Source organism: Salvelinus fontinalis, chromosome 15 (assembly GCF_029448725.1).
Source record: "Salvelinus fontinalis isolate EN_2023a chromosome 15, ASM2944872v1, whole genome shotgun sequence".
NCBI classification, from domain to species: Eukaryota; Metazoa; Chordata; class Actinopteri; order Salmoniformes; family Salmonidae; genus Salvelinus; species Salvelinus fontinalis.
Window position 1 is genome coordinate 8,788,096 of NC_074679.1, and position 72,089 is coordinate 8,860,184.

Below are 72,089 nucleotides of genomic sequence, written 5' to 3' on the forward strand. Positions count from 1 at the left end.
GCCGTGGACTATACATCTACAGCTAAATAGCCATCTACAAGTTAAGGTTCCCTTTCATTTAGAGTGACAGGGTGGAAAAGCAATGGGGTAGGTCATAATTATTATGGACTATATGGTTTATGTATTGGGAACTGAGTTTCATGTAACACTTGAGTCGGGACCCTGTTTTTTGCGGCAATACTTTTCTGTCCCATTGTGGGATAAGCTACATCCAAATTCAATAAGTTGTGAGGGACGTAACTGAGATCTGATCAGCTATGAAATTGAGGCTAAAGGTCATCAGAGTTGTTTTTCTATTTAGAAAAATAACCCTCTACCCTCTCGCTACCAAAATCCACAGTAGAAGCAACGACAGAACCGTGAAGGGAGAAAATAATCAAGAAAGTTGATACCCGAGGGTAGCCTGTTGGAATGGATGTTGTTCATTCTGTGCATATCTGTATAAGAGACAGATGGGGCATTTTGTACTCCAGAGATCTAGTACACGTTATGGCATAATCTCAATTGAAAGTGCTATTCAATTCAAGAGTACATAGGCTTTATGTGGGTTTGGCACACCAGCCCTAATGGTGTAAGACAAGGCTTCGGCCTACGGGGCAATGAGTCTCCGTACGGGAGGGTAGAAAAACATGAGGAAGAATGAGGGGGTGTTTGATGATCACACAGAGAATAATGAAGACTGAGGTGATAGGTATGAACATAGGGAGTGGGGCCTTTAAACCCTGACTCAGGGGTCTTGGATAATTTAATTATTTTGTGGAAGAAACCACAGATATGCACCAATGAGTATTAGTAAGTGAATGATGTTAGGTGAGTGGTCAGCTGAATCACTTGGGGTGAAAGTTGAAGAGGTCAGTAAAAAGGTGCAACCAACAGAGTCTCGCTCCAGATTAACTTTTTTCCCATCAAGACTAGATTATTGATACCAGGGATGTTGGAGAAAGGACCCTGGGGGGAGTCTCAATAGTGTAAAATGTGCATTCCTCTCCTTCCTCTCTTTCCCTTTATCTGTAGTGAAAGACCTGGACAGGTGTAAGCAAATCCCTTGACAGTCTCCTTATTGCCTTCCCAGGACTCCATTTGAGATCATTATAGATCAAGGACATGGGACAAATAGGGGGCAGCAATTCTAGACTATTGAAATGCACCCCTCGTCTCAGACGGGAGGCAGTTGTAGTTGTAATCCAGTATGGTTAAGAAAAGAGATAAGAAAGGTGAGTAGGAAAGGGAGGACATTGTAATGGAGAAGAAGAAGAAGAGATGGAGTCCAGATGAACAGACATCCAGTGATACAAGGGCATAGAGAACAAGAGACTCAAATCATATGTTTTACTAGCAACGTAATAATTTCTTAGAATGGAGGAATGAGATTACATAATTGTACAGTAGGGATTACATTGGATAGGAGGGGGTAGAATAAGTACCCATAAGACCATCCTAATATAGGTTAACATTACCCATAAAGCCATCCTAATATAGGTTAACATTACCCATAAGAGCCATCCTGTAACGGCTGTCGTCGGTGGAAGAAGGTGAGGACCAAGGTGCAGCGTGGTAACTGTTCATGATGTTTAATAATCATCAAAACAGAACACTGAATAATGAAAAAACAAAGAAACAACCGGAAACAGTTCTGTCTGGTGCAGACACACAAAGACTGAAAATAACCACCCACCAAAACCCAACAGAAAACAGGATACCTAAATATGGTTCCCAATCAGGGACAACGATTGACAGCTGCCTCTGATTGAGAACCATATCAGGCCAAACACAGAAAATAGAAAATCATATATAGAAAAAATATATATAGAAAAACTAACATAGACAACCCACCCAACTCACATTTACATTTAAGTCATTTAGCAGACGCTCTTATTCAGAGCGACTTACAAGTACATACATTCATACTTTTTTGTACTGGCACCCCGTGCGAATCGAACTCACAACCCTGGCGTTGCAAGCGCCATGCTCTACCAACTGAGCCACACGGGACAACTCACGCCCTGACCATACTAAAACAAAAGACAAAACAAAGGAACTAAGGTCAGAACGTGACACATTCTAATATAGGTTAACATTACCCGTAAGAGCATTCTTAATGTAGGTTAACATTACCCGTAAGAGCTATCGTAATATAGGTTAACTTCACCCATAAGAGCATTCTTAATGTAGGTTAACATTACCCGTAAGAGCTATCCTAATATAGGTTAACATTACCCGTAAGAGCTATCCTAATATAGGTTAACATTACCCGTAAGAGCTATCCTAATATAGGTTAACATTACCCGTAAGAGCTATCCTAATATAGGTTAACATTACCCGTAAGAGCTATCCTAATATAGGTTAACATTACCCGTAAGAGCTATCCTAATATAGGTTAACATTACCCGTAAGAGCTATCCTAATATAGGTTAACATTACCCGTAAGAGCTATCCTAATATAGGTTAACATTACCCGTAAGAGCATTCTTAATGTAGGTTAACATTACCCGTAAGAGCTATCCTAATATAGGTTAACTTCACCCATAAGAGCATTCTTAATGTAGGTTAACATTACCCATAAAGCCATCTTAATATAGGTTACCATTACCCATAAGAGCCATCTTAATATAGGTTAATTTTACCCGTAAGAGCCAGCTTAATATTGGTTCATATTACCCAAAACAGTCAGCTCAAAAAATTAATACTAGCATTTGAAACATAGCAGCGATGGCAGTAAGATAGGTGGGATGGCAAACGGTCAAACATTGTAGGCTTCTTGTTCAATAGGTTTGTTCAAGGTTTGATATTATGCAGCATCTATGACTCATTTTGGCTACTTTAAGCATGAGCAAACGTTTCATAACTCAAAAACCACACTTATCCAATATTTTTTCACAACATCCATACACGCACACGTGAACACACACACACACACACACACACACACACACACACACACACACACACACACACACACACACACACACACACACACACACACACACACACACACACACACACACACACACACACACACACACACACACACAATGAATAAGCAATATAACTCTCTATCTCAGCTCCATCATAAACAAGTAGTAAAAATGTATTTTCCTCCTGGGGTGTGTGTGTGTTTTATACTGAGTGTGTAGTTAAAAAGTGTGTCCAGCTCTTAAACGTCCTTTTCCAGTTCTGAGCAGGGTTGATGCTCTCTCTGTGTGGTGGATGATGATCTCTCTGTGTGGTGGATGATGCTCTCTCTCTGTGTTGTGGAAGATGCTCTCTCGCTCTGTGTGGTGGATGATGCTCTCTCTGTGTGGTGGATGATGCTCTCTCGCTCTGTGTGGTGGATGATGCTCGCTCTGTGTGGTGGATGATGCTCTCTCTGTGTGGTGGATGATGCTCTCTCTGTGTGGTGGATGATGCTCTCTCTATGTGGTGGATGATGCTCTCTCTGTGTGGTGGATGATGCTCTCTGTGTGTGATGGATGATGCTCTTCTTGTGTGGTGGATGATGCTCTTCTTGTGTGGTGGATGATTATCTCCTTGTGTGGTGGGTGATTCTCTCCTTGTGTGGTGGATGATGCTCTTCTTGTGCGGTGGATGATTCTCTCCTTGTGTGGTGGATGATGCTCTCTCTCTGAGGTGGATGATAATATATGTGTGTGGTGGATGATGCCCTATTTGTCGTGGATGATTTTCTCACTGTGTGGGGATGATGCCCTCTGTGTGTGGTTGATTATGCTCTCTGTGCGGTGGATGATTCTCTCCCTGTGAGGTGGATGATAATCTATGTGTGTGGTGGATAATGCTCTCACTGTGTGGTGGATGATTCTCTCCCTGTGAGGTGGATGATAATCTATGTGTGTGGTGGATGATGCCCTGTGTGTGGTGGATGATGCATAATGTGTGGTGGATGATGCTCTCTCTGGTAAATGATGCCCATGTTTTTGGTGGATGATACTCTCTCTGTGCGGTGGATGATGCTCTCTGTGCGGTGGATGATGCTCTCTCTGTCTGGTGGATGATGCTCAACCTGTGTGGGGGAATGCTCTCTCTGTGTGGTGGATGATGCTCTCTGTGTGGTGGATGATGCTCTCTGTGTGGTGGATGATGCTCTCTGTGCGGTGGATGATGCTCTCTCTGTCTGGTGGATGATGCCCTCTCTGTGTGGTGGATGATGCTCAACCTGTGTGGGGGAATGCTCTCTCTGTGTGGTGGATGATGCTCTCTGTGTGGTGGATGATCCTCTCATTGTGTGGTGGATGATGCTCTCTCTGTGTGGTGGATGATGCTCTCTGTGTGGTGGATGATGCTCTCCCTGTGAGGTGGATGATAATCTATGTGTGTGGTGGATGATGCTCTCTGTGTGTGGTAGATGATGCTCTCTGTGCGGTGGATGATGCTCTCCCTGTGTGGTGGATGATGCTCTCTGTGTGGTGGATGATGCTCTCCCTGTGAGGTGGATGATAATCTATGTGTGTGGTGGATGATGCTCTCTCTGTGTGGTGGATGATGCTCTCTGTGCGGTGGATGATGCTCTCTGTGTGTGGTGGATGATACTCTCTGTGTGTGGTGGATGATGCCCTCTGTGTGTGGTGGATGATGCTCCTTGTGTGTGGTGGATGATGCCCTCTGTGTGTGGTGGATGATGCCCTCTCTGTGTGGTGAATGATGCTGTCTGTTTGTGATGGATGATGCCCTCTGAGTGGTGGATGATGCTCTGTGTGTGGTGGATTATGCTCTCCATGTGTGGTGGATGATGCCCTCTGTGTGGTGGATGATTGTAACGTACGTCACCCTCGTCTGATGAGGAATAGGAAGGATCGGACCAAAATGCAGCGTGGTACGTGTCCATGTTAAATTTATTAAACTGAAAACTGAATACAAAATAACAAAAGTGAAACAACGAAAAACAAAACAGTCCTATCAGGTGACACAACACAAAACAGGAAACAACTACCCACAAACACAGGTGGGAACAGGCTACCTAAGTAGGGTTCTCAATCAGAGACAACTCTTGACAGCTGCCTCTGATTGGGAACCATACCAGGCCAAACACAGAAATACAAAACATAGAACAAAACATAGAATGCCCACCCCAACTCACGCCCTGACCAAACCAAAATAGAGACATAAAAAAGGAACTAAGGTCAGAACGTGACAATGATGTTCTCTGTGTGGTGGATGATGCCCTCTCTGTGTGGTGGATGATGCTCTCTCTGTGTGGTGGATGATGCCCTCTCTGTGTGGTGGATGATGCCCTCTCTGTGTGGTGGATGATGCCCTCTCTGTGTGGTGGATGATGCCCTCTCTGTGTGGTGGATGATGCCCTCTCTGTGTGGTGGATGATGCCCTCTCTGTGTGGTGAATGATGCCCTCTCTGTGTGGTGGATGATGCCCTCTCTGTGTGGTGGATGATGCCCTCTCTGTGTGGTGGATGATGCTCTCTCTGTGTGGTGGATGATGCCCTCTCTCTGTGTGGTGAATGATGCTCTGTGTGTGGTGGATGATGCCCTCTCTCTGTGGTGGATGATGCCCTCTCTGTGTGGTGGATGATGCCCTCTCTCTGTGGTGGATGATGCCCTCTCTGTGTGGTGGATGATGCTCTGTGTGTGGTGGATGATGCCCTCTCTGTGTGGTGGATGATGCTGTCTCTGTGTGGTGGATGATGCCCTCTCTGTGTGGTGGATGATGCTGTCTGTGTGGTGGATGATGCTCTCTGTGTGGTGGATGATGCTCTGTGTGTGGTGGATGATGCTGTCTCTGTGTGGTGGATGATGCTCTCTGTGTGGTGGATGATGCTCTCCCTGTGAGGTGGATGATAATCTATGTGTGTGGTGGATGATGCTCTCTGTGTGTGGTAGATGATGCTCTCTGTGCGGTGGATGATGCTCTCCCTGTGTGGTGGATGATGCTCTCTGTGTGGTGGATGATGCTCTCCCTGTGAGGTGGATGATAATCTATGTGTGTGGTGGATGATGCTCTCTCTGTGTGGTGGATGATGCTCTCTGTGCGGTGGATGATGCTCTCCCTGTGAGGTGGATGATAATCTATGTGTGTGGTGGATGATGCTCTCTGTGTGTGGTAGATGATGCTCTCTGTGCGGTGGATGATGCTCTCCCTGTGTGGTGGATGATGCTCTCTGTGTGGTGGATGATGCTCTCCCTGTGAGGTGGATGATAATCTATGTGTGTGGTGGATGATGCTCTCTCTGTGTGGTGGATGATGCTCTCTGTGCGGTGGATGATGCTCTCTGTGTGTGGTGGATGATACTCTCTGTGTGTGGTGGATGATGCCCTCTGTGTGTGGTGGATGATGCTCCTTGTGTGTGGTGGATGATGCCCTCTGTGTGTGGTGGATGATGCCCTCTCTGTGTGGTGAATGATGCTGTCTGTTTGTGATGGATGATGCCCTCTGAGTGGTGGATGATGCTCTGTGTGTGGTGGATTATGCTCTCCATGTGTGGTGGATGATGCCCTCTGTGTGGTGGATTATTGTAACGTACGTCACCCTCGTCTGATGAGGAATAGGAAGGATCGGACCAAAATGCAGCGTGGTACGTGTCCATGTTAAATTTATTAAACTGAAAACTGAATACAAAATAACAAAAGTGAAACAACGAAAAACGAAACAGTCCTATCAGGTGACACAACACAAAACAGGAAACAACTACCCACAAACACAGGTGGGAACAGGCTACCTAAGTAGGGTTCTCAATCAGAGACAACTCTTGACAGCTGCCTCTGATTGGGAACCATACCAGGCCAAACACAGAAATACAAAACATAGAACAAAACATAGAATGCCCACCCCAACTCACGCCCTGACCAAACCAAAATAGAGACATAAAAAAGGAACTAAGGTCAGAACGTGACAATGATGTTCTCTGTGTGGTGGATGATGCCCTCTCTGTGTGGTGGATGATGCTCTCTCTGTGTGGTGGATGATGCCCTCTCTGTGTGGTGGATGATGCCCTCTCTGTGTGGTGGATGATGCCCTCTCTGTGTGGTGGATGATGCCCTCTCTGTGTGGTGGATGATGCCCTCTCTGTGTGGTGGATGATGCCCTCTCTGTGTGGTGAATGATGCCCTCTCTGTGTGGTGGATGATGCCCTCTCTGTGTGGTGGATGATGCCCTCTCTGTGTGGTGGATGATGCTCTCTCTGTGTGGTGGATGATGCCCTCTCTCTGTGTGGTGAATGATGCTCTGTGTGTGGTGGATGATGCCCTCTCTCTGTGGTGGATGATGCCCTCTCTGTGTGGTGGATGATGCCCTCTCTCTGTGGTGGATGATGCCCTCTCTGTGTGGTGGATGATGCTCTGTGTGTGGTGGATGATGCCCTCTCTGTGTGGTGGATGATGCTGTCTCTGTGTGGTGGATGATGCCCTCTCTGTGTGGTGGATGATGCTGTCTGTGTGGTGGATGATGCTCTCTGTGTGGTGGATGATGCTCTGTGTGTGGTGGATGATGCTGTCTCTGTGTGGTGGATAATGCTGCCTCTGTGTGGTGGATGATGCTCTCTGTGCGGTGGATGATGCCCTCTCTGTGTGGTGGATGATGCCCTCCCTGTGTGGTGGATGATGCTGTCTGTGTGGTGGATGATAATCTCTGTGTGGTGGATGATGCTCTGTGTGTGGTGGATGATGCTGTCTCTGTGTGGTGGATGATGCTTCCTCTGTGTGGTGGATGATGCCCTCTCTGTGTGGTGGATGATGCTGTCTCTGTGTGGTGGATGATGCTGTCTCTGTGTGTTGGATGATGCCCTCTCTGTGTGGTGGATGATGCTGTCTCTGTGTGGTGGATGATGCTGTCTATGTGTGGTGGATGATGCCCTCTCTGTGTGGTGTATGATGCTCTCTCTGTGTGGTGGATGATGCCCTCTGTGTGATGGATGATGCCCTCTGTGTGGTGGATGATGCCCTCTGTGTGGTGGATGATGCCCTCTGTGTGGTGGATGATGCTCTCTCTATGTGGTGGGTGATGCTCTGTGTGTGGTGGATGATGCCCTCTCTGTGTGGTGGATGATGCTGTCTGTGTGTGGTGGATGATGCCCTGTGTGTGGTGGATGATGTTGTCTCTGTGTGGTGGATGATGCTGTCTCTGTGTGGTGGATGATGCCCTCTCTGTGTGGTGGATGATGCTCTCTGTGTGGTGAATGATGCTGTCTCTGTGTGGTGAATTATGCTGTCTCTGTGTGGTGGATGATGCTCTCTGTGTGGTGGATGATGCCCTCTCTGTGTGGTGGATGATGCCCTCTCTGTGTGGTGGATGATGCCCTCTCTGTGTGGTGGATGATGCTCTCTGTGTGGTGGATGATGCCCTCTCTGTGTGGTGGATGATGCTCTCTCTATGTGGTGGGTGATGCCCTCTCTGTGTGGTGGATGATGCTCTCTGTGTGGTGGATGATGCCCTCTCTGTGTGGTGGATGATGCCCTCTCTGTGTGGTGGATGATGCCCTCTCTGTGTGGTGGATGATGCTCTGTGTGTGGTGGATGATGCCTTCTCTGTGTGGTGGATGACGCTGTCTGTGTGCTGAATGATGTGTATGTTGACACTCGGCAATCAGTGGCTCAGCACTCTGAAGAATGCCAATCCAGGTGATAAGTTAATTATCTGTGAGACTGTGGATATTCAAGCGCACAGGCATCCAGAAATGAAGGAAAGAAAGTATCTGCTCACCACCCTAGAGACAAATACAGAGAGAATGTCTCTGCTCACCACCCTAGAGACTAATACAGAGAGAAAGCATCTGCCTACCACCCTAGAGACAAATACAGAGAGAAAGTCTCTGCTCACCACCCTAGAGACTAATACAGAGAGAAAGCATCTGCCTACCACCCTAGAGACTAATACAGAGAGAAAGCATCTGCCTACCACCCTAGAGACAAATACAGAGAGAAAGTCTCTGCTCACCATCCTAGAGACTAATACAGAGAGAAAGCATCTGCCTACCACCCTAGAGACTAATACAGAGAGAAAGCATCTGCCTACCACCCTAGAGACTAATACAGAGAGAAAGCATCTGCCTACCACCCTAGAGACTAATACAGAGAGAAAGCATCTGCCTACCATCCTAGAGATGAATACAGAGAGAAGTCTGCTCACCACCCTGGAGACTGATACAGAGAGAAAGCCTCTGCTTAACACCCTAGAGACTAATACAGAGAGAAGTCTGCCTACCACCCTAGAGACTAATACAGAGAGAAAGCCTCTGCTTAACACCCTAGAGACTAATACAGAAAGAAGTCTGCCTACCACCCTAGAGATGAATACAGAGAGAAGTCTGCTCACCACCCTGGAGACTGATACAGAGAGAAAGCCTCTGCTTAACACCCTAGAGACTAATACAGAGAGAAGTCTGCCTACCACCCTAGAGACTAATACAGAGAGAAAGCCTCTGCTTAACACCCTAGAGACTAATACAGAAAGAAGTCTGCCTACCACCCTAGAGATGAATACAGAGAGAAGTCTGCTCACCACCCTGGAGACTGATACAGAGAGAAAGCCTCTGCTTAACACCCTAGAGACTAATACAGAGAGAAGTCTGCCTACCACCCTAGAGACTAATACAGAGAGAAAGCCTCTGCTTAACACCCTAGAAATTAATACAGAGAGAAGTCTGCCTACCACCCTAGAGACTAATACAGAGAGAAAGCCTCTGCTTAACACCCTAGAGGCTAATACACAGAGAATGCCTCTGCCTATGCCCATAGAGGCTAATACAGAGAGAAGTCTGCCTACCACCCTAGAGGCTAATACAGAGAGAAGTCTACTCACCACCCTAGAGACTAATACAGAGAGAAGTCTGCCTACCACCCTAGAGACTAATACAGAGACAAAGCCTCTGCTCACCACTAGAGACTAATACAGAGACAAAGCCTCTGCTCACCACTAGAGACTAATACAGAGAGAAAGCCTCTGCTCACCACTAGAGACTAATAGAGAGAGAAAACCTCTGCTCACCACTAGAGACTAATACAGAGAGAAAGCCTCTGCTCACCACTAGAGACTAATACAGAGAGAAAGCCTCTGCTCACCACTAGAGACTAATACAGAGACAAAGCCTCTGCTCACCACTAGAGACTAATACAGAGAGAAAGCCTCTGCTCACCACTAGAGACTAATACAGAGACAAAGCCTCTGCTCACCACTAGAGACTAATACAGAGAGAAAGCCTCTGCTCACCACTAGAGACTAATACAGAGAGAAAGCCTCTGCTCACCACTAGAGACTAATACAGAGAGAAAGCCTCTGCTCACCACTAGAGACTAATACAGAGACAAAGCCTCTGCTCACCACTAGAGACTAATACAGAGACAAAGCCTCAGCTCACCACTAGAGACTAATACAGAGAGAAAGCCTCTGCTCACCACTAGAGACTAATACAGAGACAAAGCCTCTGCTCACCACTAGAGACTAATACAGAGAGAAAGCCTCTGCTCACCACTAGAGACAAATACAGAGACAAAGCCTCTGCTCACCACTAGAGACGAATACAGAGAGAAAGCCTCTGCTCACCACTAGAGACTAATACAGAGAGAAAGCCTCTGCTCACCACTAGAGACTAATACAGAGAGAAAGCCTCTGCTCACCACTAGAGACTAATACAGAGACAAAGCCTCTGCTCACCACTAGAGACTAATACAGAGACAAAGCCTCTGCTCACCACTAAAGACTAATACAGAGACAAAGCCTCTGCTCACCACTAGAGACTAATACAGAGAGAAAGCCTCTGCTCACCACTAGAGACTAATACAGAGACAAAGCCTCTGCTCACCACCCTAGAGACTAATACAGAGAGAAAGCCTCTGCTCACCACTAGAGACTAATACAGAGAGAAGTCTGCTCACCACCCTAGAGACTAATACAGAGACAAAGCCTCTGCTCACCACCCTAGAGACTAATACAGAGACAAAGCCTCTGCTCACCACTAGAGACTAATACAGAGACAAAGCCTCTGCTCACCACTAGAGACTAATACAGAGACAAAGCCTCTGCGTAACACCCTAGAGACTAATACAGAGACAAAGCCTTTGCTCACCACTAGAGACTAATACAGAAACAAAGCCTCTGCTCACCACCAGAGACTAATACAGAGACAAAGCCTCTGCTTAACACCCTAGAGACTAATACAGAGACAATGCCTCTGCTCACCACCCTAGAGACTAACACAGAGACAAAGCCTCTGCTCACCACTAGAGACTAATACAGAGACAAAGCCTCTGCTCACCACTAGAGACTAATACAGAGACAAAGCCTCTGCTCACCACTAGAGTCTAATACAGAGAGAAAGCCTCTCCTCACCACTAGAGACTAATACAGAGACAATGCCTCTGCTCACCACTAGAGACTAATACAGAGACAAAGCCTCCGCTCATTACTAGAGACTAATACAGAGACAAAGCCTCTGCTCACCACTAGAGACTAATACAGAGAGAAAGCCTCTGCTCACCACTAGAGACTAATACAGAGACAAAGCCTCTGCCCACCACTAGAGACTAATACAGAGACAAAGCCTCTGCTCACCACTAGAGACTAATACAGAGAGATGGAAAGAGAGAGGAAGTGGCCATACGTATGTAAAGTTTTAAATACAATTTAGCGAAGCTAAAAATTGTCAAAGCTCAGACTTAGTTGATGTGTACCTGCGTGCTTCTTTAAGGAGAGATGGTGCGTCTCCTTTTTACGGTGAGATGGTGCATTTCCAGGGCTCCATTCACATTTCAAACAATGATGTCATGGTACCTTTCCCTTCCATGTTGTTCCTTATCCCAGCGCTACAACAGTTTTCACCACGGTGAAAGTCGACTGTATAAAGGTGTAACTCTTGTAAAGACTGTACTATGGTGTAAACCAGACCCTGTAAATACCGTACTATGCTGTACACCAGACCTTGTAAATACTGTACTATGCTGTACACCAGACCCTGTAAATACTGTACTATGCTGTACACCAGACCCTGTAAATACTGTACTATGCTGTACACCAGACCCTGTACATCCCAGACCCTGTAAATACTGTACTATGCTGTACACCAGACCCTGTAAATACTGTACTATGGTGTAAACCAGACCCTGTAAATACTGTACTATGCTGTACACCAGACCCTGTAAATACCGTACTATGCTGTACACCAGACCCTGTAAAGACCGTACTATGCTGTAAACCAGACCCTGTAAATCCCAGACCCTGTAAATACTGTACTATGCTGTACACCAGACCCTGTAAATACTGTACTATGCTGTACACCAGACCCTGTAAATACTGTACTATGCTGTACACCAGACCCTGTAAATACCATACTATGCTGTAAACCAGGCCCTGTAAATACTGTACTATGCTGTAAACCAGACCCTGTAAATACTGTACTATGCTGTACACCAGACCCTGTAAATACCATACTATGCTGTACACCAGACCCTGTAAATACCATACTATGCTGTACACCAGACCCTGTAAATACCATACTATGCTGTTCTAGACTTAGAACAGTGTGACAGAACATAGACTTAGAACAGAGACTTAGTACAGTGTTCCAGAACAGTCCTACAGATCAGAGACTTAGTACAGTGACTTAGAACAGAGACTTAGAACAGAGACTTAGAACAGTGCTCCAAAACATAGACTCAGATCACAGATTTAGAACAGTACTACAGATCAGAGACTTAATACAGTGACTTAGAACAGAGACTTAGAATAGAGACTTAGAACAGAGACTTGGTACAGAGACTTGGTACAGAGACTTGGTACAGAGATTTGGTACAGAGATTTGGTACAGAGATTTGGTACAGAGATTTGGTACAGAGACTTAGAACAGTGACTTAGAACAGTGCTCCAGACCAGTGACTTAGTACAGTGCTCCAGAACAGAGACTTAGAACAGAGACTTAGAACAGAGCTCCAGAACAGAGACTTAGAACAGAGCTCCAGACCAGTGACTTAGTACAGTGCTCCAGAACAGAGACTTAGAACAGAGACTTAGAACAGAGCTCCAGAACAGAGACTTAGAACAGTGACTTAGAACAGTGCTCCAGAACAGAGACTTAGAACAGAGCTCCAGAACAGAGACTTAGAACAGAGCTCCAGAACAGAGACTTAGTACAGTGCTCCAGAACAGAGACTTAGAACAGAGACTTAGAACAGTGCTCCAGAACAGAGACTTAGTACAGTGCTCCAGAACAGAGACTTAGAACAGAGACTTAGAACAGTGCTCCAGAACAGTGACTTAGAACAGTGCTCCAGAACAGAGACTTAGAACAGAGACTTAGAACAGTGCTCCAGAACAGAGACTTAGAACAGTGCTCCAGAACAGAGACTTAGTACAGTGACTTAGAACAGTGCTCCAGAACAGAGACTTAGTACAGTGACTTAGAACAGTGCTCCAGAACAGTGACTTAGAACAGTGCTCCAGAACAGAGACTTAGTACAGTGCTCCAGAACAGAGACTTAGTACAGTGACTTAGAACAGTGCTCCAGAACAGAGACTTAGTACAGTGACTTAGAACAGAGCTCCAGAACAGAGACTTAGTACAGTGCTCCAGAACAGAGACTTAGAACAGAGACTTAGAACAGTGCTCCAGAACAGAGACTTAGTACAGTGCTCCAGAACAGAGACTTAGAACAGAGACTTAGAACAGTGCTCCAGAACAGTGACTTAGAACAGTGCTCCAGAACAGAGACTTAGAACAGAGACTTAGAACAGTGCTCCAGAACAGAGACTTAGAACAGTGCTCCAGAACAGAGACTTTGTACAGTGACTTAGAACAGTGCTCCAGAACAGAGACTTAGTACAGTGACTTAGAACAGTGCTCCAGAACAGTGACTTAGAACAGTGCTCCAGAACAGAGACTTAGAACAGTGCTCCAGAACAGAGACTTAGAACAGAGCTCCAGAACAGAGACTTAGTACAGTGCTCCAGAACAGAGACTTAGTACAGTGACTTAGAACAGTGCTCCAGAACAGTGACTTAGAACAGTGCTCCAGAACAGAGACTTAGTACAGTGACTTAGAACAGTGCTCCAGAACAGTGACTTAGAACAGAGCTCCAGAACAGAGACTTAGTACAGTGACTTAGAACAGTGCTCCAGAACAGTGACTTAGTACAGTGACTTAGAACAGTGCTCCAGAACAGTGACTTAGAACAGTGCTCCAGAACAGAGACTTAGTACAGTGCTCCAGAACAGAGACTTAGTACAGTGACTTAGAACAGTGCTCCAGAACAGTGACTTAGAACAGTGCTCCAGAACAGAGACTTAGTACAGTGCTCCAGAACAGAGACTTAGTACAGTGACTTAGAACAGTGCTCCAGAACAGTGACTTAGAACAGTGCTCCAGAACAGAGACTTGGTACAGTGCTCCAGAACAGAGACTTAGTACAGTGACTTAGAACAGTGCTCCAGAACAGTGACTTAGTACAGTGCTCCAGAACAGAGACTTAGTACAGTGACTTAGAACAGTGCTCCAGAACAGTGACTTAGAACAGTGCTCCAGAACAGAGACTTAGTACAGTGCTCCAGAACAGAGACTTAGTACAGTGACTTAGAACAGTGCTCCAGAACAGTGACTTAGAACAGTGCTCCAGAACAGAGACTTAGAACAGAGCTCTAGACCAGAGACTTGGAACAGTGACTTAGAACAGAGACTTAGAACAGTGCTCCAGAACAGAGACTTAGTACAGTGACTTAGAACAGTGCTCCAGAACACTGACTTAGAACAGTGCTCCAGAACAGAGACTTAGTACAGTGCTCCAGAACAGAGACTTAGTACAGTGACTTAGAACAGTGCTCCAGAACAGTGACTTAGAACAGTGCTCCAGAACAGAGACTTAGAACAGAGCTCCAGACCAGAGACTTGGAACAGTGACTTAGAACAGAGACTTAGAACAGTGACTTAGAACAGTGCTCCAGAACAGAGACTTAGAACAGAGCTCCAGACCAGAGACTTGGAACAGTGACTTAGAACAGAGACTTAGTACAGTGACTTAGAACAGTGCTCCAGAACAGTGACTTAGAACAGAGCTCCAGAACAGAGACTTAGTACAGTGACTTAGAACAGTGCTCCAGAACAGAGACTTAGAACAGTGCTCCAGAACAGAGACTTAGAACAGAGCTCCAGACCAGAGACTTGGAACAGTGACTTAGAACAGAGACTTAGAACAGTTCTCCAGAACAGAGACTTAGTACAGAGCTCCAGAACAGTGACTTAGAACAGAGACTTAGAACAGTGCTCCAGAACAGAGACTTAGTACAGAGCTCCAGAACAGTGACTTAGAACAGAGACTTAGAACAGTGCTCCAGAACAGAGACTTAGTACAGAGCTCCAGAACAGTGACTTAGAACAGAGACTTAGAACAGTGCTCCAGAACAGAGACTTAGTACAGAGCTCCAGAACAGTGACTTAGAACAGAGACTTAGAACAGTGCTCCAGAACAGAGACTTAAAACAGAGCTCCAGAACAGTGACTTAGAACAGAGACTTAGAACACTGCTCCAGAACAGAGACTTAGAACAGAGCTCCAGAACAGAGACTTAGAACAGAGCTTCAGAACAGTGACTTAGAACAGAGCTCCAGAACAGAGACTTAGTACAGTGCTCCAGAACAGTGACTTTTCAGTCATCAAACTGTGGCTCCTGTCTTCTTTGAGATGGACTGCTGCTGGAACCATTGAACAGCCAAGGCTCAAGGTCTACTGTTATAGGATCCCTCTTTTTGGGATGTTTCTCTTAGCAAAGTGGAACAGTGCCAAGGAATATACAGAGTTGCGTGAGGTGTGAATGTGTGTGTGAGTGTGAGTGTGAGTGTGAGTGTGAGTGTGAGTGTGTGTGTGTGTGTGTGTGTGTGTGTGTGTGTGTGTGTGTGTGTGTGTGTGTGTGTGTGTGTGTGTGTGTGTGTGTGTGTGTGTGTGTGTGTGTGTGTGCGCATGCACCAATGTGTGTGTGTGTGTGTGTGTGTTTCTGTGCGTCCATGTGTGTGTCTGTGCGCATGCGCCAATGTGTGTGTGTGTGTGTGTGTGTGTGCGCGCATGCGCCAATGTGTGTGTGTGTGTGTGTGTTTCTGTGCGTCCATGTGTGTGTCTGTGCGTATGCGCCAATGTGTGTGTGTGTGTGTGTGTGTGTGTGTGTGTGTGTGTGTGTGTGTGTGTGTGTGTGTGTGTGTGTGTGTGTGTGTGTGTGTGTGTGTGTGTGCGTGTGTGTAGGGGGTGAGGTGCTCCCTTCCAGCCAGTCAGTGGACAATTTACAAGGGGCTTCTGTTTTGAAGATAGTTTCTTAGGAAACAGAATAATAGAGACAAGTACAGGAACCTGTCAAACCGTAAAGGGCACACTGAGCCAATGCAGGAAGTAGAAAGAAAAAGGGATATCTCGTTAAAATCATTTTTGTTTAGTTCTACCAAGATGTGGTATTTCTGCTTCCCAATGACATTGTTTAATGAGGTTGCTGGGAACTAAACTGTTTCTGGAAGTTGAAACACTTTAGATAGCTTCCTTATGGTCCTGTTTAACTTCAAACCACAGAGTTAGCCTTCGTTTAAGTGGTGTTTCGAGCAGGTTGGATAAGGTTACCTGTTGTAAGGGTTTGAGCGGGTTAGATAAGGTTACCTGTTGTAAGGGTTTGAGCAGGTTGGATAAGGTTACCTGTTGTAAGGGTTTGAACAGGTTGGATAAGGTTACCTGTTGTAAGGGTTTGAGCAGGTTGGATAAGGTTACCTGTTGTAAGGGTTTGAGCAGGTTGGATAAGGTTACCTGTTGTAAGGGTTTGAGCAGGTTAGATAAGGTTACCTGTTGTAAGGGTTTGAGCAGGTTAGATAAGGTTGGATAATGTTACCTGTTGTAAGGGTTTGAGCAGGTTGGATAAGGTTACCTGTTGTAAGGGTTTGAGAAGGTTGGATAATGTTACCTGTTGTAAGGGTTTGAGCAGGTTGGATAAGGTTACCTGTTGTAAGAGTTTGAGCAGGTTGGATAAGGTTACCTGCTGTAAGGGTTTGAGCAGGTTGAAAAAGGTTACCTGTTGTAAGGGTTTGAGCAGGTTGGATAAGGTTACCTGTTGTAAGGGTTTGAGCAGGTTCGATAAGGTTACCTGTTGTAAGGTTTGAGCAGGTTAGATAAGGTTACCTGTTGTTAGGGTTTGAGCAGGTTAGATAAGGTTACCTGTTGTAAGGGTTTGAGCAGGTTGGATAAGGTTACCTGTTGTAAGCGTTTGAGCAGGTTGGATAAGGTTACCTGCTGTAAGGGTTTGAGCAGGTTGGATAAGATTGGAAAATGTTACCTGTTGTAAGGGTTTGAGCAGGTTGGATAAGGTTACCTGTTGTAAGGTTTGAGCAGGTTAGATAAGGTTACCTGTTGTAAGGGTTTGAGCAGGTTGGATAAGGTTACCTGTTGTAAGGGTTTGAGCAGGTTCGATAAGGCTACCTGTTGTAAGGGTTTGAGCAGGTTCGATAAGGTTACCTGTTGTAAGGGTTTGAGCAGGTTGGATAAGGTTACCTGTTGTAAGGGTTTGAGCAGGTTGGATAAGGTTACCTGTTGTAAGGGTTTGAGCAGGTTGGATAAGGTTACCTGTTGTAAGGGTTTGAGCAGGTTGGATAAGGTTACCTGTTGTAAGGGTTTGAGCAGGTTGGATAAGGTTACCTGTTGTAAGGGTTTGAGGAGGTTGGATAAGGTTACCTGTTGTAAGGTTTGAGCAGGTTAGATAAGGTTACCTGTTGTAAGGGTTTGAGCAGGTTGGATAAGGTTACCTGTTGTAAGGGTTTGAGCAGGTTGGATAAGGTTACCTGTTGTAAGGGTTTGAGCAGGTTCGATAAGGTTACCTGTTGTAAGGGTTTGAGCAGGTTGGATAAGGTTACCTGTTGTAAGGTTTGAGCAGGTTGGATAAGGTTACCTGTTGTAAAGGTGGAAAGTAACTCATCCTGTAGATATACATCACAACATAAAACAAAGTGGCAGTGCAAGGATAAGACAATTCAAAAAGCTAAAGATTAGTTTTACAGATCAAAACGAGCCAATTTTGGCCTCTGTCGTTGGTGAATTTGTAAAATTATGAGGCTCCTTGAGCCAGGTTTAACCCCAAATATCCATGGTTTAGCTCAACTTGCACGTTGGCTATAGCACGTTGCGCTTGTGAAGTGTTAAGATGGTCCCACTTGAGATAGTCATAGCTTCTTCTCTCCCGTCGTCATTGGCCTCAGCGCTGTATGAAGTGTCATGTATATCGACCCTGGTAATGGAATGGCCGGCTCAATATGAGGAACATTGTTGGAAACCTATGAATCTGAGTGGGTTTGTGACTGTGTCATAATCATGTACAGTACCCGTCAAAAGTTTGGACACACACACAAGTTTAACACTTATTTCATTACTACATGATTCCATATGTGTTATTTCATAGTTTTAATGTCTTCACTATTATTCTACAATGTAGAAAATAGTAAAAATAAAGAAAAACCCTCGACTGAGTAGGTGTGTCCAGACTTTTTACTGGTACAGTATATCATCAGGGGCATCGCAGCTCCATCTCCTGAATCCGGTTCCACACAATTCAAGGATTGTGTCCACATACTCTGAGGTAGTCTGAGCTGGTTGGTGTCATGGTTCTGCAAAGTCAATGATCAGATGGATCTGAAAGTCCTACTGCATGGTCTGCTGGGATGTTTTTCCATATTGTGGGTCTTTGACGATGACAACACAAGGGACATTATTCCACTTCTGACTCTGACATCACTGATATAAACTGCTGACTTTGACCTCAAATGGCAGCCTTAGGTTAGTAGCGCCAGTAGTAGCTCCATAGTTCAGTAATCACTGGGGATACTAAATAAACCCCATTTCACAGAGGTTTGGCTGTCTGTGTTTACTGGCTGCAGTACACCTTGTTTGCTTTGTGGGGCCTTTTGCACATCGTTTAAATATGATTAAGGACGGACTTTGAATGTGATGGTGTTTTTCTTTCTGTTTTTTTTTATATTGGATGAGGAATGAGTGTGAATGTGTTTTTGTGATTAACCAGATGGACAGTGATGCCCTCAGGGACACGCTAGCTTGGACTGCAGGTGGCAAAACAGGGGCCACACCACTGCTCTCATGCACGATGCAACCCCAACACATAACTGAAAATAACCAAACCAGAAAGCACCAATGGAAAACAGCCAGGAAGTAAGAACCACGTTTTCCATATATGGTAGTGATGTCATCCTTTAGTTTTGAAGAACTGATTTTGTGTAAACAAGAAGTTACTTGTTTAACCTATAACACAGAAAATCGAATTATATGTTGTGAGAGAGCACAAGACAACATCGTAAATTAAATTTGTTTTATCACAGTTTACAAGTGTGATAAATGTGATGTTATGTGAAGATATTATTTGAATGACCAATGGGTGTCCTAAACTACTGTAGGGTCCAATCACAGAAAACAACACTGAAAAGGGATCGTCTTTTGATCTTTGATTATTTTAAGTCATTGGCTAGTGTGCATCACTTGACCGAACATCATTGGTGTCTCGGGCACCTGGAGAACCTTTCCAATCCCCAGAATCCTTCCCCAATGGTTTGCTCATTTCAACAGTGTCCCCCAATTTCTGTTTCCAATTATATCTGTAGGGTCTCCCTACTTGTATTCTGAGGCTTGCTTGATGTCCGTTTTGTGAGCTTTCAAGTGGAAATAACCAAAGACTGTTCCAGTCTGTTATAGGTAAAGACCTGCAGTAAGCAGGATTTTCCAGAGTCACATTTGTCAAAGACATGGGTAATTTACCCACATTTTGCAAAGGTTAACGTGATTATTCCTTAGGCATAGGATGTACCATGTTATCCTGAGAAGATTGGTAGACCTCAAAGATTCAAAATGGTGTATGTAAAACCTTGGCGTTTTCACCAAAAATAACAAAAAGTGATGCTACGTCCTTGTTAGGACGTAGGCAATTAAAATACAGGGAAAAAATCTATAGAGTTCCCACGTGCATGTAATCAACCATCAGAAACTAGGAAGGTCCGTTTTCCATTACCAAATTGAAGGGAGGCCATGAGAAGCCAGGCTTGGCCAAAACCAAAGGAATGAACTGTACAAAGGCAAACTTCATGGCACACTGACTTTCACTCAGAGCTGAGATCCCATTTGCACTCTTGCGCTCTCTCCTCTGTGCTAGTAACTTCTGTGTGGAACGAAATAGAAGTGAATGTACTCCCAACTGGAGGAGCTTCAGACTTTGCCAAAGTCATAACAATACAAACATAATGGGACACCTACACAAAGACAGTGATGTTGCATTGAAAAGGAACTGCACTCTGGTCAACTCACATCCCGTCTGTCAGTATGATGTCAGGACCACACATCCATCCAGGGAGGTCTACCATTTTCTAACTCAAATTCCAAGTGCTCCATTTGTTGTGTTAATTTGTTGGGAAGCTGCGGTCACAAACAGAAAACATCTGTGATTTCACAATCAAGAGGTAGAGCTACTGGCAGAACCACGGAGGAGCTAAGTGATTGTTGCAGATTTGTTTGGTAATTTTAAGGGAGATCGGTTGCCCCGTGTGGGTCCTGCGGTCTCAGGAATGGGTTTGAAAATAGTAATTTGCGGAAAAGGGAAGCCAAAGCATCAATGATGTAATGATGATGAGAATTACAGAGTTCTGGTTTGGGCCAGGGCCGGACTACCTATTTTTTTCTATTTATTGTATGATCTTTTTTGGGAGGCCCTGCATGCCCATTCAGTAATCCTGGTTCGGCCTCTCTGAAAGCTTTACACCATCAAGCCAACGTTCCAACACAATCAAAAGGAAGAAATATAGGAAAATCTTGGATTGTTATTTTCATGTGGTATTAATTTGACTATTACTCATATGAAATGGGGATACACTGTAGTAAGTCATGTTTGAGGACCCAAATGATGCCAAAGAAATATTAAGCAACAGATTTATCAATATTTTTATCCTAAACTTCATATCAGATAAATAAAACCTTTTATTGTGTAGCAGAACTACAGTAAAACATGAAACTCTTAACCTTAACCCTTAACTCATTCTCCTTCTAGTAGAATTTATTTGATCATCTTTTATGTTTTATTATTTCCAGGAAACAAACAGGTGCTTGTGTGAAAACCAAAGGTCTTATTCCAAACTGTCTGTAGCCAAATATAGGAACATGAACGGGCTTTAAACTGAACTCCAACCCTAACTTTGTAACTTTGGGCCTGAGGTAACTTTGGGCCGTAGGTGGAAATGTTTAACCGGAAACAAACTTTAAAAACTTTTTTCTGCCTCTCTCACCTTATATGGAGTGATTGGAGTAGTTGTACACAGTGAGGTCTGCGGTGTGTGGGCTTGTTTCATTTAACAGGGCCATGTTGAAAGAGTGAAATTAACACAGGCGGCCATTAAATACTTGAGCTGCTTCTGGATCCTGAAAACAAATCACCTCCTCCTTTCCTCCGAAATTGTTTCTGCATCACGTTTCCTCTGGCAATGAACAGCCCAGCTCAAAGCACATTACCGCTTACAATGTACAGCACCCTTACACCATGGAACAACTCTTTATGTCAAAATGAAAGATGATAATGCATAAATTAATAGCAACCACATGTTGACTCTCTACCTTTTGCCTTTCTCTCACTCACTCACTCTCTCCATCTCTCTTTCACTGCTCACATGTCGAATGTGCCAGAAAGGTTATATTACACTCTAATCAAATTAAACTTTGGAACAATAAACATGGAAGACTGGGTATAAACTGGGAAAAATTGGGGGGTTGGTGAGACATCTCAACCCGGTTCAATATTTGGTAACATTTTACAAGGTTCCATTGACAGAGGGTTTTACAAGGTTCCATTGACAGAGGGTTTTACAAGTTGTTTGTTGTTTGTCAATCTCTCTCTATCCCAGTCTGCTGTCCTCACTTGCTCCAAGATGTCCACCATTGTTCCTGTATCCAAGAAAGCAAAGGTAACTGACCTGAATTACTTTCGCCCCGTAGCACTCACTTCTGTCATTGTGACGTGCTTTGAGAGGCTAGTTAAGGATCATGCCATCTCTACTTTTCCTGACACCCTGACACGCACTTCAATTTGCTTATCACCCCAATAGATCCACAGACGATGCAATCCCCATCGCACTGTAAACTGCCCTATCCCATCTGGACAAAAGGAATACCTGCAGTACGTAAGAATGCTGTTCATTGACTATAGTTCAGCATTCAACACCATAGTACCCTCCAAGCTCATCATTAAGTTCAGGGCCCTGGGTTGGAACCCCATCCTGTGAAACAGGTTCTGGACTGCCTGACGGGCCGACCCCCAGGTGGTGAAGGTAGGAAAAAACACCTCCACTTTGCTGATCCTCAACACAGGCGTCCCACAAGGATGCGTTCTCAGCCCCCTCCAGTACTACCTGTTCACCCATGACTGCGTGGCCACACACGACTCCAACTCAATCATCAAGTTTGAACTGCACGTAGATCTCTGAGATATAATTGCGATGAGGCATGTATCTGGGGAAGGGTATAAAATGCTGGAATGGCTTCAGAACCTGAATGTGAAAGTCCTTGACTGGCCCAGCCAAAGCCCCGACTTGAATCCCATTTAAAATCTATGGAAAGACTTCAAGATTACTGGTTACAGCCGCTCCCCATCTAACTAAACAGAGACTGAGAAAACTAAGAATGGGAGAGAATCCTCAAATCCAGATGTGCAAAGCTGATGCAGACATACCCAAGACGACTCAAAGCTGTAATCACCGCCAAAGGGGCTTCTACAAAGTATTGACTCAGGGGTGTGAATACTTAAGTAAATGAGATTTCTGTATTTCATATTTTTTAATGCATTTTGATAACATTTCTAAAAACATATTTTCACTTTGCTATTATGAGGTGTGTAGATGAGTGAAAAATCGATTGAATCCATTTTGAATTCAGACTGTAACACAACAAAATGTTGAAAAAGTCACGGTACAGTTCAAACTTTTGGGCCATTACTGGAACGTGAACTGAAATTGGGATTTGAGTCAACAGAGGCCGATGACTAGAGAATTTTTTCCCGATTTGTTATTTTTATCCCAATACACACCCATTATTTATCCTTGGAAGATTCTGTTTCAAATAAGCTTTCCGCACTGTGAGACCCTGCACTGTAAATCACCAACCATTTTGTTTAAACTGAAAACATGAGCGGAAATTCACAGCCAGCATCCAGAGAGATTGACATGCTCTTTGCTACTGCAAGGCCATAGACCCCTCAGCCACTGCTTCTGGTCTGATAAAGAAAATAAAAAAAGTTTCCTTTGCCGAGAATGGATTTATTATGATTTGCAAAGAGCAATTATTTGTTTTGTGTTTACCTTCCTTTGATCAGACATAAACTCAGCAAAAAAAGAAACATCCCTTTTTCAGTACCCTGTCTTTCAAAGATAATTCGTAAAAATCCAAATAACTTCACAGATTTTCATTGTAAAGGGTTTAAACACCGTTTCCCATGCTTGTTAATGAACCATAAACAATTAATTCACATGCACCTGTGAAACGGTCGTTAAGACACTAACAGCTTACAGACGGTAGGCAATTAAGGTCACAGTTATGAAAACTTAGGACACTAAAGAGGCCTTTCTACTGACTCTGAAAAACACCAAAAGAAAGATGTCCAGGGTCCCTGCTCATCTGTGTGAATGTGCCTTAGGAATACTGCAAGGAGGCATGAGGACTGCAGATGTGGCCAGGGCAATAAATTGCAATGTCCGTACTGTGAGACGCCTACCCCTACCGATCCAGCATGAGTGAAAGATGCTTTGTTGCGATATAGGAAGCCGATTCTAGATTTAATTTTGGATTGGAGATGCTTAATGTGAGTCTAGAAGGAGAGTTTACAATCTAACCAGACACCTAGGTATTTGTAGTTGTCCACGTATTCTAAGTCAGAGCCGTCCAGAGTAGTGATACTGGACGGGTGAGCAGGTGCGGGCAGTGATCGGTTGAATAGCATGCATTTATTTTTACTTGCATTTAAGAGCAGTTGGAGGCCACGGAAGGAGAGTTGTATCGCATTGAAGCCCGTCTGGAGGTTAGTTAACACAGTGTCCAAAGAGGGGCCAGAAGTATACAGAATGGTGTCGTCTGCGTAGAGGCGGATCAGAGAATCACCAGCAGCAAGAGCAACATCATTGATGTATACAGAGAAGAGAGTCGGCCCAAGGATAGAACCCTGTGGCATCCCCATAGAGACTGCCAGAGGTCCGGACAACAGGGCCTCCGATTTGACACACTGAACTCTATCAGAGTAGTAGTTGGTAAACCAGGCGAGGCAATCATTTGAGAAACCCAGGCTGTCGAGTCTGCCAATCAGAATGTGGTGATTGACAGAGTCGAAAGCCTTTGCCAGGTCGATGAATACGGCTGCACAGTAATGTCTCTTATCGATGGCGGTTATGATGTTGTTTAGGACCTTGAGCGTGGCTGAGATGCACCCATGACCAGCCCTGAAAGCAGATTGCATAGCAGAGAAGTTACGGTGGGATTCGAAATGGTCGGTAATCTGTTTGTTAACTTGGCTTTCGAAGACCTTAGAAAGACAGGGTAGGATAGATATAGATCTGTAGCAGTTTGGGTCTAGAGTTTCACCCCCTTTGAAGAGGGGGATGCCCGCGGCAGTTTTCCAATCTTTGGGAATCTCAGACGATACGAAAGAGAGGTTGAACAGGCTAGTAATAGGGGTTGCAACAATTTCGGCAGATCATTTTAGAAAAAGAGGGTCCAGATTGTCTAGCCCGGCTGATTTGTAGGGGTCCAGATTTTGCAGCTCTTTCAGAACATCAGCTATCTGGATTTGGGTGAAGGAGAAATGGTGGGGGCTTTGGCGGGTTGCTGTGGAGGGTGCCGTGCAGTTTACTGGGGTAGGGGTAGCCAGGTGGAAAGCATGGCCAGCCGTAGAGAAATGCTTATTGAAATTCTCAATTATAGTGGATTTATCAGTGGTGACAGTGTTTCCCAGCCTCAGAGCAGTGGGCAGCTGGGAGGAGGTGCTCTTATTCTCCATGGACTTTACAGTGTCCAAGAACTTTTTTGAGTTAGGATGCAAATTTCTGTTTGAAAAAGCTAGCCTTAGCTTTCCTAACTGCCTGTGTATATTTGTTGCTAACTTCCCTGAAAAGTTGCATATCACGGGGGCTATTCGATGCTAATGCAGAACGCTACAGGATGTTTTTGTGCTGGTTAATGGCAGACAGGTCTGGAGTGAACCAAGTACTATATCTACTATATCTTGAACGGGACATGCTTATTTAAGAGGAGGAAAGCACTTTTAAAGAATAGCCAGGCATCTACTGACGGGATGAGGTCAATGTCATTACAGGATACCCCGGCCAGGTCTATTAGAAAGGCCTGCTCACAGAAGTGTTTTAGGGAGCATTTGACAGTGATGAGGGGTGGTTGTTTGGTCGCAGACCCATTACGGATGCAGGCAATGAGGCAGTGATCGCTGACATCTTGATTGAAAACAGCAGAGGTGTATTTGGAGGGCGAGTAAGTTAGGATGACATTTATGAGGGTGCCCGTGTTAACGGATTTGGGGTTGTACCTGGTAGGTTCATTGATAATTTGTGTGAGATTGAGGGCATCAAGCTTAGATTGTAGGATGGCCGGGGTGTTAAGCATGTCCCAGTGGGGAGCAATCAATTCACATATGGTATCGAGGGCACAGCTGGGGGCAGAGGGAGGTCTATAGCAAGCGGCAACAGTGAGAGACTTGTTTCTGGAAAGGTGAATTTTTAGAAGTAGAAGCTCGAATTGTTTGGGTACAGACTTGGATAGTAATACAGAACTCTGCAGGCTATCTTTGCAATAGATTGCAACACCGCCCCCAACACCGGCAGTTCTATCTTGGCGGAAAATGTTATAGTTAGCAATGGAGATTTCAGGGTTTTTGGTGGTTTTCCTAAGCCAGGATTCAGACACGGCTAAGACATCCGGGTTGGCAGAGTGTGCTAAAGCAGTGAGTAAATCAAACTTAGGGAGTAGGCTTCTAATGTTAACATGCATGAAACCAAGGCCTTTACGGTTACAGAAGTCAACAAATGAGAGAGGGAGTGGGAGTGGGAGTGGAGCTAGGTACTGCAGGACCTGGATTAACCTCTACATCACCAGAGGAACAGAGGAGAAGTAGGATAAGGGTACGGCTAAAGTCTAAAGACTATACGAACTGGCCGTCTAGCACGTTCGGAACAGAGAGTAAAAGGAGCAGGTTTCTGGGCACGATAGCATAGATTCAAGGCATAGTGTACAGACAAAGGTAAGGTAGGATGTGAGTACATTGGAGGTAAACCTAGGCATTGAGTAATGATGAGAGAGATATAGTCTCTAGAGACGTTTAAACCAGGTGATGTCATCGCATATGTAGGAGGTGGAACAACATGGTCGGTTAAGGCATATTGAGCTGGGCTAGAGGCTCTACAGTGAAATAAGACAGTAATCACTAACCAGTAATGGACGAGGCATGTTGATATTAGAGAGAGGCATGCGTAGCCAAGTGAACATATGGTTCCAGTGAGTGGTTGGGCTGACTGGGGACACGGCGATTTAGACAGTTAGCAGGCCGATGCTAACAAGCTAACAGTTAGTAGGCCGGGGCTAAACAAGCTAGCAGTTAGCAGACCGGGGCTGGCAAGCTAGCAGTTAGCAGTCCGGGTTAGCAAGCAAGCAGTTAGCAGGGGCTAGCAGTTAGCAGACCGGGGCAGGCAAGCTAACGTTAGCAGTTATCAGACCAGGGCAAGCAAGCTAGCAGTTAGCAGATGGGGGTAAGTCTGTTTTTGCCTCTTCGTGCGGTTACGTCAATAGACCAGTCGTGGAATTAGTAGGGTTCCAAGTAGCTCTAGGTAGCTAGCAGGCCTAGTAGGTTAGCAGAATGGGCCTTCAGCGAGCGTCGCGCCTGAGGGGCCTGTTGGAATCCCCGGGCAGATTATGTCGGTATTCCAGTCGTAGAGGATCGGCGGGGTTCTGTGCCCCATACCGGCAGTAGAAGGGGTCCAAATATTGTAGCCCAGGAGTGGGCTTCGGTGATAGCACAGTAGCCCTGGACGGGCTAGCTTCAGGCTATTTGGTACTTGTTCCGGGATGGAAACGCTAGCCAGGAGTGGTCACCCGGGATTGCGGTTAGCTAGTTGCGAAGATCCAGATGAAAATGTTCAGAGTTTGCGGTAGGAATCCGGGGATATGGAGAGAAATAGGTCCGTTATGCTTTGGTTTGAGTCACATTGTTCCGAACTGGCGAGAGCTTTCCGAGCTAAAGGTTAGCTGATGACCACTAGCAATGGTTTGCTGACTGATAGTTGGTAGGTAGTTAGCTGGCTAGCTTCAGTTGAGCGATTCCAGATCCCAAAAAAATAGAAATACTTTAGAAAAAAACAGATCCACGCCACATTGGGTGAAGCAGGTTGCAGGAGAGTATTTCGAAGTTGAGGTTTAGGAAAACATTTTAAAAGATATGCGAAGAAAAAGATGTAAAAAGATATATACAAGGGACACGACAGGACAAAGACGTCTGACTGCTACGCCATCTTGGTTTCAGATACTGTCTGTTACTTTTGATTTTGACCCCCCCTTTGTTCAGGGACACGTTATTCAATTTCTGTTAGTTACATGTCTTCGGAATTTGTTCAGTTTATGTCTCAGTTGTTGAATCTTGTTATGTTCACACAAATATTTACACATGTTAAGTTTGCTGAAAATAAACGCAGTTGACAGTGAGAGGACGTTTCTTTTTTTTGCTGAGTTTAGTTACTGTCCACTTCTTGCTTCTTAAAACATATCTTAAGTGCTCTTAAAAATATTGCTTTAAATATTACCACATGTTGTGGCTACTGTCAAAACACAAAGTCCAAGCACAGCATGTGACAATACCGGTGAACAAAATGAGGTCACAACTTCTTAGATGGTTCATGATTGGTTATAATATCTAGATCTAGATGCACTATTGTAAAGTGGCTGTTCCACTGGATGTCATAAGGTGAATGCACCAATTTGTAAGTCGCTCTGGATAAGAGCGTCTGCTAAATGACTTAAATGTAAATGTTATAGCTCAATGTGTACCTAAACACAGCAAATTGAAGAAATGGCACTGATTGAGGAACACTTTAAAATAAATAATTTGCAGGGAGACCTAAATGGGTTAAGTGTCCAGCCAGCATCAAATTGGAGTGCACTTTGTCCTATGGACCTACGTAACATGTATAGTGTATAGTTATTCATGTTTCCCTTGGGAATCTGTGTGGAAATGAGAGAGGGCAATGTAAAAAGTCCTCCTCTGTAAAAATGGAGCTTTGCGTCGAAGAAAACTTAAACAGTAGTGTATTTCTTGAATTATTTCCCTATTACAGAGTGACATTGAAATTCTGGTTAAGGGTCACCTCAGGTCGATTTTCGCAAACTAGCAATTTGCTGCATGTCACCCAGAATTGCCCTTGTGAAACGACTAATTACGGCTATGAATGTAAGGAGCTATTTATTAAGAGAATCCCCTTCAGTAGCTAGAATCCATAGTATAGCGTGAATGTAAGATTTCATGGTGTTGGAAGGAGCCCCTAAGGAAAAAAAATAAAGCATTTTAATTTACTTGACCCTTATTCAAAAGAAAGTGTCAGCGGTGGGACACATAGTTGATGTGGTAAGTGTAGCCACAGAGAGGGACGGTGTGAGGGAAGGAAGGTCACAACAAGCATGATCTGTGACAAATACCAGAAGCTATGAGGAGGAAAATCTGGTCTACACTCTAGGTGACTAGCATGCTTATGCTTCAGGAGTCATAAGAGTAATCTTTCTATTTTTTTTTTTTAAAGATGTCCTCCAACGATTTTTGAACTTTTAAAGTTGAAAAGTGATATGCCAAGTATAAATACAGTGAAGAACACACACTAAATGGTAAAATAATGTTTTGAGCAACAACAAAAAAATGATTTTGTTTTAGACACAACTGCAAACTTAAAGGAGTAGGGCATTCAAGGAGATGGTCTGATGGTCTGATGGAATGTCATTGGCCTCCATCTTGCTTGATGATCAGTAGAGGACCAATAGAGAATAAAAGAGAAAAAGCCTCTCCCACTTGTGCTATGTCATGACTTACCTGGACCACCTATTGAGATGTGCCTTTTGTTAAGTAAATCAGGTTGTTAACTGAGGTGAAAAGGAGACTGGAGTACCACTTGAAGTAATATAGAACACCAAATCAAATGGTATTTGTCACATACACATGGTTAGATCACATTTGATGACCAATTTATGCAGAAATCCAGGTATTTCCAAAGGGTTCACATACTTTTTCTTGCCACTGTATGTTTACAGCTCCGTGGAGGGTGGCTATGAACAGCATAGAGCTCTGTGGAGGGTGGCTATGAACAGCATAGAGCTCTGTGGAGGGTGGCTATGAACAGCATAGAGCTCTGTGGAGGGTGGCTATGAACAGCATAGAGCTCTGTGGAGGACGGATATGAACAGCATAGAGCTCTGTGGAGGGTGGCTATGAACAGCATAGAGCTCTGTGGAGGGTGGCTATGAACAGCATAGAGCTCTGTGGAGGGTGGCTATGAACAGCATAGAGCTCTGTGGAGGGTGGCTATGAACAGCATAGAGCTCTGTGGAGGGTGGCTATGAACAGCATAGAGCTCTGTGGAGGGTGGCTATGAACAGCATAGAGCTCTGTGGAGGACGGATATGAACAGCATAGAGCTCTGTGGAGGGTGGCTATGAACAGCATAGAGCTCTGTGGAGAGTGGCTATGAACAGCATAGAGCTCTGTGGAGGGTGGCTATGAACAGCATAGAGCTCTGTGGAGGGTGGCTATGAACAGCATAGAGCTCTGTGGAGGGTGGCTATGAACAGCATAGAGCTCTGTGGAGGACGGATATGAACAGCATAGAGCTCTGTGGAGGGTGGCTATGAACAGCATAGAGCTCTGTGGAGAGTGGCTATGAACAGCATAGAGCTCTGTGGAGGACGGATATGAACAGCATAAATCAAATCAAATTTTATTTGTCACATACACATGGTTAGCAGATGTTAATGCGAGTGTAGCGAAATGCTTGTGCTTCTAGTTCCCTACAATGCAGTAATAACCAACAAGTAATCTAACCTAACAATTTCACAACTACTACCTTATACACACAAGTGTAAAGGGATAAAGAATATGTACATAAAGATATATGAATGAGTGATGGTACAGAACGGCATAGGCAAGATGCAGTAGATGGTATAGAGTACAGTATATACATATCAGATGAGTAATGTAGGGTATGTAAACATTATATTAAGTGGCATTTGTTATAAGGAGGGAAAACTGGTTATAGATACCACAATATTAACTAATAATTCTTCAGAATTGTAATAATAAATATAAGTATAGCATGTGGATGAAAGTATTGTACCGTTACAGCCAGTTATTTTGAAAATGGTTACAGAACACTGTCACACCATTTATGGTTGCGTTATATATTTTACTCCGGACTTACTGAGACATACGCATAACAACCTTGGTGTCACGTTCGTCGTTAGGTGGATAAGAGGAGGACCAAGGCGCAGCGTGGTAAATGTTCATGATGATGAATTTTAATGATGATCCAACAAACAGAACGCTGACAAAATACAAAACAATAAACGACGTGAGAACAAACGAACGAAAACAGTACCGTGTGGCGAACAAACACAGACACGGCAACAATCACCCACAAACAAACAGTGAAAACAGGCAACCTTAATATGGTTCCCAATCAGAGACAATGACAAACACCTGCCTCTGATTGAGAACCATATTAGGCCAAACAATAAACCCAACATAGAAACACAATTTTTTTTTTTTTTTTTTTTTTTTTTTCACCTTTATTTAACCAGGTAGGCAAGTTGAGAACAAGTTCTCATTTGCAACTGCGACCTGGCCAAGATAAAGCATAGCAGTGTGAACAGACAACAACACAGAGTTACACATGGAGTAAACAATAAACAAGTCAATAACATGGTAGAAAAAAGAGAATCTATATACAATGTGTGCAAAAGGCATGAGGTAGGCAATAAATCGAATAATTACAATTTAGCAGATTAACACTGGAGTGATAAATCATCAGATGATCATGTGCAAGAAGAGATACTGGTGTGCAAAAGAGCAGAAAAGTAAATAAATAAAAGCAGTATGGGGGTGAGGTAGGTAAAATTGGGTGGGTAGTTTACAGATGGACTATGTACAGCTGCAGCGATCGGTTAGCTGCTCAGATTTCAGATTTTTAAAGTTGTTGAGGGAGATAAAAGTCTCCAACTTCAGAGATTTTTGCAATTCGTTCCAGTCGCAGGCAGCAGAGAACTGGAAGGAAAGGCGTCCAAATGAGGTTTTGGCTTTAGGGATGATCAGTGAGATACACCTGCTGGAGCGCGTGCTACGGGTGGGTGTAGCCATCGTGACCAGTGAACTGAGATAAGGCGGCACTTTACCTAGCATAGCCTTGTAGATGACCTGGAGCCAGTGGGTCTGACGACGAACATGTAGCGAGGGCCAGCCGACTAGGGCATACAGGTCGCAGTGGTGGGTCGTATAAGGTGCTTTAGTAACAAAACGGATGGCACTGTGATAAACTGCATCCAGTTTGCTGAGTAGAGTATTGGAAGCTATTTTGTAGATGACATCGCCGAAGTCGAGGATCGGTAGGATAGTCAGTTTTACTAGGGTAAGTTTGGCGGCGTGAGTGAAGGAGGCTTTATTCCGGAATAGAAAGCCGACTCTAGATTTGATTTTGGATTGGAGATGTTTGATATGAGTCTGGAAGGAGAGTTTGCAGTCTAGCCAGACACCTAGGTACTTATAGATGTCCACATATTCTAGGTCGGTACCGTCCAGGGTGGTGATGCTAGTCGGGCGTGCGGGTGCAGGCAGCGAACGGATGAAAAGCATGCATTTGGTTTTACTAGCGTTTAGCATAACATAGAATACCCACCCAGCTCACGTCCTGACCAGCTAAACAAAGACTGAACAAAGGAAATAAGGTCAGGAACGTGACACTTGGCAACCTCTCCAGGGAGGTCAGTTGAAACAAATGTCTTTGATGTTGCCCTGATTGAGTTAATGACTATTATGCATCTTTTTTTGATGCTATTTGGCACTATTTTATCTGCTTACAATGTTGGAAGGGCTTAAAAAAACATTCTGTCATTCAGAATGATGGGAAGATGCTAAAACGCGGTGCTAAGGGTGATAGGAGATAATACTTTATTTATGAGAAGATTAAAGGTGACAAATCGTTGGCTGACATACTTAGTTTAACTACCTGTAGCCATTTTAAGAGCCTGTCCTAAGCATGTATAGTGAAGAGCAGTATATTGTGATATTACTCATTGAGAACCTGCAGTGCCATCAAACCGCTTTTCCAGACAGAGCTAGCTAGTGTGTTTAATAGATTATTAAAGCTATTCTCTCTTGGCCATTTCATATTTTGAGGAGAATTTGCCCAGTCAAATAGTAAGGTAACGGAACACAATAGAAATTGTAACTTCAATTCAAATGAGACCATGTCTTACAGAAAGGAAATTGGACCTGTTTTTAATGAGATTGATCCTAGATGTACTTAATAGCACTTAAAGAACTCCCTATATTCTTGTTCCCTCCTCCACACACATCGTAACTTCACCTTCCAGATATTGCCACATTTACAATTGTCCTTATTGGCTATGCTCCAGTCGGCTCTACATTTCTTCTCCCCGTTCCCAATTATAACCCCATTAAAATCATGGGTTTGTACTACGACAGACAGAGTCCAGTAACTTGTGTGGACTCTTTAGGGTCCCCTCACCTTGTGCTTTGAGCGGTGAATGGATTGCCACTGTGATTCACTGCAACAGATGAAAGACTTACGTTACAGCTGTGCTGAATTCGTGAGCGAATCACACATTTGAAAGCTCTACTTGAGTCCCCAGACAAAAACATCCTATACAGGAGTTAAATCATTTACATTGTACATGATCAAACTAACAATTGTTATCCCAAATGTTGCTGCGAGCAAAGTTTGAAATGTTCTACCCTCTTGTGGCTTCGAGACTCTATTGACTAGAGACACACTCTAGCAGAAGGTAGTGCGTATGGCCCAGTACATCACCGGGGCCAAGCTGCCTGCCATCCAGGACCTCTATACCAGGTGGTGTCAAAGGAAGGCCCTAGAAATTGTCAAAGACTCTAGCCACCTTAGTTATAGACTGTTCACTTTGCTTCAGCACGGCAAGCGGTACCGGAGCGCCAAGTCTAGGTGCCAAAAGCTTCTACCCACAAGCCATAAGACTCCTGAACAGCTAATCAAAATGTCTACCCAGACTATTTTAATTGCACCCCCACCCTCTACACTGCTGCTACTCTCTGTTATTATCTATGCATATTCAACTTAATAACTCTACCTACATGTGCATACTGTATTATCTCAATTACCTCGACACCAGTGCTACTGCACATTGACTCTGTACCGGTACCCCCTAAACATTTTTTATGGTGCTTCCTGCAGTGCAGAAAAAAATCTGCCACAAAGTGATCAAATGAAATCCCACATCTGTAACTTCCTTCATACTGGACACAGAAACATAAACATTTTATCCACAAGTTCATCCGACTCTGGGGAAGGAGATTTACCGAAATACCGAAGTATCACTTTAAAGTGAACTGATCTGTTATTTTTTTATAATGGTAGAACTATTCCTTTTAAATTATTTTTAAAAGAAACATTGAACATCAAATATTCAAATCATAGTGTAAAAGCAGGTGAGCAAGTTGTTTTTTTTCTGGTGTTTTGTGCTAAAACGAAGTGTCTTGTGCATCATATGTCAGACCTGTTACCCATAGATATACAAGCTAGAAATGTTTTAACAAGTTCAGATATTGTTGTTAAGCTTGCTTTCAATTTCCCCTCTCTGTTGCACACAACTATCTTCCATTCCCCCTGTCACAATGGTAGTAATGGCTGATGTAGCCCTTTCCAGCAGTCAGTTACCAAAAGCGCCCTTTTTTGGCCTCATGGGTGGAATGTTATTAATATTTTAAAGATAAAAACGTTGTTTTTTTACAACAGATCTGTCTTCTGTGATGTATATAATGTGTAATACTGGGATGGAAACTCAAAATTTAACCCTGATTTAGCCCACTGCAGTAAAAGGTGTTAAGATGAAATTGTTAACACAGTTACATTCAAATCAGTCATGTTTATAGTCACTTTGAAGTAATTTTTATTAATATAACCTTTTGAGATGGGTTTGTTTAACAGGGGCTCTTTATTACGTAATGTTAAAATTGGACAAAATTACTCTACCCTATTGGCACTGTATTCGTAGAATGACCCTAAGAAGTCAACTGCAATATACAATAAGCATTGTTACTCTCTCATCTAATGTAACATTTATCACGCATGGTTGAACTGAATATCAACATGGACACCAGAACATAAAGCCAGGAAAGTATTTAAAAGCTTTGGAGCAATAACAGAAATAAGCCCTGTATTCTGCACTTTGACATTATCCATAGTGAGAAATGAAACTTGAGAAAATGTATTGACTGCCACATGTGAAAAATATTTATTGACGGTCTACCAATAATGTAGTCATAAAGCATGTACCACCTACTACCTTGAATAGTTGCACTGCATATATTTGTTTAACCATGTGTGATGAATTCATTATTTGACATGTAAGCAAAAGATTAGCATTATGTGTCTGCCATGGTAACTAGAGGCTGCCATGGTAACCTGGTGACGGGGGATAGGGGACACCAAACTGACCCAGAAGTTGTTTGTTATCTTCATCCTATCTCACTGAGCAATGCAACGTGGTGTTTAAGAGAAAGTCGGCCTCTACACTATTGGTGGAAAATGAGGAGTGAGACATCCTTGGTGGCTCCCAAACCGTGAAAGGGTAGCAATATGCTCTGAATGGTCAAAGTTCAGAGTGTTGACTAAAGACATTTCATGAATTATGTTCAATCTGCAACATTATGAGTGTGTGTATATATGGATATAGCCACAGAACCTGACAGTCCGCCAAACCATATTTAAAACTGTTAAAAGACAGGCAGTGACTGATCAGGAAGAATTGTATTTTGGGGATTTTCTCTCCACCTATATGTTTAGTTAACTATTCACTGTGAGTGCTGAGAGCAATAAAGGGATGAATAGTTCTGGTGGCAGAAGTGTTATTGTGCGAGTAATAAATGGGTGGTACAGTTCCTTCATTGCTACTTGGGACATCTGGATGGGATCATTAGGATGCAGTGATGGTAGCCACTCTACCTCTTACCAGAACATGAGACTACACACAGATGTTTTACAATGACGTTCTGGGCTCGGGTGGTTGTGAGAGAACACAATGTTGTGAGAGAACACAATGTTGTGAGAGAACACAATGTTGTGAGACAACCTCGGGTGGTTCTAAGAGAACACAATGTTGTTCTTTTACTTTGAAATTACAGTATTATTATAATTTTTTTTACTTTTACCTTTTTTCTCCCCAATTTCGTGGTATCCAATTGGTAGTTATTTTGTTTGTGAAGAAAACGTTTATTTTTAATCTGCAATCAAATTTTGTGCGTTTGTGTGAGTGCTAGTGTTACGCCCTGGCCATAGAAAGGCTTTTATTCTCTATGTTGGTTAGGTAAGGGTGTGACTAGGGTGGGCATTCTAGTTTCTTTATTTCTATGTTTTCCATTTCTTTGTGTTTGGCCGGGTGTGGTTCTCAATCAGAGGCAGCTGTCTATCGTTGTCTCTGATTGAGAACCATACTTAGGTATCCCTTTTTTCCACCTGTCTTTGTGGGAAGTTGTCTTTGTTTAGGGCACATAGCTTTTAGCTTCACGGTTTGTTTTGTAGTGTTTATTGTTTTTGTTCGGCGTCATTTTTATAATAAAAGAAAATGTACGCTCACGACGCTGCACCTTGGTCCTCTTCTTTTAATGGCCATGACAGCTAGCTTTTCCAGGGCTTTTGAGGACAAGATTCCGCTATCAATTTATTGTCCTGTTTTCTTGATTCCAGTGTTAATTTTGCCAACAATAACTATAATGAAAAATATTACTCAATTACCTATTTTTACTGTTGGAAAAAATGACAATAATTGACAAAAAATTGCATTGAAATCCATTTTAATACCACCTTGTAACACAACAAAATGTTAGATGGATTTAAAATGGATTTCATTATAATTTTTTTCAATAGTCTACACAAAATACTCTATTGTCAAAGTGGAAGAAAAAAATCTGACATTTGTTGTGGAGAAAGTCAAGGGGTGTGAATACATTCTGAAGGTACTGTAGCTGCCACATTGCTATTGTGACAGACTGTAATCAATGCCAGCCGTGATTTACCATATAGACTGCAAAGCCTTGGCTACAGGTTAAGCAATTTAGGCATAAAGCTCTTTTCTCCCAATCATAACATTGGGATCAGAGTAAATGACAGGGATTCCCTTAAAAGGGGGAGAATGTGAGCTTTCCAACAATGCCAGAATTATTACTGTACACTTAATAGTGAGCAAAAAGCAGTAACCGGGACAGTGACAACACAGATGAATAACAGTGCTAATTTTTATTTTATTTATTTAACAAGTCGGTTAAGAACAAATTCTTAGTTACAATGTAGGCCTACCCCGGCCAAACCATAACGACACCGGGCCAATTGTACGCCACCCTACAGGACTCCCAAAGACAGCTGGTTGTGATACAGCCTGGAATCAAACCATGGTCTGTAGTGATGCCTCTAGCACTGAGTTGCAGTACCTTAGACCACTGCGCTACTCGGGAGCACATTGCAAAATAGCCAACATGAAAGTAAGAGAGTGTAAACATTATTGCTTCCAGTTGAGGCTAGTTACATTTGAAGTGGGGCGGCAGGTAGCCTAGTGTTGTTGGGCCACTAACCGAAAGGTGGAAAATAATTCGTAACAGTTATTGTTTTTTTCATGGCATGTCGTCCCATTATCGTCATTAGTTTCGACAGGAAAAATAGGTCATTGACAAATATTTTTCATCATAGCTATTGTTGACAAAATTAACACTGAAACCAAGAAAAGGGGACAATAAAATGATAGGGAAATCTTGTCCCCAAAAGCCTTGCAAAAGCCAGCACTCACACAAACGCACAAATTTTGATTTATTTTCTGGATGCAATTACAATGCTTCATTCTATCTGAGTTTTCTGTTGTTGCTCAACATGAGACAAAAGTCCAATGCAATGCAGAGACACTCCTCTTTGATTTTGTTTCTCTACAGTTTGCTTTTGGGAGGGGGGGGGGGTGGTAATTTACATCTTTCAGAAGCCCAGGCATTTTTCATTTAGATAGCAGTGTTTTTCCATCTTGACTCCTCGCCCACCTTCCACTGACTTTTGAAAAATAAATGTATACAGTATGGTTTCCCTTCATCAACAAATACAATAGATATTGTGTAAGAAGTTGGCGTACTTGAACAAAACAGTGAGCCATTTGGGGAGGACTACCCAGAAGGGACTGGAGAGATGGAGCCTGGCATGAGAAACCAACACTTTTTTTTTGTTCTTTGCAAACAGACTGCATAAGCAGTATCTTCAGCAACAGGAGCAGCCTTGGTTCAGAAAATAGAAAATTACAGGGCCTGTCTTAACCTTTGACCTCCACCACTCTGAAAACATCACAGGGGAGAGTGAACGCTGATGATGTTTTAAGTGCTGATCCAAGGTCAGGTCTGCCGTTCAACTTCTATAGGATAAGGTTGAGATCAAGATTCAATCATTTGTGCTAATGGTATGATCTATCTGTGGGTTCTGTCTTCAGGGGGTAGATGAGCTTTAATACTACAGCTAGATTGTAGCTTCCATTAATGTAATTGTCTATCATTTCCGAACCTCCATATATGTTTTTGTAAATATATATACTGTATACACTACCAGTCAAAAGTTTTAGAACACCTACTCATTCAAGGGTTTTTCTTTATTTTTACTATTTTCTACGTTCTAGAATAATAGTGAAGACATTAAAACTATGAAATAACACATATGGAATCAAAAAAGTGTTAAACTAATCAAAATATATTTTGTATTTGAGATTTTTCAAATAGCCACCCTTTGCCTTGATGACATCTTTGCCAACTCTTGGCATTCTCTCAACCAGCTTCATGAGGCAGTCACCTGGAATCCATTTAGAATGACAGGTGTGCCTTCTTAAAAGTTAATTTGTGGAATGTCTTTCCTTCTTACTGCATTTGAGCCAATCAGTTGTGTTGTGACAAGGTATGGGGGATATACATAATATAGCCCTATTTGGTAAAAGACCAAGTCCATGTTATGGCAAGAACATCTCAAATTAGCAAAGAAAATCGACAGTCCGTAATTACTTCAAGACATGAAGGTCAGTCAATCTGGGAAATTTCAAGAACTTTGAAAGTTTCTACAAGTGCAGTCACAAAAACCATCAAGCGCTATGATGGAACTGGCTCTCATGAGGACCGCCACAGGAATGGAAGACCCAGAGTTATCTCTGCTGCAGAGGATAAGTTCATTAGTGTTACCAGCCTCAGAAAATGGAGCCCAAATAAATGCTTCACAGAGTTCAAGTAACAGACACGTCTCAATATCAACTGTTCAGAGGAGACTGTGTGAATCAGGCCTTCATGGTCAAATTGCTGCAAAGAAACCACTACTAAAGGACACCAATAATAAGAAGAGACTTGCTTGGGCCAAGAAACATGAGAAATAGACATTAGACCGGTGGAAATTTGTTCTTTGGTCTAGAGTCCAAATTGGCGATTTTTGGTTCCAACCGTCGTGTCTTCGTGAGACACGGTGTGGGTGAAAGGATGATCTCTGCATGTGTATTTCCGTCCGTAAAGCATGGAGGAGGAGGTGTTATGGTGTGGGGGTGCTTTCTTGGTGTCACTGTCTGTGATTTATTTAGAATTCAAGGCACACTTAACCAGCATGGCTCCACAGCATTCTGCAGTGATACGCCGTCCCATCTGGTTTTGGCTTAGTGGGACTATCATTTGTTCTTCAACAGGACAATGACCCAACATACCTCCAGGCTGTGTAAGGGCTATTTGGCCAAGAAGGAGAGTGATGGAGTGCTGCATCAGATGACCTGGCCTCCACAATCCCCCACCCCTCAACCATATTGAAATGGTTAGGGATGAGTCGGACTGCAGAGTGAAGGAAAAGCAATCAACAAGTGCTCAGCATATGTGGGAACTCCTTAAAAGACTATTGGAAAAGCTTTCCAGGTGAAGCTGGTTGAGAGAATGCCAAGAGTTTGTTTTCAAAGCTGTCATCAAGGCAAAGGGTGGCTATTTAAACAATATCAAATATCAAATATATTTTGATTTGTTTAACACTTTTTTGGTTACTACATGATTCCATTTGTGTTACTTCATAGTGTTGATGTCTTCACTTCTATTCTACAATGTAGAAAATAGTAAAAATGAAGAAAAACCCTTGAATGAGTAGGTGTTCTAAAACCGTTGACCGGTAGTGTATGTACCTATCTTAAAAAATATATATTTTACTTTATAATGTTCCACTAACCCTACTACCCCTCCACTAATTGGAGTAAACAAATGGAAAACAACACCAAGGCTTCTACTTCCTGCTTATACATACTATATACATTTTACAGGCACAATGTATTTTACAATAGTTATCTTTGTTTGTTTTACATCCCATCCATCAGCTAACACCAACCCCTCCCATCTATCTCTGAAGACCATCCAGTTTGATTTCTATATTAGATTTCAGTTTTGTTAATGTAGCCTAGTAATTACAGTGTTACAAAACAAATGTTACCCTTCTATCCATTTAAAAAATATTCTGTAAAGATGAGAAGATAGTACTAATCTTATCAGGGTAGTGATGCGTGTGTGTAGTGTCTTTAACGAGGTGGATATTCCCTAAAATCATGATAGCTTGATGATGATCTTTCTCTCAAACTCGCCTGGTATTTGTTATACATTATTTGTGCCGTCATGTGCACGCTGCTGCCTAGTAAACCAACCCATTTTTTTCATAACAAAACCAACAGCATTTGTCGCCCACCCCAATGGGTGATAAATTCTTATCCTAACAGTAATTCAGTTTGACCCTGAGGTCCCTAATCTTTAAATACTCCTTCTTGCTAATTGAGTGTTCCTAATTTCATAAGTAAACAGAAACCCAAGTCATTGCAGCTGCCGTAGATTAGATGGTCAGTATCTGTCCAGTTGTGAAAAATAAACACTTAAATCTATGTCTAATCTCTCCAAGTTTACTTCTCGGGGGTTCCTGACCTGCCTTTTCAACATGTGCTCCATCATTGTGTTGAGCGGCCATGTTTGTTTTTACGGGAATACCGATGGATGGTGGATGCTCTTAGGTAATGGCCAATGGGTAACAAGGCAGTTTCCGTGTCCGAACGTTTGGAAAATAAAAAGGGTCCTTGGTCTTTCAGAGTGGAATTCCATCAGTCTCTAAATAAAAACAAACGTTTGAAGATTTGCACGAGAATTGTAATATCGGAATATAAAGTATACTCTGGGCAATTCCTTTTCTTTGAAACTCATGGAATCCAGAGTGAAAGGCTAAATAAAAATTAAATAAAAAGGAAGCATCCAACAGAAGTCTGTGAGTCCTTTTCAATCTGTCAAACATTCAAGCGTTTGTACACTACTTTGCCTATTTATCAAGTCAAAGAGCAAGTCAAAAGTTTCTCTCCAAGATGGATTGGCCCTAGAAGTTTCCTCTGATAGGAAGAAGGAGTACGCTATCTTAGAATGCCTGGTATTAGCCTGAAGAGTGGTTTGCCCTGGCTCAAGGGAATCACCTCGAAACAAATATTGCCTAGCTTTCTTGCCAATGACAATGACAAGGGTAGGTCATACCTACCTGGGAATGATCCTGGATGACCCACTGAGGTTGCTCACTACCTCCAAGCCTCAAAAGGTATGCCTATTTATCCGGCCCCAAATCCAATCAAATAGGAGGGGTCGTTTTTTTTTTTTTTTAAGATTACAAATTGCCCGAACATGACTCAGAGGAGATAAGGGTAATGGATGGGGCAATGTAAGCAGCCCTTCTGTTTGTTCTAGTGAAGGGAACCTGCGTCTACTCTTGAGTATACAAGGGCTCTACTTATGACCTGGGCCCCATAGTCGGGACCTCGACAGGGGGCTTTGATCTCACTTGGACTCCCTTGACTACTGCCCGTTGGGAAATGTGGATATATGGGCATAGGGGCCTGGTTAAGAACAAACATTGGTGGAAAGGATAGAAGATAGACAGACAAGCAGGGATGACATGGGTTTAGTTGTGTGGAGCTTGCCGAGGGGTGGGAGTAGAAAACAGGGGGTTAGAAGTGCACAGAGGTGAGGGTGCTCGGTCGAACAAGTCAGCTCCAAAGGATATTTGAGGCTGTGATTAGTCTCCTTGTAAAAAAAAAAAAAAAGACCAGGCTGGGTATATATATATTTATGTGTGTGTGTGTGTGTGTGTGTGTGTGTGTGTGTGTGTGTGTGTGTGTGTGTGTGTGTGTGTGTGTGTGTGTGTGTGTGTGTGTGTGTGTGTGTGTGTGTGTGTGTGTGTGTGTGTGTGTGTGCACGCGCCTATTTGTCGGTCTATGTTTGCTCAAGAGAGTCATTGATGCTATTAGTTAGGTAAGAGTGTGAGCAGTTGATTATAGGTGTGGCCACAAGGCCATTTACAACCAATCAAACATATAATAGAACTAGTTCAGCTGATAAACCCCTCCCTCTAAATTAGCCCAAATTAGAAATGACAGCTATTTATCAATATACTATGTTAGGTGCATGAGGTTAAATGGAAGAAATTGCTTGGCATCTTTTGTCAACTTAGTAGGTTGAGAAAAGAGATGTAAAAAGTTTGACAAGGTCTACAAGGGTAATGTTCATACCATCAAATAGGAATATTGAGCAAGCAATGCAATGTGGTGAATACAAAAGATTTTTTTTCTTAACAATTCCGTCACTCAACAACCCCCCTTCTCTCTCACACACACACACACACACACACACACACACACACACACACACACACACACACACACACACACACACACACACACACACACACACACACACACTTCCTTATCTGTGTCTTTTGACACTTGCAAATCAATCATTGCCTTCATGGTCAACAGTCTTGATCATTGAAGTGCCAAGGGTTGAAACATGAAGAAAAACAAGGAGCGACTTGAGGAATCGCCTCTTTGTCCACTTACATAATCAGTCATACTCCAAGTCTGGCTGTTGAAGGCCGACCCTTTTCAACTGCAACCATATAGAAAAAGATTTGGGATTTACAGAGCTTCCCTCAGGCCCAGGGCAAAGAACTTAAAAGAAGGATGTTGAGGGATACTTTTGGAGGTTCTTGATACTTTCTTGTTCATGTTATGCACAGTGGAACATAGAATCCCTGAGATGGAGGGGAGAGTAGAAAGTGTTACAACTAGGACAATCTTTCTATCTGTCTCACTCTCTGTCAGTGTAAGGTTCTGCTTTTCTTTTCTCAATCAACCTTGTGTTCTTTTTCTTTGTGTTCTGGAACATAGCCCTGTTTCTTTGTGTTCTGGAACGTAGCCCTGTTTCTTTGTGTTCTGGAACGTAGCCCTGTTTCTTTGTGTTCTGGAACGTAGCCCTGTTTCTTTGTGTTCTGGAACGTAGCTCTGTTTCTTTGTGTTCTGGAACGTAGCTCTATTTCTTTGTGTTCTGGAACGTAGCCCTGTTTCTTTGTGTTCTGGAACGTAGCCCTGTTTCTTTGTGTTCTGGAACGTAGCTCTGTTTCTTTGTGTTCTGGATCGTAGCCCTGTTTCTTTGTGTTCTGGAACGTAGCCCTGTTTCTTTGTGTTCTGGAACGTAGCTCTGTTTCTTTGTGTTCTGGAACGTAGCTCTGTTTCTTTGTGTTCTGGAACGTAGCCCTGTTTCTTTGTGTTCTGGAACGTAGCCCTGTTTCTTTGTGTTCTGGAACGTAGCTCTGTTTCTTTGTGTTCTGGAACGTAGCCCTGTTTATTTGTGTTCTTGAACGTAGTCCTGTCTTTCATTTTTGTTCATTGATTTCACCTGTGTTCCCTATTTAGTTATTTCTGTTTGTACGGTTTTGAGGTATTCTGTAAGGAATTCTCAGGGAGAAAAAGGTGTAGATTCACGCGCAGATGTTTATTATGCCTTCGCAGAAGGCAGGAATCGTGGTCATAGGCAAGCAATGGTCAAACACAGGTAGGCAGTCAAAAACAAACAATACCTCACAACCATACAAACAGAAAGAACACAAGGTTGATTAAGAAAAGAAAAGCAGAACCTTACAGTCTCTGTCTCTCTCTCTCTCTCTGTCTCTGTCTCTCTCTCTCTCTCTGTCTCTCTCTCTCTCTCTCTCTCTCTCTGTCTCTCTCTCTCTGTCTCTCTCTCTCTCTGTCTCTCTCTGTCTCTCTCTGTCTCTCTCTCTCTCTCTGTCTCTCTCTCTCTCTCTCTCTCTCTCTCTCTCTGTATCTCTCTCTCTCTCTCTCTCTGTCTCTGTCTCTCTCTCTCTCTCTGTCTCTCTCTCTCTCTCTCTCTCTCTCTATCTCTCTCTCTCTCTGTATCTCTCTCTCTCTCTCTCTCTCTCTCTCTCTCTGTCTCTCTCTCTCTCTGGCTCTCTCTCTGTCTCTCTCTCTCTCTCTCTCTCTCTCTCTCTCTGTATCTCTCTCTCTCTCTCTCTCTCTCACTGTTTATCTCCCTCTCTCTATCTCCCTCTCTCCCTCTCTCTCTCTCTCTCTCTCTCTCTGTTTCTTTCTCTCTCTCGCTCCTTCTCTAATACACACACAGTATTAGCTCATCTATTGTTTATATCTGGACCTTAAACCCATCCCACTGCCTGAGTGTTGCGTGAAGCAAGTTTCCCATTCCAGAAGCAAATGTTTAGGTCTGAAGAAAAAACGCCCAAATTAGGGGAATCAGTCAAAGCGTCATTTAGGCCTGTTAATGTTGGGTAATAGAAGCTGTATACTAAGAAAGGGCATTCCTCGTCTGGTCGGCTGAACTCTGCACTGAGTAATGTTTGGTGAGGAGAGTCCAGTCCCGCTGTAATGTGTTTTGCTCAGAGCCTCGAATGCGAGTAACATGCCTGATAATTACGGCGAGTTGATTGCAGTGGCGGAGGCTGCCAAACAGTAATTTCCATTGTTAATAACCAAAAGAAAAGCATTTATGTCTGATGCCTAAAACTGTTTTGCTTGTAGTGGCCCTTACCCATGCGTCGTATTTTATTATAATTAGCTGGAAAAACATCATAAGGCCAGAGTTATCAAAGTGGAACAGTTTGGTCAACCCGTAACATATTATTTAAATTTTCGAATACTAAATTGATACGAAATGATTTTTGAGAGAAATATTACACTGCAATGCTGGCTTCCAGAAAAACAAGCCAATGCAAACACATTTCAAAGGTAAAAAAAAATGTAAAGATGAGGGTTATATGTATATTGCAGGGAGGGAGAAGGGGACTGGCAACAGCTTTAGCTATGCACTACAATGGGATTGTTCAGACATTCAAACAAAATGACTCAGACTAGATTGGAATTAAATGGAGCACTGTAGCCAAACCCTTTTAAACCTATTACATAGAGCTAAAAGCATGCGGGGGGGGGGGACGGAAAAACATTAGGTTCTCATTTCATGAGAATATTCTGGTTATGACTAATTGTATTCATTTGAAATCAGTAGTCCCAAATGTATTCATTTCTCCATGCTCCAGTCTATGCTGGCTATCATGTTTCTGACTAAAGCAATAAGATGCTTCTGTCACGACCCTTAGAGCTCCATACGCTGTAAACGCCTAGGACTAAATGCACATTTCTCTACTGTATGACATAGCTGGTCACACAATGCTGGCTACCATTGGGAAACTGTCTTTACCGTAAAACCATCCATAAATCCCATGCCATTACTTCTCTGCCTGGGATACAAGTGACTTGAGAACTAGCGAGGCGTAGTCAAACACAGGGAGAGATAAGTGAATGCTTTGTGACATGTTTATTGAAGGTTTAGGCCAGCGTCCAGTAACAGACCCTTTCATTTTGTCGTGCATGGAAATGCTTGAAGTACTTTGTGTCTGGTGGGGATTCACGCTTGGTGACTCTGTGGTCATTTGATATCCACAATGGGTGGGTGGTGGATGGATAACTAAATCCTCAGCCTGAGCCCTGGCAGTACAGGACTGTGAATACATTATGTTATTGATGTAATACAGTTTGTTGCGGCCCACATGCATTTGGAAAGTTGACATTGAATCCTTAGGTCAAATCTATTAGGTTACCTCTCAGGTTCGGATCTAGGATCAGCTCCTTCTCCCTCAAACCTATTCTAAATCCAAATGGAGGGAAACTTCAAAACTGACCTTGCTTTTACAGGCAACTTCATCGTACTCCATATAGACCTGAATGTCGCCTCTAGAGTGATCTGGGTTTATGTTCAGAGGTCACCGTGAGTGTCCAAGTGGTTCTCCACCATCAATAACACAAGCAGAGTCTCCCTGCCAGAGGATAAGGGCTAAAGGACAAGGGCTGGTGCCATTAAACAACTGTAAACAGACTTTAATGACGGAGACAGAGTGGGCCGCTACGCCTTTGGCTCCCAGCAGAAGCAACTGTAGGAGGCTGGCTTCTATCACACTGACATGCCGAGAGCTTTTAAGTAAGCTGTAAAAATAATAAATATCCCCAAAGTGGCCGGCTCGAACCCCAGAATAAGTCAATATTGATTTCAAAACAAATACTCAAACGTCAGAGGCATTATTGGTAATTGCTTCATATCAAGTGTTGACTAGTGGCCGGCGCTGTCGGAAAAGCAGCCCGAGGTCCTTCAGGCCCATTTGGAGCTACTTTGTAGCCCGTCGTCTCAATCTCAACAGTCGCTTTTCCACCACCCACACTTAAGAAGATAGCGGTCACTCCTAGGCTGCCAAGATCCTCCGTGTCACGAGAGTCTGAAGAAGAAGAAACTCAATTAGAAGTTAGAAACTCCTAACTGTACCAGCTGTCCTGACCAGCCAGCATCGAAAAACAGCTCACCTAAAACAATACGTTGATGTGTTTTCCTTAATTGCATGAGCAGCAGACTATTCCACACATACATGATCCTGGGGGGAGGATTGGAACAATAGACAGGCTCATGTTACGCCGAGATGGGATATGCGTCTTTTTTTCAAAATAGTTTATCTTTCGTATTTCATTTGTGTCTTTCTCCTTCGATTACTTGTCTACAAACACATTGAAAACAATGAGGAAATATGTCTACTTCCCAGTCACCATAGTAATATGTCTACTTCTCAGTCACCATAGTAATGTGTCTACTCCTCAGTCACCATAGTAATATGTCTACTTCTCAGTCACCATAGTAATATGTCTACTTCTCAGTCACCATAGTAATATGTCTACTCAGTCACCATAGTAATATGTCTACTACTCAGTCACCATAGGAATATGTCTACTCAGTCACCATAGGAATATGTCTACTTCTCAGTCACCATAGTAATATGTCTACTTCTCAGTCACCATAGTAATATGTCTACTTCTCAGTCACCATAGGAATATGTCTACTTCTCAGTCACCATAGTAATATGTCTACTCCTCAGTCACCATAGTAATATGTCTACTTCTCAGTCACCATAGTAATATGTCTACTCCTCAGTCACCATAGTAATATGTCTACTTCTCAGTCACCATAGTAATATGTCTACTCCTCAGTCACCATAGTAATATGTCTACTCCTCAGTCACCATAGTAATATGTCTACTCCTCAGTCACCATAGTAATATGTCTACTTCTCAGTCACCATAGTAATATGTCTACTTCTCAGTCACCATAGTAATATGTCTACTTCTCAGTCACCATAGGAATATGTCTACTCCTCAGTCACCATAGTAATATGTCTACTCCTCAGTCACCATAGTAATATGTCTACTCCTCAGTCACCATAGTAATATGTCTACTCCTCAGTCACCATAGTAATATGTCTACTCCTCAGTCACCATAGTAATATGTCTACTTCTCAGTCACCATAGTAATATGTCTACTCAGTCACCATAGCAATATGTCTACTCCTCAGTCACCATATCAATATGTCTACTCAGTCACCATAGTAATATGTCTACTTCTCAGTCACCATAGTAATATGTCTACTTCTCAGTCACCATAGGAATATGTCTACTCCTCAGTCACCATAGTAATATGTCTACTCCTCAGTCACCCTAGGAATATGTCTACTCCTCAGTAACCATAGTAATATGTCTACTCCTCAGTCACCATAGGAATGTGTCTACTCCTCAGTCACCATAGTAATATGTCTACTCCTCAGTCACCATAGTAATATGTCTACTCAGTCACCATAGTAATATGTCTACTCAGTCACCATAGTAATATGTCTACTCAGTCACCATAGTAATATGTCTACTCAGTCACCATAGTAAAATGTCTACGTCTCATTCAGCATAGTAAAATGTCTACGTCTCAGTCAGCATAGTAAAATGTCTACTCCTCAGTCACCATAGTAATATGTCTACTCCTCAGTCACCATAGTAATATGTCTACTCAGTCACCATAGTAATATGTCTACTCAGTCACCATAGTAATATGTCTACTCAGTCACCATAGTAAAATGTCTACTTCTCAGTCAGCATAGTAAAATGTCTACTCCTCAGTCACCATAGTAATATGTCTACTCCTCAGTCACCATAGTAATATGTCTACTCAGTCACCATAGTAATATATCTACTCAGTCACCATAGTAATATGTCTACTCCTCAGTCACCATAGTAATATGTCTACTCAGTCACCATAGTAATATGTCTACTTCTCAGTCACCATAGTAATATGTCTACTCCTCAGTCACCATAGTAATATGTCTACTTCTCAGTCACCATAGTAATATGTCTACTCCTCAGTCACCATAGTAATATGTCTACTTCTCAGTCACCATAGTAATATGTCTACTCCTCAGTCACCATAGTAATATGTCTACTCCTCAGTCACCATAGTAATATGTCTACTCCTCAGTCACCATAGTAATATGTCTACTTCTCAGTCACCATAGTAATATGTCTACTTCTCAGTCACCATAGTAATATGTCTACTTCTCAGTCACCATAGGAATATGTCTACTCCTCAGTCACCATAGTAATATGTCTACTCCTCAGTCACCATAGTAATATGTCTACTCCTCAGTCACCATAGTAATATGTCTACTTCTCAGTCACCATAGTAATATGTCTACTTCTCAGTCACCATAGGAATATGTCTACTCCTCAGTCACCATAGTAATATGTCTACTCCTCAGTCACCAAAGTAATATGTCTACTCCTCAGTCACCATAGTAATATGTCTACTCCTCAGTCACCATAGTAATATGTCTACTCCTCAGTCACCATAGTAATATGTCTACTCCTCAGTCACCATAGTAATATGTCTACTCCTCAGTAACCATAGTAATATGTCTACTTCTCAGTCACCATAGTAATATGTCTACTCAGTCACCATAGGAATATGTCTACTCAGTCACCAAAGTAATATGTCTACTCAGTCACCATAGTAATATGTCTACTTCTCAATCCCCATAGTAAAATGTCTACTCCTCAGTCACCATAGTAATATGTCTACTCCTCAGTCACCATAGGAATGTGTCTACTCAGTCACCAAAGTAATATGTCTACTCAGTCACCATAGTAATATGTCTACTTCTCAATCCCCATAGTAAAATGTCTACTCCTCAGTCACCATAGTAATATGTCTACTCCTCAGTCACCATAGGAATGTGTCTACTCCTCAGTCACCATAGGAATGTGTCTACTTCTCAGTCACCATAGTAATATGTCTACTCCTCAGTCCCCATAATAATATGTATACTCCTCAGTCACCATAGTAATATGTCTACTCCTCAGTCACCATAGTAATAGGTCTACTCCTCAGTCACCATAGTAATATGTCTACTCAGTCACCAAAGTAATATGTCTACTCCTCAGTCACCATAGTAATATGTCTACTCCTCAGTCACCATAGCAATATGTCTACTCCTCAGTCACCATATCAATATGTCTACTCAGTCACCATAGTAATATGTCTACTTCTCAGTCACCATAGTAATATGTCTACTTCTCAGTCACCATAGGAATATGTCTACTCCTCAGTCACCATAGTAATATGTCTACTCCTCAGTCACCCTAGGAAAATGTCTACTCCTCAGTAACCATAGTAATATGTCTACTCCTCAGTTACCATAGGAATGTGTCTACTCCTCAGTCACCATAGTAATATGTCTACTCCTCAGTCACCATAGTAATATGTCTACTCAGTCACCATAGTAATATGTCTACTCAGTCACCATAGTAATATGTCTACTCAGTCACCATAGTAATATGTCTACTCAGTCACCATAGTAAAATGTCTACGTGTCAGTCAGCATAGTAAAATGTCTACTCCTCAGTCACCATAGTAATATGTCTACTCCTCAGTCACCATAGGAATGTGTCTACTCCTCAGTCACCATAGTAATATGTCTACTCCTCAGTCACCATAGTAATATGTCTACTCAGTCACCATAGTAATATGTCTACTCAGTCACCATAGTAATATGTCTACTCAGTCACCATAGTAATATGTCTACTCAGTCACCATAGTAAAATGTCTACGTGTCAGTCAGCATAGTAAAATGTCTACTCCTCAGTCACCATAGTAATATGTCTACTCCTCAGTCACCATAGGAATGTGTCTACTTCTTAATCACCATAGTAATATGTTTACTCCTCAGTCCCCATAATAATATGTATACTCCTCAGTCACCATAGTAATATGTCTACTCAGTCACCATAGTAATATGTCTACTCAGTCACCATAGTAATATGTCTACTCAGTCACCATAGTAAAATGTCTACGTCTCAGTCAGCATAGTAAAATGTCTACTCCTCAGTCACCATAGTAATATGTCTACTCCTCAGTCACCATAGTAATATGTCTACTCAGTCACCATAGTAATATATCTACTCAGTCACCATAGTAATATGTCTACTCCTCAGTCACCATAGTAATATGTCTACTCAGTCACCATAGTAATATGTCTACTCCTCAGTCACCATAGGAATGTGTCTACTCCTCAGTCACCATAGGAATGTGTCTACTTCTCAGTCACCATAGTAATATGTCTACTCCTCAGTCCCCATAATAATATATATACTCCTCAGTCACCATAGTAATATGTCTACTCCTCAGTCACCATAGTAATAGGTCTACTCCTCAGTCACCATAGTAATATGTCTTCTCAGTCATCAAAGTAATATGTCTACTCCTCAGTCACCATAGTAATATGTCTACTTCTCAGTCACCATAGTAATATGTCTACTTCTCAGTCACCATAGGAATATGTCTACTCCTCAGTCACCATAGTAATATGTCTACTCTTCAGTCACCCTAGGAATATGTCTACTCCTCAGTAACCATAGTAATATGTCTACTCCTCAGTTACCATAGGAATGTGTCTACTCCTCAGTCACCATAGTAATATGTCTACTCCTCAGTCACCATAGTAATATGTCTACTCAGTCACCATAGTAATATGTCTACTCAGTCACCATAGTAATATGTCTACTCAGTCACCATAGTAAAATGTCTACGTGTCAGTCAGCATAGTAAAATGTCTACTCCTCAGTCACCATAGTAATATGTCTACTCCTCAGTCACCATAGGAATGTGTCTACTTCTTAGTCACCATAGTAATATGTTTACTCCTCAGTCCCCATAATAATATGTATACTCCTCAGTCACCATAGTAATATGTCTACTCAGTCACCATAGTAATATGTCTACTCAGTCACCATAGTAATATGTCTACTCAGTCACCATAGTAAAATGTCTACGTGTCAGTCAGCATAGTAAAATGTCTACTCCTCAGTCACCATAGTAATATGTCTACTCCTCAGTCACCATAGGAATGTGTCTACTTCTTAGTCACCATAGTAATATGTTTACTCCTCAGTCCCCATAATAATATGTATACTCCTCAGTCACCATAGTAATATGTCTACTCAGTCACCATAGTAATATGTCTACTCAGTCACCATAGTAATATGTCTACTCAGTCACCATAGTAAAATGTCTACGTCTCAGTCAGCATAGTAAAATGTCTACTCCTCAGTCACCATAGTAATATGTCTACTCCTCAGTCACCATAGTAATATGTCTACTCAGTCACCATAGTAATATATCTACTCAGTCACCATAGTAATATGTCTACTCCTCAGTCACCATAGTAATATGTCTACTCAGTCACCATAGTAATATGTCTACTCCTCAGTCACCATAGGAATGTGTCTACTCCTCAGTCACCATAGGAATGTGTCTACTTCTCAGTCACCATAGTAATATGTCTACTCCTCAGTCCCCATAATAATATGTATACTCCTCAGTCACCATAGTAATATGTCTACTCCTCAGTCACCATAGTAATAGGTCTACTCCTCAGTCACCATAGTAATATGTCTACTCAGTCACCAAAGTAATATGTCTACTCCTCAGTCACCATAGTAATATGTCTACTTCTCAGTCACCATAGTAATATGTCTACTTCTCAGTCACCATAGGAATATGTCTACTCCTCAGTCACCATAGTAATATGTCTACTCTTCAGTCACCCTAGGAATATGTCTACTCCTCAGTAACCATAGTAATATGTCTACTCCTCAGTTACCATAGGGATGTGTCTACTCCTCAGTCACCATAGTAATATGTCTACTCCTCAGTCACCATAGTAATATGTCTACTCAGTCACCATAGTAATATGTCTACTCAGTCACCATAGTAATATGTCTACTCAGTCACCATAGTAATATGTCTACTCAGTCACCATAGTAAAATGTCTACGTGTCAGTCAGCATAGTAAAATGTCTACTCCTCAGTCACCATAGTAATATGTCTACTCCTCAGTCACCATAGGAATGTGTCTACTTCTTAGTCACCATAGTAATATGTTTACTCCTCAGTCCCCATAATAATATGTATACTCCTCAGTCACCATAGTAATATGTCTACTCAGTCACCATAGTAATATGTCTACTCAGTCACCATAGTAATATGTCTACTCAGTCACCATAGTAAAATGTCTACGTCTCAGTCAGCATAGTAAAATGTCTACTCCTCAGTCACCATAGTAATATGTCTACTCCTCAGTCACCATAGTAATATGTCTACTCAGTCACCATAGTAATATATCTACTCAGTCACCATAGTAATATGTCTACTCCTCAGTCACCATAGTAATATGTCTACTCAGTCACCATAGTAATATGTCTACTCCTCAGTCACCATAGGAATGTGTCTACTCCTCAGTCACCATAGGAATGTGTCTACTTCTCAGTCACCATAGTAATATGTCTACTCCTCAGTCCCCATAATAATATGTATACTCCTCAGTCACCATAGTAATATGTCTACTCCTCAGTCACCATAGTAATAGGTCTACTCCTCAGTCACCATAGTAATATGTCTACTCAGTCACCAAAGTAATATGTCTACTCCTCAGTCACCATAGTAATATGTCTACTTCTCAGTCACCATAGTAATATGTCTACTTCTCAGTCACCATAGGAATATGTCTACTCCTCAGTCACCATAGTAATATGTCTACTCTTCAGTCACCCTAGGAATATGTCTACTCCTCAGTAACCATAGTAATATGTCTACTCCTCAGTTACCATAGGGATGTGTCTACTCCTCAGTCACCATAGTAATATGTCTACTCCTCAGTCACCATAGTAATATGTCTACTCAGTCACCATAGTAATATGTCTACTCAGTCACCATAGTAATATGTCTACTCAGTCACCATAGTAATATGTCTACTCAGTCACCATAGTAAAATGTCTACGTGTCAGTCAGCATAGTAAAATGTCTACTCCTCAGTCACCATAGTAATATGTCTACTCCTCAGTCACCATAGGAATGTGTCTACTTCTTAGTCACCATAGTAATATGTTTACTCCTCAGTCCCCATAATAATATGTATACTCCTCAGTCACCGTAGTAATATGTCTACTCAGTCACCATAGTAATATGTCTACTCAGTCACCATAGTAATATGTCTACTCAGTCACCATAGTAAAATGTCTACGTCTCAGTCAGCATAGTAAAATGTCTACTCCTCAGTCACCATAGTAATATGTCTACTCCTCAGTCACCATAGTAATATGTCTACTCAGTCACCATAGTAATATATCTACTCAGTCACCATAGTAATATGTCTACTCCTCAGTCACCATAGTAATATGTCTACTCAGTCACCATAGTAATATGTCTACTCCTCAGTCACCATAGGAATGTGTCTACTCCTCAGTCACCATAGGAATGTGTCTACTTCTCAGTCACCATAGTAATATGTCTACTCCTCAGTCCCCATAATAATATGTATACTCCTCAGTCACCATAGTAATATGTCTACTCCTCAGTCACCATAGTAATAGGTCTACTCCTCAGTCACCATAGTAATATGTCTACTCAGTCACAAAAGTAATATGTCTACTCCTCAGTCACCATAGTAATATGTCTACTCCTCAGTCACCATAGCAATATGTCTACTCCTCAGTCACCATATCAATATGTCTACTCAGTCACCATAGTAATATGTCTACCTCTCAGTCACCATAGTAATATGTCTACTCCTCAGTCACCATAGTAATATGTCTACTCAGTCACCATAGTAATATGTCTACTCAGTCACCATAGTAATATGTCTACTCAGTCACCATAGTAATATGTCTACTCAGTCACCATAATAAAATGTCTACGTCTCAGTCAGCATAGTAAAATGTCTACTCCTCAGTCACCATAGTAATATGTCTACTCCTCAGTCACCATAGGAATGTGTCTACTTCTCAGTCACCATAGTAATATGTCTACTCCTCAGTCCCCATAATAATATGTATACTCCTCAGTCACCATAGTAATATGTCTACTCAGTCACCATAGTAATATGTCTACTCAGTCACCATAGTAAAATGTCTACGTCTCAGTCAGCATAGTAAAATGTCTACTCCTCAGTCACCATAGTAATATGTCTACTCCTCAGTCACCATAGTAATATATCTACTCAGTCACCATAGTAATATGTCTACTCCTCAGTCACCATAGTAATATGTCTACTCAGTCACCATAGTAATATGTCTACTTCTCAGTCACCATAGTAATATGTCTACTCCTCAGCGCCATAATACTATGTCTACTTAGTCACCATAGTAATATGTCTACTTCTCAGTCACCATAGTAATGTGTCTACTTCTCAGTCACCATAGTAATATGTCTACTCCTCAGTCTCCATAATACTATGTCTACTCCTCAGCGCCATAATAGTCCCCACAATACTGTCCTAATCTTTAGTCTCCTATATCATCAGGTGTATACTATTGACATAGCTAGCTCCCTGTTGATGCGCTACAGGGTAAATTATGTAATAATAATACTAGTAATATTAATAGTAGTAATAATAATACTAGTAATATTAATAGTAATAATAATATTAGTAGTAATAGCATTAACAATAACAATAATGATAGTAATATTAATAGTAATAATGATAGTAATAATAATAGTAATAATAATATTAATATTAATCGTAATAATAATAATTGTAATAATAATATAAATAATAATAATACTAGTAATATTAATATTAATAATAACAATAATAGCAATAATAATGCTAGTAATATAAATATTAGTAGTAACAATAATAGCAATACTAATAATATTAATATTAATAGTAATAATAGTAATAGTAATACTAGTAATGATAGTAGTAATAATAATAATAGTAATATTAATAGTAATAATAACAATAATAGCAATACTAATAATAGTAACATTAAAAGTAATAATAGTAATAGTAATACTAGTAATGATAGTAGTAATAATAATAATAGTAATATTAATAGTAATAATAACAATAATAGTAATAATAATACCAGTAATACTAATAGTAACAATAATAATAATAGTAATAGCAATAATATTAGTAATGATAATAGTAATAATGATAATAATACTAGTAATACTTATAATTATAATTATAATAGTAATAGAAATAATAATAATAATAGTAATAATTATAACAACATAAATAATACTAGTAATAATAGTAATACTATTAGTAATAGTAATAATACTAGTAATAGTACCAGTAATAATCCTAGTAATGATAATAACAACAAAAATAACAACAATAATACTACTAGTGATAATAGTAATAATTATAATAATACTGGTAAAAAATAATAGCAATAATAATAATACTAGTAATACTAGTAATAATAATAGCAATAATAATAATACTAGTAATACTATGTCTACTCAGTCACCAAAGTAAAATGTCTACTCAGTCACCATAGTAATATGTCTACTTCTCAATCCCCATAGTAAAATGTCTACTCCTCAGTCACCATAGTAATATGTCTACTCCTCAGTCACCATAGGAATGTGTTTACTCCTCAGTCACCATAGGAATGTGTCTACTTCTCAGTCACCATAGTAATATGTCTACTCCTCAGTCCCCATAATAATATGTATACTCCTCAGTCACCATAGTAATATGTCTACTCCTCAGTCACCATAGTAATAGGTCTACTCCTCAGTCACCATAGTAATATGTCTACTCAGTCACCAAAGTAATATGTCTACTCCTCAGTCACCATAGTAATATGTCTACTCCTCAGTCACCATAGCAATATGTCTACTCCTCAGTCACCATAGCAATATGTCTACTCAGTCACCATAGTAATATGTCTACTTCTCAGTCACCATAGTAATATGTCTACTTCTCAGTCACCATAGGAATATGTCTACTCCTCAGTCACCATAGTAATATGTCTCCCCGTCGCCCGACCAGTGCGGGGAGGTAGAATAACCCGCACCGGGCTATGTAGGCGAACCGGGGACACCATGCGTAAGGCTGGTGCCATGTAAGCCGGCCCGAGGAGACGCACTGGAGACCAGACGCGTTGAGCCGGCCTCATGACACCTGGCTCAATGCCCAATCTAGCCCTACCAGTGCGGGGAGGTGGAATAACCCGCACTGGGCTATGCACTCGTACAGGAGACACCGTGCGCTCTACTGCGTAACACGGCGCCTGCCCGTACTCCCGCTCTCCACGGTAAGCCTGGGAAGTGGGCGCAGGTCTCCTACCTGCCCTCGGCCCACTACCTCTTAGCCCCCCCCCCCCCCCAAGAAATTTTTGGGGTCTCCTCTCGGGCTTCCAGCCACGTCTCCTTGCTGCCTCCTCATACCACCGCTCTTGGGCTCTCGCTGCCTCCATCTCCTCACGAGCGCGGCGATATTCCCCAATGTGAGCCCAGTGTCCTTTACCCTCCAATACTTCCTCCCAAGTCTATGATTCCTGTGTAGCAGGCCACTGCTCAACTTCACGCCGCTTGGTTCTGGATCGGTGGGTGGTTTTGTAACGGCTTTCCTCCTCCTCTTCATCCGAAGAGGAGGAGCAGGGATTGAACCAAAATGCAGCGGAGTTTGAAGACATGATTTATTAAAGAAAACACGAAAACACGAACTTGACTAACTAACACATACAACAAACTAACAGAAATAGGTCAGGAACGTGACAGTAATGGTAATAATACTAGTAGTACCAGTAATAATATTAGTAATGGCAAAAATACTAGTAATACTAGTAATAATAATAGTAATAATAATAATACTGGTAATAATAATAATAGTAATATTAATAATACTAATACTAGTAGTAGAAATAATAGTACTAATTATAACAATAATAATAATACTAGTCATAACAGTCAATACTAGTAATAGTAATAATACCAGTAATAATTATAATAGTAATACTAGTAATACTAGTAATAATAATAGTAATAATAATAATACTGGTAATAATAAGAATAGTAATATTAATAATACTAATACTAGTAATAGTAATAACACCAGTAATAATTATAATAGTAATACTAATAATACTAGTAATAATAATAGTAACAATAATAATACTGGTAATAATAATAATAGTAATATTAATAATACTAATACTATTAGTAGAAATAATAGTACTAATTATAACAATAATAATAATACTAGTCATAACAGTCAATACTAGTAATGGTAATAATACCAGTAATAATTATAATAGTAATACTAGTAATACTAGTAATACTAGTGATAATAATAGTAGTAATAATTCTAGTAGTAATAATAATAATAATAAATATAATGTCAGTGCCCCAGATAGTCACAGAAAGTAAGACTACTTGACATCATGTACTCACATCATGAAACACTGCTAGAGCCCTCTAGGGTCTAAGGAAGTAACTACAATGGCCAGAAGGTGTCAAATCACCAAGTTTTACAGACCTCTTCTAGCATGTCCAGGTCTGCTGTACCTACTCTTCCCCCAACCTCTCATATCACAGATTCATCCTTTATATTGACCGTTAACTACCTCCCCAGCCAGAGTCGAGCTATACGAGGCACTGTTTCTAACTACCTCCCCAGCCAGAGTCAAGCTATATGAGGCACTGTTTATAACTACCTCCCCAGCCAGAGTCGAGCTATATGAGGCACTGTTTATAACTACCTCCCCAGCCAGAGTCGAGCTATATGAGGCACTGTTTCTAACTACCTCCCCAGCCAGAGTCGAGCTATATGAGGCACTGTTTATAACTACCTCCTCAGCCAGAGTCGAGCTATATGAGGCACTGTTTCTAACTACCTCCCCAGCCAGAGTCGAGCTATATGAGGCACTGTTTCTAACTACCTCCCCAGCCAGAGTCGAGCTATATGAGGCACTGTTTCTAACTACCTCCCCAGCCAGAGTCGAGCTATATGAGGCACTGTTTCTAACTACCTCCCCAGCCAGAGTCGAGCTATATGAGGCACTGTTTCTAACTACCTCCCCAGCCAGAGTCGAGCTATATGAGGCACTGTTTATAACTACCTCCCCAGCCAGAGTCGAGCTATATGAGGCACTGTTTATAACTACCTCCCCAGCCAGAGTCGAGCTATATGAGGCACTGTTTCTAACTACCTCCCCAGCCAGAGTCGAGCTATATGAGGCACTGTTTCTAACTACCTCCCCAGCCAGAGTCGAGCTATATGAGGCACTGTTTCTAACTACCTCCCCAGCCAGAGTCGAGCTATATGAGGCACTGTTTCTAACTACCTCCCCAGCCAGAGTTGAGCTATATGAGGCACTGTTTCCAACTACCTCCCCAGCCAGAGTCGAGCTATATGAGGCACTGTTTGTAACTACCTCCCCAGCCAGAGTCGAGCTATATGAGGCACTGTTTCTAACTACCTCCCCAGCCAGAGTCGAGCTATATGAGGCACTGTTTCTAACTACCTCCCCAGCCAGAGTCGAGCTATATGAGGCACTGTTTCTAACTACCTCCCCAGCCAGAGTCGAGCTATATGAGGCACTGTTTGTAACTACCTCCCCAGCCAGAGTCGAGCTATATGAGGCACTGTTTATAACTACCTCCCCAGCCAGAGTCGAGCTATATGAGGCACTGTTTCTAACTACCTCCCCAGCCAGAGTCGAGCTATATGAGGCACTGTTTCTAACTACCTCCCCAGCCAGAGTCGAGCTATATGAGGCACTGTTTGTAACTACCTCCCCAGCCAGAGTCGAGCTATATGAGGCACTGTTTCTAACTACCTCCTCAGCCAGAGTCGAGCTATATGAGGCACTGTTTCTAACTACCTCCCCAGCCAGAGTCGAGCTATATGAGGCACTGTTTCTAACTACCTCCCCAGCCAGAGTCGAGCTATATGAGGCACTGTTTCTAACTACCTCCCCAGCCAGAGTCGAGCTATATGAGGCACTGTTTCTAACTACCTCCTCAGCCAGAGTCGAGCTATATGAGGCACTGTTTCTAACTACCTCCCCAGCCAGAGTCGAGCTATATGAGGCACTGTTTCTAACTACCTCCCCAGCCAGAGTCGAGCTATATGAGGCACTGTTTCTAACTACCTCCCCAGCCAGAGTCGAGCTATATGAGGCACTGTTTCTAACTACCTCCCCAGCCAGAGTCGAGCTATATGAGGCACTGTTTATAACTACCTCCCCAGCCAGAGTCGAGCTATATGAGGCACTGTTTGTAACTACCTCCCCAGCCAGAGTCGAGCTATATGAGGCACTGTTTCTAACTACCTCCCCAGCTCGAACAGAGCCATATGCGAGCCCGTTTCTAACTACCTCCTCAGCTAGAGCAGAGCCATATGGGACCCAGTTTGTAGCATGTTAAATGTGTACAAAAATATTAATTTCGTGCCACAAAATACAGCATGTTACAAATAGCCCCAAAGAGCCACAGGACACATGCATGGTGCATTATGTTTTGAGGCAAGGGGGACATTCCTTGTTCTTTGTGGCGGGCCTTTGGTCCTCAATTACAACCAGCTGGCCACTCCTGTTTGACAGCACAGCGACTATCTCCCACAGGATCTACTGATTATTTATTTATATGGAGTAATTCTAACAGGAGAGCCTTTCGGAAAAACGTCACTTTGGATTTTCTCTGGAGTCCGACTCTAGAGGAAAAATTGGGTGCTTTTGTTCAGTCGTTCCGACAGACAGACTTGGAAACAACTGTTGACAAGTTCAAAAATGTATTGTATGGAGGAAAAGGAGAGTGCCGTGATTCAAGTTGCTAACACGTTACATTACGATGCTGAAGTACTTCCGGTGTTAGTGAACAGCTATAGGAGCAAATGTTATAAGGGGCTGCACAGAACACGCTTAGGGACATGACTGGACTGAGTCAAGAGATGGGCAGAGAGTAGCAGAAGCTTCATTGCTGTTGCCTGTACCATTTTTTATTCCAATACGCATCATCACTCAGTTGATGTACCAGAAATCACAGACATGTCAACACACAACAGCTGTTGGTTCATGACAACGTTATTCAGACATCGTGACAGAACATTCGAATAAAGTAGTAACAATATTTGTCTTTTGCCAGAGACAGACCTCTAGAGAATCGGTCACATATCAGCAAGTGCCAAATTGTTTATGTGTGATGGCATATTATATAACACGTTTACTAAGGCATGCCGGACACTTCCGTCCTTGAAATTCATGGTTCATCATGTTTATGGAACAATGAGTCAGTAAAATATAATGGAGTTCACATTCTTGGGCCTAGCAGACATTGCTAGCAGACATTGCTAGAATACATTGCTAGCAGACATTGCTAGAATACATTGCTAGAATACATTGCTAGCAGACATTGCTAGCAGACATTGCTAGAAGACATTGCTAGAAGACATTGCTAGCAGACATTGCTAGAAGACATTGCTAGAAGAAATTGCTAGAAGACATTGCTAGAAGACATTGCTAGAAGACATTGTTAGAAGACATTGCTAGCAGACATTGCTAGAAGACATTGATAGAAGACATTGCTAGCAGACATTGCTAGAAGACATTGCTAGCAGACATTGCTAGCAGACATTGCTAGCAGACATTGCTAGCAGACATTGCTAGAAGACATTGCTAGCAGACATTGCTAGAAGACATTGCTAGCAGACATTGCTAGCAGACATTGCTAGAAGACATTGTGATGAAAGGGGAAACTATAATGCATGCAACTGGTTTTCTTTTACTCTAAAAAACAACAACTTGTAATTAGGTCCCAAAGAATCAAGCTCATTTACATGGTTCATTGTAGTGTGAACTTCCCGTGAAATAAAACAGTGTTTCAGAAACTTTGACAAGGTGAGTGTGCTTTCTGGTGAAAGAGAGGGGCTAATTGGTGAGATCGTTAAACTGGATAAACATGCTTTGGTATAGTAGGAAATAGTCTTATGGGCTCTCGTCAACCATGGGGTTACGGGGGTTGGCTTTTGGAAAGACATTGTTTGTTGTAACAGGTTCATCAACTGAATAATGTGTGGCGTTTTTTTTTTTTTATCATGAAATGCTAAACATACCACCTGTTTCTTCTGACTTTGCAAACAGACTCTGCTTAACATCAATCCCAAAGGTTATTGTGTATAAAATATGAGAAAAGGAAATCCAGACAATGTTTATGACACTATTATGATGCCGTTATGACGTACAGTAAACACATTTTATTCATCAGTTTTAATGCAATAGCATTTGAGGAAAATATATCATTCCTGGGTAAATGGTTGGGTACTAACAATATACTTTCAGTGGGATGTAATGATGAACTTTACACTACGAAAACTAAACCTGAGTAATTATTCAGTGGTGAAATATTTGATCTGTTTGATTGAATTGTTTTGAACTATGATTGATTTCTCATGTAAAACCAAGCCCTTTGTACATTGTTGACTTAATTATTTTGTCTAGATAGCGCTCCTTCAATATGCTTACAAGTAATGTACTGTGTGTTGTAGGTTATATTCAGGGACTGAACATACCTTTCAATACCATTCAATAATTGATTGATCAGTGGAAATCTCAGACTTGTTAAACAGTACTGTATATTTGTACTTTTTTTAAACTCTGAATTGATTGAACTCACACCTGCAGATGGCCATTTGACCCCAACAATGAAATTTTAATATGAAACGTTACTCTAATCAAAAATAAAAGATGTTATCATGAAAGTGATGCCATTATTTGCAAATTACCTGAGTTTGAAGTTCAACTGTGCTGAACAAAAAAAATGTAATCATTTGAAGGTTAGACGTGTACGAGTTCGAGTCTAGTTGAGAACCATTTGGGGATTCTGCATAGCTCACCTCCTTTGAAAGCACTTACAATGACGTCAATAACACAAATGACTGTTTCTATATCAATAACTTTTATACTGCTGGAAACCCAGCAACCAGGTTTTGAGGTTAGAACCCAAATTCTTCTTGCACTGCCAAACACATGCTCTCTTGCTGCAGATTCTGGATACTGGAGGCACTTCACAAAAGATATCCACAGGTAATTGTAATGTTGCTCAAAACCATATGTCACTACAGACTCTGCACGAATTCACCTTGTTCATACATCTACAGGTCCATCATTGGACTGTGTGGAGCTCCATATTCCCCCTGAAATTTCCTGTCCTTCACCACAATAAAAACACGAAGGAGAACCATTTGTCTGAACCTGTTTATAGTCTCTGTCTGTGTAATCTCTGACTGTGTAGTCTCTGTCTGTGTAGTCTCTGACTGTGAGCTCTGACCAAGGCGGGTATTGCCAGGCTGTCCCTTGGGGCCATAAAGTGAGCCCTTGGAGGCCCCCTGCCTCCCAAATCTCACCCCTCCTCCCCCAACCTGGCTCTGCATTGAGGTTTGGCCTAAAGATGTGAAACAACCCATACCGCCAGTCCCAATCCCAATAGCCCCAGTAAATTCCCCAGAGAGGCTTCTGGGTTGTGTGGCAGGAAGCAACCGCTTATTTGACCCTCTAATTAGCCCATCCTACATGAGAAACGAGCTGGTGAAAGTAGAGGCAGAAAAAGAGAGAAGGAGATAGCAAGGGGCACAAACAAAGGATCATTTTGGATTGTCTTGTGTGTGTGTTAAACAGTAGGTCTACGGGGAGGATGGGAAAAGCCATTGTTTGACTACTGTTTCTTTATCGTTTTTAGTGCAACTTTGTTTGTGCAGTATGTGTGTACTGTACACAGAAACTGCACTGACAGCGCTCCTCAATCACATCCAAAGAAGATTGAGGAGAAGTGTTTAGCACACGAGACAATGCTAAGATAATCAAAATAAATGAACTGTTTTCTAATTACAAAGCACAATGTCAGGTAATGAAATAAGTGAAATACCCAGAGATCTAGAAGAAAACACATGTTATATGTTTACATTTACAGTGGCATTCCTGTTGCATGATCAGAATCCTCTGTGTAAATGTCCCTCTAGCCAGCACAGTTTGATGGGTGGTCTATTGTCCTTGGCAGGTCTTCCCTGCGTCATTGAAGACAGTGAGGTTTTTGACCAAACTCTAATCAAAGCGCCAAGGAGCTGCAGCTGGTGTTCCATCTTGGTTTTTGTTGAGGTTTTCTGGCCTTTCTGACTCAGCTCCTGTTGATAGTTGGCAAGATCATTCCTATCAAAGCCTCTGAACTAGCAGGCTGGTCTGAGAACAACTCAAGTTCTTCAACCTCTTATTTACCTAATTGAACGTCTCTTTTCTCTTTGTTTACTGTTTTCAAACCCCTTTTCTCCATGTGTTCTGGAATCTGAACTGAGAAGCACTTTGTGAACAATGGCACTTTCACGGTATCCATATGAGGACAGCCTCAGAGTCAATGACATCGACTCCTGTGTGACTGACAAGTCAGTGCGACAATGACAGCAATATCTTGGGACTCTGAGGCCGTCCTAACATGGACACCATACAGTTTTGTCGTTATTTAGCTGTGGCTTATGCAAAGCAAGATGGGACACACAAGATCTGTTTATCTCTGTTTATTTGCTGGGGCTTTGGAGTTTCAAGCTGTGTTTGGAGCACATTCCAAAACAGCACATAGATCTGAAAAGAACACATTTGCTTACACTCCCAGTTTGGAAGAACTGACATGTCCTTTATGTGCTTTTTTTTCTCTCTCTCTCCAGATTGAATGCAGATGTTTCCCTCATTTTGGTCATATTTTCACTGTTCAACTGCACGTTTGAATAATTCTTTACACGTCTGGATGAGCTTACATACACTGACACGCTACAAGTGGCTGTTTGTCACCGCTACTGGGAATTTGCTGGCTGTTGAATGAAAACTGTTATTATTTATGTTATAAGCACATAGAGTATGCGCTTGTTATTTTTATTCGTTATTCTTTTGAGAAATAAAAACGTCCTTATTAAAGTACCTCTGCCAGCACTCCAGAGTTGTCTTCTGCACTTGACCATCACGGAGGTCCCTGTTAATCTCGTAACACCTCCACCTCACCACTAATACAGAAGCATCTCTCTCCTCTCACCTAGTCAGCGGATAAGCCGATTAGAAGTTCCTTCCACAGAGGAGTTCCAGGGCTATTGGAGAGCTGGTAGGGATTTCCACCGGAGAACTAGGAGGGATTTTCCTTGTCTGGGACTCAGCCACCAGAGCCGTTTTTTCCTAAACAGGCCTTTCAGCGCAGTAAGGATTTACATGGGGGCGCTTGTCATGATTTAGGAACTAAGGGAGCTCAGGTAGTGCTCTCCGGTGCTTTACTGTCAGGATGCAAAGAGGAATACCTCCTTAATATTCCTGTTTCACCTTCTCCTCCATACTTTAAGTGGTGTGGGGGGTGCAGTTGGGGGGTGGGGGGGATACGAGAGTATGTGTGAAAATGCCCATCGCCATGGCACATCAATCTTCCACAAACATTCCGATCCGAGAGAGGATACTCACGAGAGTGAGAGAATCCCCCTCAGGAACGTCTGCAACAATAACAAATGAAGTACTAGCTGGCTACTCTGAGAGGTTAAAGCAGGGAGAGTTGAATATCCTCTGGCTGGAGCAGATGTTCCTTCCTTTCATGTTTAAGCATCAAACAAGTGAGCAAACTCTTAAATGTAATAGTAGTATTTCAACTGTGCACTAATTGTTATTATAAACTGGGTGGTTCGAGACCTGAATGCTGATTGGCTGATATATCAGACCGTATACCACCGGTATGACAAAACATGTATTTTTTACTTCTCTAATTATGTTGGTAACCAGTTTAAAATAACAATAAGGTACCTCTGGGGTTTGTGATATATGGCCAACATACCACGGCTAAGGGCTGTGTCCAGGCACTCCGCGCTGTGTCGTGCGTAAAGAACAGCCCTTAGCCGTGGTATATTGGCCACATACCACACCCCCTTATGCCTTATTGCTTAATACTACTCCACTCACGGGTAACAGAGGTGGTTTGATGAACCACACTCTTGTGACAAGTAACCTTGCCTGCGATCTAAACACGTACTCCCTGAACTAATGCTTAGGATTTAGCTTCACAGGTTAACACAGTCGTGTAGTACGAGACCAACCCAGCCTCAAACCAAGAACGTCACATTGGTGCCATGACTCTGATTCGGTCAGTTCATGCCTATCAGCTGCTGGGGTCGTTGTGGAGAGGAATAGGTCCAAAAGGGTCAAATGTAACTTTCATGAATAACCTTACATGCTCCTGAGTGGCACAGCGGTCTAAGGCACTGCATCTCAGTGCAAGAGGCGTCACTACAGTCCCTGGTTTGAATCCAGGCTGTATCACATCCGGGCGTGATTGGGAGTCCTATAGGGCGGCACACAATTGGCCCAGCGTTGTCCGGGTTTGGCCGGGGTAGGTCGTCATTGTTAATAAGAATTTGTTCTTAACTGACTTGCCTAGTTAAATAAAGGTTAAATAAATATAAAAACATGAGTCCTAAAGGCTTGTGTCAGCTCCCGTGTTAAAAGCTCAGCAGGCTAGCACAGTCTTATGGCACACTGATGTCCCAGGTTCACCCTGTTGGTCACACTAACTCGGGAAAGTATGAAAAGGAATTGATGACGCAATGGCTTCTGGGAATGCTCGAGGAAAATGGGTGTAAACACGGCCAAGGAAAGACTGAGTTCCTCACAGTTACAGCTGTGCTGGGTTCCCTAGCTGCTGCATTATGGATTCTTTGACAAAGACTTACTAAGTATTATAACAGTACAACGTTTTTCTCAAGATGGGGTAGTAACAATGTTGCATTAACATGTTGTAATACAGAAATAAAGGCTTTGTAATTGGAGAGTAATGGTCTTTATTTCACTTGTAATATCAAAAACAACTCCATTTTATTAGCATAAGTATAAGCACAACTAAATGTAAACTGTAATGTTTTTCTACTGTAAATGAGATTTACCAGACTTGTATTATGGTCTCACCTTCCCTCAAACTCTGGGGAAAGGATGCCCTCAACTGGTGACAGAACAAAGCCAGGCAATTTATTAGATATTATTGGATTCAAGGATGATGCCCCTTTGAGTGGAAAGTGTACATTGAGATGCAAAATGTGTTCCACTTAAAGTATAATAAAACTATATTTTAAAGTATATTATGGAAAATGAGTACCCATATCCTCAAAACTTAAAACTTGTGAAACACCAGTCTCTATAGTACACGTTTCTTTTGACACCCAGACAGACCCACAAAACGGACCTGCTGTTTTTGGCTCAGCCTGAACGTTTGCATCAATCCATAATGCACAGCACATGGATACATGATGACGTTCACTGTTGGCACCCCTAGGACTGTGCCGTGCCCACTTGAGAGCCATTACACGCTACATTTTGGAGGCCATTCACACTGCAGAGACATTTCACAAACCCCTGGTCAGGGCAACCACATTAAAAAGAGATACTCATTAAACGGCCATTACGAGTGCAACCACAAGCCTACGAAGTGCAAGAAAAAGGCCCCGGGTGTCGTGCATTAACAGTGTTGTGGGAGGCTTCTGTACGTAAATACCAAGGATAATGTGGCCGTGGAGCTTGAGCCACACTGTGCTGGCGAATATATTGTATGGTGTAATTGTTTGGTCATGGGTCATGTTCTTCTTAAGCCTGGCTGGCATCGTATTCTTACGTAGCCTACTGTATGCTGTTGGGGTAGTCGTTACCTTGGCTTGTCCGCTGCTAGTTTCTAAGCGGAGGGAATGAACATTTTAATGTTGAATACAATTTAGTTTTCATTGGCTTTTCATCATTTAAAGGGTGCATTATGCAACAATTCCACCTGCAAACAGCCAAGAATGCCAATCTACACTGAGTGGACAAAACATTAAGAACATCTGCACTTTCCAAGACATAGACTGACCAGGTGAATCCAGGTGAAAGCTATGATCCCTTATTGATGTCACTTGTTAAATCCACTTCAGTCAGTGTAGATGAACGGGAGACAGATTAAATAAGGATTATTTTTAAGCCTTGAAACAATTGAGACATGGATTGTGTATGTGTGCCATTTAAGAGGGTGAAGAGACAAGACAAAATATTTAAGTGCCTTTTGAACGGGGTATGGTAGTATGTGCAAGGCGGGTATGGTAGTGAGTGTGTTAAGAGCTGCAACGCTGCTGGGTTTTTCACGTTCAACAGTTTCCCGTGTGTATCAAGGATAGTCCACCAACCAAAGAATGTCCAGCCAACTGGACACAACTGTGGGAAGCATTGGAGTCAACATGGGCCAGCAGCCCTGTGCAATGCTTTCGACACCTTGTAGAGTCCATGATCTGATGAATTGAGGCTGTTCAGAGGGCAAAAGGGGGCATCTCAATATTAGAAGGTGTTCCTAATGTTTTGGACACTCAGTGTATATCTGTAGTAGTAAATTAATAAAATTCCTTGATATCAATTTCCTTTTTTTTTGTCTAAATGATGTATATGTATTCAAAACATTATCTGTTTTTAATGACGATTCATAAATGGAACTTAAAACGTCCTATATCTCCTCAATCTCATATCCCCCAACCCCGAGTGTCCTTGAGGCCTCATATCCCCCAACCCTGAGTGTCCTTGAGGCCTCATATCCCCCAACCCTGAGTGTCCTTGAGGCCTCATATCCCCCAACCCTGAGTGTCCTTGAGGCATCATATCCCCCAACCCTGAGTGTCCTTGAGACCTCATAGACTCCCAACCCTGAGTGCCCTTGAGGCCTCATATCCCCCAACCCTGAGTGTCCTTGAGGCCTCATAGACTCCCAACCCTGAGTGTCCTTGAGGCCTCATAGACTCCCAACCCTGAGTGTCCTTGAGGCCTCATATCCCCCAACCCTGAGTGTCCTTGAGGCCTCATATCCCCCAACCCTGAGTGTCCTTGAGGCCTCATAGACTCCCAACCCATCTGTGGTCAGGCTGATGTCCTTTCAAAGGAGCAAAGAAAATAATTAGGGCCCAGTTATTCAAGCCACTTCATGTGCCCATCAGGGGCAGACGCTGTGAAAACACAGCTGTGGCCTCAGAGTCCCGTGGAAGGGCAGTCTCTACCGTGCGGGGCCCGAGCATCCGTCTGTTCATTGGGGGCCAAATTCCTCCGCCACGTCGTTTTGACTCATGCAGTTTGTTTTATTTACTCTCAGATCACATGCTGTCCAGCCTCCATGACTTTGGGACATACAATTAACTCCCCAATATCCCTTCTAAGTCCCTTCTATCTGCAGATGTGAAGGAGTTTATTTGTTTTCCCCAGTTGTAAGGATGGAGTGTTTCTCAACTGCCGTCACGTGGTCCTTGTCATGCGTTTTTTTTTTTGCCCGTGTCATGCGTTTTTTTTTTTGCCCGTGTCATGCGTTTTTTTTTGTCCTTGTCATGCGTTTTTTCATCCGTGTCATGCGGTGTTGCTCAGTGTATCAGCTCACCCCTGCTGTTCTTCTTCTGCCCTGCACCACCGGGTGTAACGTTCAGTCCCCACACACACTCGTTTCAACTATAATTATTATTCAGACATATCAATATCGATTTTTCTATATCGGAGCCCATCACTGATTATTTAAGAATAAAGTAAGCTGGTTGAGTCTAAGGCTCAACTAGTTATGATCATGGCGAATGCAACAATAAAGGTTGTCTGTCTTTCCTGCGTGGGCCCCATACACTGAGCATCTTGTTGGTAAGTGAAGGTCCATTCTGAATAGAGTGTGTACTATGTATTAAACCTCTTTGTGTGCCAAGGCTTCGCCCAGTCAATTCCACATTTCAACGTTAACCAACAGTAGTTTTGAAGTAAGTAAGTCGGGTGCCTCTTCCACATGCTAACTAGTCGATCTTCAAAGACAGACGTGAGCGGATGTTTGATGACTGAAGCGTAGATCCACAAACATTACGTCTCTACCCCCCCACCCACAACCCCCCCTTTGCCTCTGAGGGCCACCGTGTCACTTCCTCCTGGGAACTGGAAGTAATACGATCCCTTCAAGTTTACCCACCTGTCTCTTGGCCTCTGTTGTGCGCCCCGTGAGTTTGACCGCGCCAAGACAGAGACCCTGGCAAGGAGGCCAGGCCACGTTGATGTTGATTCAGCTTCCTCTCGTCCCAGCGCTCCCTCAGGAAGTTTTTGTAGTGGGAGGGGGGAAGTGAAAGTGGGGAATGGTTCTTGAGTTAGGGGTGGAGAGCTGGGGTTTTCTTATGCTGGCCAGGATTGTGTTCAGTAGGCACCATTTTAAGAAAATGGTCTATAACAGATTGAAACAGGGAGGTACTATCTGAACTTGTCCAATAAGACATTTTCATTTTCCGTTGCAAATTTGAAATATTTTGTGTGCCTTAATGAACATGGCCCTGGAGTCCAGGGTCTTCTGAAACACCAATCAACCACACTGGCAATCGCCTCCAATGAAGACCAACCTACCACACTGGCAATCGCCTCCAATGAAGACCAACCTACCACACTGGCAATCACCTGCAATGAAGACCAACCTACCACACTGGCAATCACCTACAATGAAGACCAACCTACCACACTGGCAATCGCCTCCAATGAAGACCAACCAACCACACTGGCAATCACCTCCAATGAAGACCAACCTACCACACTGGCAATCGCCTCCAATGAAGACCAACCTACCACACTGGCAATCACCTCCAATGAAGACCAACCTACCACACTGGCAATCACCTCCAATGAAGACCAACCTACCACACTGGCAATCGCCTCCAATGAAGACCAACCTACCACCTACCACACTGGCAATCGCCTCCAATGAAGACCAACCTACCACACTGGCAATCGTCTCCAATGAAGACCAACCTACCACCTACCACACTGGCAATCGCCTCCAATGAAGACCAACCTACCACACTGGCAATCGCCTCCAATGAAGACCAACCTACCACTCTGGCAATCGCCTCCAATGAAGACCAACCTACCACACTGGCAATCGCCTCCAATGAAGACCAACCTACCACACTGGCAATCGCCTCCAATGAAGACCAACCTACCACACTGGCAATCGCCTCCAATGAAGACCAACCTACCCCACTGGCAATCACCTCCAATGAAGACCAACCTACCACACTGGCAATCGCCTCCAATGAAGACCAACCTACCACCTACCACACTGGCAATCGCCTCCAATGAAGACCAACCTACCACACTGGCAATCGCCTCCAATGAAGACCAACCTACCACCTACCACACTGGCAATCGCCTCCAATGAAGACCAACCTACCACACTGGCAATCGCCTCCAATGAAGACCAACCTACCACACTGGCAATCGCCTCCAATGAAGACCAACCTACCACACTGACAATCACCTCCAATGAAGACCAACCTACCACACTGGCAATCGCCTCCAATGAAGACCAACCTACCACACTGGCAATCGCCTCCAATGAAGACCAAACTACCACACTGGCAATCGCCTCCAATGAAGACCAACCTACCACACTGGCAATCGCCTCCAATGAAGACCAACCTACCACACTGGCAATCACCTCCAATGAAGACCAACCTACCACACTGGAAATCGCCTCCAATGAAGACCAACCTACCACACTGGCAATCACCTCCAATGAAGACCAACCTACCACACTGGCAATCGCCTCCAATGAAGACCAACCTACCACACTGGCAATCACCTCCAATGAAGACCAACCTACCACACTGGAAATCAACTCCAATGAAGACGAACCTACCACACTGGCAATCGCCTCCAATGAAGACCAACCTACCACACTGGCAATCACCTCCAATGAAGACCAACCTACCACACTGGCAATCGCCTCCAATGAAGACCAACCTACCACACTGGCAATCGCCTCCAATGAAGACCAACCTACCACACTGGCAATCACCTCCAATGAATACCAACCTACCACACTGGCAATCGCCTCCAATGAAGACCAACCAACCACACTGGCAATCGCCTCCAATGAAGACCAACCTACCACACTGGCAATCACCTCCAATGAAGACCAACCTCTACCACACTGACAATCACTTCCAATGAAGACCAACCTACCACACTGGAAATCAACTCCAATGAAGACGAACCTACCACACTGGCAATCGCCTCCAATGAAGACCAACCTACCACACTGGCAATCACCTCCAATGAAGACCAACCTACCACACTGGCAATCGCCTCCAATGAAGACCAACCTACCACACTGGCAATCGCCTCCAATGAAGACCAACCTACCACACTGGCAATCACCTCCAATGAATACCAACCTACCACACTGGCAATCGCCTCCAATGAAGACCAACCAACCACACTGGCAATCGCCTCCAATGAAGACCAACCTACCACACTGGCAATCACCTCCAATGAAGACCAACCTCTACCACACTGACAATCACTTCCAATGAAGACCAACCTACCACACAAGCAATCGCCTCCAATGAAGACCAACCTAACACACTGGCAATCGCCTCCAATGAAGACCAACCAACCACACTGGCAATCGCCTCCAATGAAGACCAACCTAACACACTGGCAATCGCCTCCAATGAAGACCAACCTACCACACTGGCAATCGCCTCCAATGAAGACCAACCTACCACACTGGCAATCGCCTCCAATGAAGACCAACCTACCACCTACCACACTGGCAATCGCCTCCAATGAAGACCAACCTACCACACTGGCAATCGCCTCCAATGAAGACCAACCTACCACACTGGCAATCGCCTCCAATGAAGACCAATCTACCACACTGGCAATCACCTCCAATGAAGACCAACCTACCCCACTGGCAATCACCTCCAATGAAGACCAACCAACCACACTGGCAATCGCCTCCAATGAAGACCAACCTCCCACACTGGCAATCACCTCCAATGAAGACCAACCAACCACACTGGCAATCGCCTCCAATGAAGACCAACCTACCACACTGGCAATCGCCTCCAATGAAGACCAACCTACCACACTGGCAATCACCTCCAATGAAGACCAACCTACCACACTGGCAATCACCTCCAATGAAGACCAACCAACCACACTGACCATCTCTTCCAATGAAGACCAACCTACCACACTGACAATCACCTCCAATGAAGACCAACCAACCACACTCACCATCTCTTCCAATGAAGACCAACCAACCACACTGGCAATCGCCTCCAATGAAGACCAACCTCTACCACACTGACAATCACTTCCAATGAAGACCAACCTACCACACAAGCAATCGCCTCCAATGAAGACCAACCTAACACACTGGCAATCGCCTCCAATGAAGACCAACCAACCACACTGGCAATCGCCT